The sequence below is a fragment of the Juglans regia genome, chromosome 12 (assembly GCF_001411555.2).
Source record: "Juglans regia cultivar Chandler chromosome 12, Walnut 2.0, whole genome shotgun sequence".
NCBI lineage: Eukaryota > Viridiplantae > Streptophyta > Magnoliopsida > Fagales > Juglandaceae > Juglans > Juglans regia.
This window is the reverse complement of record NC_049912.1, coordinates 4,980,210-5,052,298: the sequence shown is the minus strand read 5'-3', so window position 1 is coordinate 5,052,298 and position 72,089 is coordinate 4,980,210. Positions and strand designations below refer to the sequence as shown.

The 72,089-nt window shown below is 37.0% G+C and overlaps 4 protein-coding genes across 9 annotated transcripts in view; 2 read left to right on the top strand and 2 right to left on the bottom strand.

Moving 5' to 3' along the window:
* LOC109002047 overlaps nt 1-2,126 on the top strand; it is a 2,264-nt gene extending 138 nt beyond the window's left edge. The window contains exons 1-3 of the mRNA XM_018979621.2: nt 1-241; nt 1,024-1,152; nt 1,707-2,126. The exon at nt 1-241 is cut by the window's left edge and continues 138 nt beyond it. Coding sequence (XP_018835166.1) covers nt 1-241; nt 1,024-1,152; nt 1,707-1,883 — 547 coding nt within the window. The 3' untranslated portion in view covers nt 1,884-2,126. The remainder of the gene's footprint in view (nt 242-1,023; nt 1,153-1,706) is intronic.
* Nucleotides 2,127-12,103: 9,977 nt separating this feature from the next.
* Nucleotides 12,104-44,712, bottom strand: LOC109002046 (protein GLE1). Of its 4 annotated transcripts, none has more exons than XM_018979618.2 (15): nt 44,277-44,712; nt 32,197-32,364; nt 31,911-32,063; nt 31,611-31,725; nt 24,442-24,590; nt 23,705-23,876; nt 17,745-17,940; nt 17,533-17,642; nt 16,849-16,919; nt 15,899-15,980; nt 15,209-15,283; nt 14,403-14,486; nt 12,842-12,973; nt 12,623-12,745; nt 12,104-12,542 (listed from the first exon to the last, which is right to left on the bottom strand). In XM_018979618.2, the coding sequence occupies exons 2-15, from the start codon at nt 32,355-32,357 to the stop codon at nt 12,270-12,272; spliced, it is 1,896 nt and encodes a 631-aa protein (XP_018835163.2). In that variant the 5' UTR covers nt 32,358-32,364; nt 44,277-44,712; the 3' UTR covers nt 12,104-12,269. The 4 variants fall into 4 exon arrangements, 3 of the variants coding, with proteins under 3 accessions (XP_018835163.2, XP_018835161.2, XP_018835164.2); XM_018979616.2 differs by lacking the exon at nt 44,277-44,712 and adding an exon at nt 33,501-33,780; XR_001997957.2 differs by lacking the exon at nt 44,277-44,712 and adding an exon at nt 33,501-33,782 and having other exon boundaries at nt 12,516-12,542; nt 12,623-12,741.
* Nucleotides 44,713-53,479: 8,767 nt separating this feature from the next.
* LOC109002044 (ATG8-interacting protein 1-like) lies at nt 53,480-57,562 on the top strand. Of its 2 annotated transcripts, XM_035683599.1 has the most exons (4): nt 53,543-53,652; nt 54,882-55,162; nt 55,259-55,734; nt 57,174-57,562. In XM_035683599.1, the coding sequence occupies exons 2-4, from the start codon at nt 54,898-54,900 to the stop codon at nt 57,276-57,278; spliced, it is 846 nt and encodes a 281-aa protein (XP_035539492.1). In that variant the 5' UTR covers nt 53,543-53,652; nt 54,882-54,897; the 3' UTR covers nt 57,279-57,562. The 2 variants fall into 2 exon arrangements, with proteins under 2 accessions (XP_018835160.1, XP_035539492.1); XM_018979615.2 differs by having other exon boundaries at nt 53,480-53,652; nt 54,882-55,734.
* A 1,845-nt stretch (nt 57,563-59,407) lies between these two features.
* Nucleotides 59,408-68,939, bottom strand: LOC109002043 (ascorbate transporter, chloroplastic-like). 2 transcript variants are annotated; one of them, XM_018979613.2, is made up of 11 exons: nt 68,701-68,939; nt 66,395-66,996; nt 65,986-66,093; nt 65,592-65,747; nt 64,915-65,130; nt 64,524-64,733; nt 63,232-63,369; nt 62,606-62,707; nt 61,204-61,269; nt 60,140-60,224; nt 59,408-59,914 (listed from the first exon to the last, which is right to left on the bottom strand). In XM_018979613.2, the coding sequence occupies exons 1-11, from the start codon at nt 68,753-68,755 to the stop codon at nt 59,817-59,819; spliced, it is 1,836 nt and encodes a 611-aa protein (XP_018835158.1). In that variant the 5' UTR covers nt 68,756-68,939; the 3' UTR covers nt 59,408-59,816. The 2 variants fall into 2 exon arrangements, with proteins under 2 accessions (XP_018835158.1, XP_018835159.1); XM_018979614.2 differs by having other exon boundaries at nt 66,395-66,987.
* Between the last annotated feature and the right edge of the window lie 3,150 nt (nt 68,940-72,089).

Genomic DNA, 72,089 nt, shown 5'->3' with positions numbered 1-72,089 from the left:
TACCGATGCCGCGAAGCGAACGGTCCACATCCCAGACGAACTCGACGACGTCGTCGATGATGAGGAGGACGACGCCTGGAAGCAATGGGGCAAGAAATCCACGCCCACTCAAGAGTCCGGTATCCGGCCGTCCGATTTATCGGAGATGTCGGTGACGGAGATCCAGGCTGAGATGATGAAGCGGCAGTCCGGACCTACTATGGGGTTTGTTAAACTCCGACTCGGCGTTCGCCGGTCTCGGGTAATGAAACTTCTTGGTTCTTGATCGAATTGATGCTTAAATGTGAACTGGGTTCGTCATTTCATGAATAATTATTTCTGGGTTTTGGTTTCTGTGACGAGGAGTATATCAATATTGTTTGATAATATAAAGGAGCAGAGATTTTAAGTGACTATTGAAAGAATGAGTTTTCGAATGTATGGCCCGCGCAATTTTATCGTTTGAGCTAATTAGTAAACTCAGATTTTGAGCATGGAATCGGATTTATATTTGTTGTTCTATTAATCATGCGAGAATTTATAGGGTAATAGATACAGGATCTGGATTTGGGATTACCTCGAAAATAAAGTATGGATTTTTGTTATTGGGAGGGGTTACTGTTCGAGTTATTAAATTTGAAGTGGGAAATTTTTTTATTTTCTAGAAGGATGAAAAGGTTGATGAAATTTTTTTTATTTTCAAATTTTTTTTATTAAATTCGAACATTTTGCCGGTTGCGAGACTAATTAGAAAAAGTTTTGAAAGCTTCATGCTGCCCAAATTGGAAACCTGCAGAAGTCTAATTTCCGTCCCCTTATTGCTATCTTCATATGTTTTCCTGTTCTTGTATGCTGATCTTTGTTTAAGATGCCATCTTGTACTGAAGTGATGGCTTTTTAGTTTGCAGAAAAAGGAACAAAAAGAATGTTTAGTTTTTTATTTGAAATCATTTTGTTTGCCATGCTATAATAGAGGTAGACTTTTGGTATGGATTCAACTGAATGTGAATTTATTTAATGGTGTTCTGCTTTTGTTTTCTCCAGGATATGGTGGCTGAAACTGCTATGAAATGGACGAAAGTTCTGAGAACTGGAGCTATTGAGGCAAAGTTCATGGGTGTTGATCTGACCACAATCATGTTCACCTTAGAAAGAGGCCAAGATACAGCTGAGGTATGCATTAGATCTCCAAGTCGAAGGAGGTTAAAATCCATTTACTGCTGGGGTTTTATAACTAAATCTGCTGAAAAGCTGGCTCATAAGTTTTAGATGTACCAAGTCCAAAGTGGTTAAGATCCATTTACTGCTGAGATTTTGCAACTATATCTGCTGAAGAGCTTGGTCATCATTAGATGTGCTTGAGGGAGACAGCAACTCTTTTTGCTCTTACAAGAAGCATAATCGTCTCTCCTATAAACTCTGGATGGTGAATGTCAATCTAAAATAACATTTTTCTCTCTGTTTCTGTAATCATCAATCAACAAATGATCTCTGTATCATTAACATGGAAAATTTTCCTTGTATTGACCGTGATTAAAAGATTGCAGAGTTTAGGAACTAGTATTACACATAAATCCAGCCTTGACTGTTGCATGGGTGTTTTTAGCTAGAATATTGACTTGCTTTTCTTAAAATTTCTTAGTGCATCCTTTTTGTTTGATAATAATAATTTTCTATCTTTGGTTTCTGATACTTGCGTTCTTGATGCTTCTTTTCTAATTTCCCAGATGAAGGATTTTGTGTTGAGCCAACCAGAGGCGTATGAGATCAAGATTGGAGATCAAGTTTTTCGAAGGCCTGGAGATCCTCCATTAGAGGAAGTTCTTGCAAATCTTCAAAATGAGAAAAACAAGGTGGATAATACAAGTCCCACTGAGAATGACAATTTTAAAGAAGAGTTGTAGTTGACTGATAATCCTCCTGGTATGGAAATCTTAGTTGATTAATGCTCTTTCTAGTAAGTTTGTAGTTTCTGATTGCAGCACCTTCGTCTCCTCCCTCTTTGTTTCTTGCATCTGAATTACCCATAACCCCGTTCAAGATACCGTATATTCTTCGATCTGCTTCTTGGTTCCACTATTAAGCGTCATCGTTTGGTCCATACAGGAAATTTCATCTTCTTTCAATGGGATGTTAGATTTTATGTATCAGATTATGTTACCGTATTGGGCATACATGACTCTTGCAACTATTCACATTTGTAAATAATAACTGGTATTTCAAGAAAAGACTCTTCAAGAACATTAAAGAATCCTTGGGATGGTAGCAGAAACCTGAGGCTGCAACACTTTTGGTGGTGGCTATATACAATCTTTGTATCAACTTTCAATATAAGTAAATCTTTGTGATTTGGGAGTTTCTTGAGATCTTCATTTGAAATGACATCACCTGAAGAAAGCTCGGAATGACACTGGGTGTCTGTGAATCGGGTTTATGCGGTGTCAAATTGTGGATGTGCGATCGTATGGTTTAATATGAATTCGACCAATTTAATTAGGTAGGCGAATCCCATAAACTTGACACGATAACCCAATATAAATTGTTTTATAAAAACATCATGTTGGGTTGACTAAATACAAACAATTTCATATAAATAAATTAGATTGATTCAAATATTTGATCTAACTTTATTAACAAACTTTCATATTTTTAAGCTTTTAGGCTCGATTTGGATACAAAATGTCTCTCAATTCATTTAATCTAATCATTATAATTTTTTTAAATTTTTACATAAAATATAATAAATAATTAAATTTTTTTAAATTTTTAAATAATAATAATATTAATAAATAAAATTAAAATTTTATTTAATTTTTATTTCAAATCATCTCATTTCAACTCTCCATTCAAATGTTTTCAACTCTCCATTCAAATGTTTGATGAGATCATATTCTTTATTTAATGTTGAGGTGCTCCCCTTCTTGGGATAGATAATCCCCTTATTACTTTTCGAGATCACGCGTTTCAGTTCTAAACTTTCATGTCCAGTCTAGATATATGCGTCAATGCTACAAGAGTACCGCTACATATATTTATAATTTTAAGTATTAAATTTCTTTTATCAATTTTCTTTTTAAATTTTATTTTTAAATTTTAAATTTTAAATTTTTCAATATATCAATATCTTACACGTTAGTACGTATAATTATGTGAATAAAAATTATAAATATAAATAACATTTTCCATGCTACAAATGCCATGATCACTATCTTCTAAACAACTTGTATATTCCTCTCCTGCTCTTCGATAACTCAACAACTACCAACAACGATAACAATAAATTATAGAAAAATATTTTAATCACAAAGAAATTTTATAAAAATAAATTTATAAACTAACGTGATTTAATGTGGTACATTAGATTTATTTTATAATAAAAATAATTTTACAATCTAACGTACCATATCAAAGCATGTCAGTTTATAATATTACTTTTATAAGATCTCTTTATAGTTGTAACACTTCTCTAAATTATATGAATTATACAAATTCGAAATTATATTATGAGAAAATAGAATTAAGAGTTGAGCTTAAAGCCCCGTTTGGTTTCACATAACATCTCATCTTATCTCATCTCAACATCAAAATACTATTTAAATACAAACACTTTAATTTTTAATTTTCAACTTTTTCATCTAATCATTACCTAATCATTACAACTTTTTGAAACTTTCAAACAAAATATAAAAAATCTGGAAACCCGGGTATATCCAAATTGGAACCCAAATTTCAAATTCGAGCCTGAAGTCTGCCCGGGTTAGCCCAGTCAGATACAATCCGGTATTGTGAAACGAATATATAGTATTTCATAGAGAATATCAACGGTAATATATAATATACCTCCTTAAGATATTGTATTTGGATGCTTCAAGGACCTGTGATTCACTATCTCCCTCTGTACATGCTCATCAATCTGCCCAACCAAGAGAATTAATGATGCCAATCAATATCAATATCCATGAAGAAACCAGAAACAAACTCATTTCAAAACTCACAAAAGCAGATACATAGTACAATAGAAACTAGAAAGCTTGTAAACAACAGTTTGGTTTTCCAAAACAAACATCAAAAGCTAACACCTTTTCGTTTGAAACCTCTAAAGAAAAAAGGAAGCAAACTTTATTGGCTTTGAAACCTTAAAAAGAGAGTGTTTTTTAAGCTTGAATCAAGATTTCTTCTTATAAGTAACGTGAGTGTGTTAATTACAAGAGAAAAATGCTTATATCCATCTCAATGAATGCACACGATCTTGAATCTAGATTTATTCTCCACATCACTTCCAAATATAATATGTATTCATTTTTTATTTTGTTTATATTCCTCATATGATCATTTCCAAACAAATCATTAGGCATAACATCATTCACCTAGCATATCACTATTTTTCTGATATTGCATATTGATTTATGCACGTAATCTCATATGGTGCTTTCCGGGACCGATTCCGTTGGAATCGGTGAATGGATACTACTTGCATAAAAGTGACGATGAGTAATTCTACTTCTGCACAAATATTTAGAGTAGGAAAATTTGAACTCAAACTAATGTTTGGAAACACTCTTCCATTAGAAGAAATGTTTTACGTGTCAGAGGCGAAGTAGAACCTAATTAGTAGATATTTACTTAGTGGGGTAGGCTACACGTTGTTATTTCAATCCAATAAAGTTATTGTATTAAATATAGGTCATCTGTGAGAAAATGTTGTGTATGATGATTTGTTTGTAATAAATGTTCAAAATAATGTAGTAGACAAATTTGATTATAATAATAAATTTGCATTTTCTACAAGTTTCTCTTCAATATGGCATGCTAGATTTGACCATGTTAATTATCATAATGTTAAAAGAATGATGAATTTAGAGATTATTCCTAAAGTTCATGTTGATTTAGATGAAAAATATTTAATATATGTTCAATCTAAACAGCCTAGAAAACAATTTAAATATAATTGTAAGAAATTCATCACTAATTGAATTAATTTAGAGTGATGGTTGCTATTTAAATAATGTCTCTTCAAAAGGTCGTAATAAATACTTCATTACTTTTATAGATGACATGTCCAAATTTTATTATATTTACTTCATGAAAGCAAAAGATGAATCTATTAATAAATTTGTCATATATAAAAGTGAAGTTGAAAATCAATTGGAGAGAAAAATTAAAATTATCAGGCCTGATAGAAGATGTGAATATTCCTTTAATAAATTAGTTCAATATTGTGAGGAGAATGGTATTATACATGAGGAAATCGCTCCATATTCTCCTCAATCCAATGGTGTTGCTGAAAGAAAAAATAGAACCTTCGTATATATGGTCAAATGCATGTTCTTTAGTTCCGGCTTACCTGAGCAATGGTGGAGGTGAAACAATACTTGAATCTTGAATAGATTACTATTTAAGGAATCTGACAAGACTCCGTATGACCTCTGAAAAAGTAGAATACCAAATATTATTTTTTTTAGAGTTTGAGGTGTCTTGCGAAACTTAATGTCCCAAAAATTAAGAAAATGAAACTAAGTCTCAATACAGTAGATGCAATATTAATTGGGTATGATAGACATAGTTTTGTATATAAGTTTTTAATTATAAAATCAGAAGTCCAAGGTATTGATCATAACACCATCATGGAGTCTACGGATGCAACATTTTTTGAAGATCTATTCCCATTCAAAAATAAAGTCGAAAGGTCTTTACCTACATTAAGTTTTCCTTCCACCTATAGTTAATCTATCATTTTATCTAATCTTGAGAGTTCATCTAAATTAGAAAATGAACTTGAAATGAGAAAACGAGTGAGAAAGGAAAAAGACTTTGGACATACTTATTATGTGGAGAAAAACCGGACTTTCAATAATGTCATGTTTTCCATTGATTTTGTTTTCTGGAAAGAAGCAGTAAATAATGAGATGAAATCTCTTAAGACAAAGTGTACCTGGAACTTATGTGATTTTCTTCCTTGATATAAGTAGATTTTTAAAAAGAAATTGAGACCTGATAATACTATTGATAAATTTGAAATTCGGTTGGTTGCAAAGGATTTTACGCAAAGAGATGGTATTGATTATTTTGATACATATTCTCCTGTGCTAGAATAACCATAATTCGTGTTTTAATTGCTCTAGCTGCGATCCATAAACTTGAAATCTCGTGAGTATTACCATCAATCTCGTGATGGTACTAAAAGATTCTTGTTTGTATTTAAGTAAAAATCTTGCTAATTCTACTAGACTTGATATTTCATATAGTGTGAGTAGACTTGGCAGATATATTAATAGGCTTGATGATTCTCATTGGAAGGTATTGGACAGAATTCTTAAATATTTGAGAGAAATAAAAAAAAATGGTATCCATTATTCTGCGTATCCCACTATATTAGAAGCATACAACGATGCTAGTTGGATAAATGACACATCATATTATAAGAGAATGAGTGAATTTATTTTCACTCTTGGTGGAGCAACTGACTTAGAGATATTCTAAGCAAACTGTGATTAAAATATTTACTAGGGTTAATTACACTTTGCCACCTCGGACTTTCACTCAATTCACAATTAAGACTGTTCATCCGGGCCGGATTTTTTCCCGGCCCGGTCCGAAACCCGGATACCCGTTTTCCGGTTCCGGGTTTCGGCCCGGATTTGATCCGGGCCGAAATCCGGATTATAAAACCCGGACCTATACGGTCCGGATATGGGTGACTTAAAGCGGTTCCGGATTTCCAATCCGGTACCCGCATTTATACCTAAAAACAAAAGGCTTCGTCGAGTATCAGTTGCTCGTTCATCTCTTTCGTTTAGCTTTCAGCCGTCCCCCCTCTCTCTTCGAGTTCATCTTCTTTCTTAGGTTTAGCTTTCATCCGTCCCATCTCTCTCTCTCTTTTCTTCGAGTTTCTCACTTGTGGCTCCATCGTCTTCTTCTCTCTCTCTTTCTCTCTCGTGCTGAAACCCTAGCTCCTATCACTCTTCCTCTGCCGATCGAAGATCTGTTCCTCGTGGCCGTCGTCTTCTACTTTTTCGCTCCGTCGTCGACTTCTACAACCAAGGTTAGTTTTTCTCCATTTCACATACTCTCTGTGTTGGTGCTATTATTTCAATTTGTTTTAGATGTGTAAGCATGTGGGAAAGGATTAGAATATGTTTTGGGTTTGTTTTTAAACGTGGGGTTTTATTTATTTATTTATTTGGGTTTGTTATATGTTGTTATTTTGCTTGATCTGCTATTTTTTCATGTCTTGGCTTGCTTTCTGCAACTGGATTTTTGTTCTCTCCGTTGATTTTGGGTTTATTTTGATGTGAATGTTTGAATGGAGTAATCTGAAAGAAAACAGAGCCAAACTCTGTTCCTGATGGTGGTTTTTGATAGTTTTTCTGATCTCCTTAGCTTAAATTGACAGGCACCAACCGTGTAGGTTATTCAAAGCCTTGTAGATCTTGAAACACTTCAACCCACAGGAGACATGTCATCTGTAAGCGCCACGGCATCCCTATAAACAATTAAAGTGTAATTGATTAAGCATATTGCTTCAAAGAAATTGGTATGATCCATCTTAGAATTTAACTTGTTTGTTCTATTCCTAGGTTAGGAGATCTGTGCAGTTTTTCTTGGATAATTCGTTAGGTCAGAAACCAGATCAGCAACAGACTTTGGCTGGAGGTAAGAAAGGATTTGATTATTGACTGTACAACCATATATAACCCTTATCATCAGAGATAAGAATGGGATTATGGATGTCTTAATATATTGCAACTAGTTACTTATAAAAAAAAATATGTTGCAACTAGTTTATTTTCATTCTGAGCAAGAAAATGTTTAGTTACAAAAAGGGGATTAAAAAAAAACCAAAACCCTTGTACTCGGTTGAATAGAATAGTATTTGGTTGCGTAGATCATTAGGTTTAATGAAAAACTGTTTGGTTTTGAATTAATTCTAATTAATATTTCTCCAGTAGTGACTCATTCTTTTCCATTGTCCTTGCAAATGACCCTTACATGTCCTACAGTTGAAGTATATGGATTTTTCTTTTTGTCTCACAGGATTTATTTGCCATAGCACAAGATCAGCCTTGAAGGTACTCTCTCTCTCTCTCTCTCTCATGCTTGCGTAAATGTTAATGCACATTCAGTCTGTTACATGTCCTACAGTTGAAGTATATATTCTATTTAAGTATAGGATATATGAAGGCAGCAAAAAGTACTAGCGCCAAGCAGGCTGTTACCACTATGAGGGTAATGATGATCCTCATTTTCTTTCAGTCGCCTGCATTTAAAGGCAATCATTTGTTAGGCAGCCAAAATGATCCTTTTTTTTAGTGATTTAGTTTGTTTTCTTGGTACAGTTTCATATTCATGAGGCTTATACTGTTCTATTTTTCTTTTGCAATAATAAAAGTTCGAGAATTCCATTAAAAGAGACGCAATCATTGGTGTTTGGCGTTGTTAATTAGTGTGATAAAACTAATCTGTGATAGAAGAGGAAGTTGTGGACAAATATATATACTTACTTGCCCCTTGATATTTAGTTGAACTTGGAGATTTAGATGTGTCTCCATAAAAGCTGTATAACTCATACCTCAAGTTTCCTTAACAACAGATTTGAACTGTTCTGGTTGGGAAATATTCTGCACGTTATCTAAGCTGATGTTTCCTGTAACATTCACTTGGCCAAAGAAATTTTGGTTGGACAGAAAATGACAGAAAAAGATGCATGTGGTTGTCTCTGATTATTTGCAAATTAAGGCTAAGTTTGGTTGTGTTAATATGAGTTCTATTTTTCTTAATTCTAGCATTCTGACGTATGCAGCCTGGTATTCTCATCTCAGTCACACCAAACTTATGCATCTATAATCCTAACATGATTTTTGATTGACTACTTCATGCTCAAAGGAAAAAAAATAGAATTAACTATCTAGAAATACAATTATGACATACAAATGCAACATCATTTCTTGTTGGCTAAACAATTGCATTATGTGTTTCAAAGGCTAAAACCGGTTTACTTTCCTCTTTTCCTATGAAAAAGTTTGCAACTTACACTCAAATATAATAAAGGTCAGTTTCAAAAGAACTATACAAATAAAGAATTCCTTTTCTCTTTAGATAGCTCACGATTTTGCACTTGATGCTATGATGGTTGACTATTCAATCAGGAGAAATGATCAAGTTGAAGCCTTATAGTGGGATGCTCAATATTGACTTTGGAAAAGTAATTGGAAAGAGAGATGTTTATCTTTTGTAAGTTCTGTTGGCAACAAAAGCTTTCAAAGCAGTGAATTTCATGCACCTGATGCAAGAGTTTCATCCATTATGTCCACCAAAGTTCAAGTTTCTGGTCTCAGACCTTAGATCTGGGTTTTTTTTGTTATTTTGCTAGTAAAATGGCTTAGATAACGCTCCCTTTCTACAGAGGAATTAATATCTTGATTGTACTAATATAAATCATTGTAGTTTTGTATTTTACAATGTAATGTAATGTGTAAATAACAAAATAGTGTAATATGTAGTGGATTGCATGCATTTTAGTTTTTCATTTTTATATATTTTTATTATTCTGGAAAATGTTAGTATTATGCTATTTAATGATGACTCAGAAATTGTTTTCATAAAATATTATGCTTTTGTAAAAAAATTATGATTTTCAACACTTTTTTAAAATTTTTTTTGATAAGTATAGAAGAATTATACTTTTCAACATTTTAATTATAGGCTTTTATAAAAATAAAACAAAAAAAATGCTTCTAAACGCTTTACATACATTAAAAAAAAAAAAAAAAAACTGGGTACAACTTGGAACCCGGATTTCCGGGTTTTAAAAACCCGGATTAATCCGGGTTCCGGCCCGGGTCTGACCCGGATTAATCCGGCCCGGGTTCCGGCCCGGGTTTAAAATTCGGGTTCCGGTCCGGGTATACCCGGGTTCCCGGGTCGGAACCCGGATGAACACCCCTATTCACAATGTGCCTCCGAAACTAATAATTCCATCAAAGTGAACCCTCGAACTTTCAAAACTTTCCAATCCTCCATTCTGTCTACCATAGTGTTAAATCTAACGGAAACTCACTGTACTTGATACTCATGTGCATAACATTCACTGCAAAGATTTAATTTTTATCTAATTTATTATCATTGACCATATAAAATATAAAATAATATATGCTATCAATTAATAATAAATCATAAATCAATAATTTAAATGAAAATGTGTCATGGTGACTTGAACCAATGCATGCCTCTTGGAGATAAGAGTCTTAACCGCTTGGCCATCAAATGATGGGTTGTGCCCTTTGGTAAATTAGAAACATTTTCAATGAGTTCTCTACAATTTGAAAAGTTGTGACTTCTCACAATTGTTTTTTCATTTTAGTTATAACATTTCAAAACTGCCCTTTCATTATTTATAAATAGGGAATCTCACCTACATATTTACTCACTCTAAATTCTTTATAAAAATTAGAGAAACACTTCTTCATTTTTTTATTTTTCTTTTTTTGGGCTTTGGTTATTTTATATCAAGTTCGAATATCTTCTTTTGTGTGAACTAAAAAGAAGATTAACGGGAATCGCTGTTGTTGTATTTTGAAGTAGACTGTTAAGAAACCTAATGTATGTTTAGATTTGGAGGCGGCGAAATCTACTCTAAGGAAAACGTCCATCACAATGTGTCTCAACATCGGATTCTCTCTTTTTAATTTATTTTTGTTATTTTTACGTATTCTCTAGTTTACAAAATATTTGTGCGCGCTCTTCCCCCGCCTCTTTATGGTATAGTTTCTAGCAGCTTGAAACCTCCTATAGTGGATATGATGATCCTTATACTGGATATGTTGCGGCAGTCAAGAAGAGATATGGTGCAGCAATTGGCGCAGCTCCATCATCAAGTTTTGTTTATGATAATCAGGTATCCTGATTATTCTTCAAAAAGTGATGCATTGTTCTTATTTGGTTCCTTTCTATCAGATTTGCAATGGAATCAGTTTTCATCATCACCACCACCAATAACCTTGATAATTAATTAATCTATTTGTATTGAACTTGTATAGGTTTGCCCCATTTTTCTTACACACCCAAAGGGCAGTGCCTTCGATTGTGGGCATCAGTAAAACTACTCTGTTTTTCTTTGTTGTTTTATTAGGGGCCTCGAAGTTTGCCCCATTTGTCGGGGTGCAACTGAGACTACTAGCATAACTGCATAAGGCTACTGATCGGCTCTGCTGCACATCTCTGAGATTAGTGGCAACAATTGTTTTTGTTTTCCATTTCTAGATATTAAAAATTGAAAATGGTTTAGATGAGCTATGCTAGAGGCTGGGAAGTATTTGAATGTGCAGGGGTGTGTGGTCTGTATCTTGGTGGATGCATAGTTAGTCTAATCATTTTTTCATTCATCTTTTGAGTTGTTTTGTATGCCAAACTAGAAATCCAATGGGATAGTAGGACCATGCTATGATTTGATTTAAGAGTAGTGATAAACACACGACACTTTTTACAACACATGTTAAGAGCCCAGCTACATATACGCATGAAAAATGCGCTGATGTGACAGTGTGCCATGTAATTTTTTATTTATTTAAAAAAAAAAACTAAAACTAAAACTAAAATTAAAACCAGAGTCTTCAACCTCCTAGCAGCAAAACAAAACCCTAGCCGTCCAAAATTTGCTCTCTAAAATGATTGTTATTGTGATAATTCCATGTGTTCCAAACTATAAGTGCTTACATTATATTTAAAAATATTTGAGATAAGCCTACATAAAAAGGGGGACAATGATTTGTAGCTTTTACTTACAAGTTGTGCTTAAATACATCGCATAATATATAACTCATTTTAATTAAAAAAAAAAAAAATCAAAGTGCATGCTTTTTATGCTAGCTTATGAATGATATGTTTGGTGAAGCAAGCTTATTAATAGATTTTTTTTTTTGGAATTTTCGTTAGCAATAGCATCACCTAGGATGCTGTTTTATCGGAGAGGTATAAAATTCCTTGAAATGATAGTTTGGGAAATGCTGTGTGAGGAGCCCACCAGCTCCCAAACATACAGCATAATCCTAATCAGATATTGCACAAGACTTGTACCCAAGTCTTCTAAGACAAGCACCCTGATGAAAAAGGAAAGAGAAATAAGGCATGTGGAAGAGTCATTTTACTATAACAAAGGGTACCCTGCATGCTGGTTTTGAATCTGATTTGAATCGTTTTTTTATATGAATTGTTGGAGACAGAATACACAAATTACAGTACCAAAAAAAAAAAAAAAAAAAACAGAGAGATGAAGTCTTGGTAATATTTAATCATTAGAAATATTTATTTGGTTGCGGGCGAGAATACGAGTTGTGGTAATCTGGCTCCGGCACCATAACACTTGATAGCAATGAACCCTGCAGGGCCCTTCCCTCTGGCTCCTTGAGGAACTCCTTATCTTCCATGTAAGCTTGAATCTCAGCAATGGTCGCTCTTAACCCCGACTCTTCACGTGCTTTCAGTGCTTCCAGAAAGTTGTTAGAGATGATGCTCAGCACCTTCATGAACTGAGATTTGTATTTTCTGAAGAGAGCAAACCCTGCCATCTGTAAAAACAATAAGATTTTGAAATGAAGTTTATGCAAATATTTATGCAAAAGAGCTTAATGTTTGTATATTAACATACTTGCAGGAATGCATTCAGTGCAACGGCAGTATATCTATTGGCAGGCATGGTGTTTAAGAACCGTGCAATCCATGCCCAACCTTCTTTCAGGCCATGTATGTTCTGGACACCCTGCACTTCTGTCTGCCAAAAAAATGATTCTTGGTAATAGCAGCTTTTCGTGAACTTCCCAATAACTAAAAATAAAGTTTCCATCACCTCAAAAGCATAGGTACAAACCTGAATGACGGCCCCATACAGTTTCATGTAGGACTCTAACCGTCTCAAATGGTCCTCAATGCTCTCAATCTTTCCTTCTGTTTCTCGGTATCCGATGGCCTTGTAATAAGCTTCTTTGGATTCAAATGCCGACTGAAGTTGAGAAAAATAATTTAAATCCATACCGTAGCAGCAGAATCCAAAATAATAATAGCAGTAACAAGTGGTAGGGCCAAGAAATTTAAACTTCCCATTTTGTTATTTTATTGGATTGGTTAACCACTTGAATGTATATCCATATCATTAAGTGAAATTTCAAAATCTCATAAGCTAGCCATAACTTGACTATTTTCAAATGGTTGGTTTTGGGAAAATAATTTAATAATAATCACCATTGTAATTTGTCTCAAAAGCTAAAATATGCCATCCAACTGAACATCTTCTATTGAAAGAAAAGAGTACAAGACAAAGAACGAGGAAAGAAACAAAGGAATTGGATAGTTACCCTCATGCTCATATAAGTATACAAAATTCCACAATAACAATCAATGCTCAATACAGGTATTGCGATCTCTATTTGGTTTGCCTATTATTTACTAGGGCTGGTTTGGATGCTAAAAATATCTCAGAATATCTGTGAAAATAGTGAAAGGGTTTGTGAATAGTAGTGAAATAGTTGAGTTAAGATGTTTTATTGGGTTTTGGGAAAGGGAAGAGAAAAAGTTGAATAAAAATATTATAAAATATTGTTTGAATATAATTTTTATTTGAAAGTTTGGGCAAGTTGTATAGGGTTTTGTGTTTTGTTTGGGAATTTGGAAAAATAGTAATGATTAGATGAAAAAGTTAAAGATTTGCAATTAGAAAGTGTTTTGTGTTTGAATGATGTTTGGAAAGGAAATATCTAGGAATACTTGAGAATAGTTTTGTTCCCAAACGGGCCTAAATCTATCTAGATTTGATAGGTCAGTCAAGCCTCATCCCGTCTATTTTAAGCAGGAACATCCACATCATATGGAACTCTTAAGTCAATCAACCATATGTAAAATCCTTAAAAGTATTGACAAACGCATCAATGCTACCCTACCCTGCCTTCCTGTCCCTACGCAAACAACAATTGTTAATGTGACACGTTTTTTGTATACATCCATATAGTGGTAGTCACATACTGGTTTTACAACATCAGAATATATGGAGACACGTGATTTCCATATTTATGTTAATTATCAAATGCATGTGCTTTCATTTGTTCTGATTTTGTGACTGCAGTCTGCAGGAAAGTATTAATATGGTACAGTTGCAGCAACAGGTGATGTTTACATGTGGGATGAGGAGAAAGGCAAGGATAACTGGTTAACCTATGAACGGTGGGTGATGAGTGCAGAAGGCCAAGACAAAAGGATGAGAGTATTGGGGAAACAAGTTCCTTTGGAAAAAAAATGATTTTTTTTTTATTGGAAATGTATACTAACTGACATGACATGAGAAATTGTCCTCAAAACAATGATGGATTAATCATCAAAGCCAAACATAAAATAACCATAGATTGATGGTAAACAAAGTTCAAGTTGATAAACATCACCTTTGAGTAAATTATGTGCTTTGGAACAGTGTAAGTGCAGACTCTGTGGAACTCGGCTAGAAGGAGATCCATTGCATGTGGAACCTGATTCACATATCATCGAAATATAAGCAACTAAATCTAATATGTACAATAGCTGCAGATTTGATTAAGTCCTCTTCCCACCTGACTGACTCCTGACCCGGAAATGACTTCAGTATGGAGACCAAGATGGCAGAAGTCTATTTTTAAATAAATTCTAATTCAAGGAAAGGATCATGCAATAACCTCCTACAATCATAGCTGCACAGCATATGCACATACATTTTTTTTTTTTTTTGAAAAAAAGATGTATGCAGGTTTCCTTGAGATTAGTGGTGCTGTGACAAGAATGAATCATGTGAGGGCTTGTACTCTATACTAGTCATATTAGTATCCGTATCTGTGTATTTCCAAATTCATGAACTCTAAAACCTTTCTTCCAATTTCATACAGAAATAAAAAATTCCACGAAAGACCTGTAGAAATTGTTTCATTAAGATCTCCCTAGATTGTCACATGAAAACTTAATTATAACCAAATTACCTGCTACTATCCGAACCAACTCGACATATGAGCATACAATTTTTTTTTCACATGCAAAACAAGTCAAGTAGTCCTTAATGTTGCCATATTTTGAAGTTCAAAAAATGAATCCTTTAATTATTCCAACCTTTGAGTAGCATCCTAATGTGTAGAAGAAACTAAAACATAGGAAACAGTAATTAACCCGCGAAGGATCTCTATAATCAATGTACATCCTTGTCAATCAATTAAACACATCATACCTGTGACATAACAAGAACAATGACATAGCCACATGCAAAAGCATCAGTATTTGGGCTTTCACAACGAGAGACTACCTGCATCAAAATTGGTAAATATGTTGTATTCTTAAACTCACTACTTGCATATAAAAACACAAACAAAAGAACTTCTATTGTCAATATCCTGAAGTAAAAATTCTAAGATCATATGATGGGAAAATATTCTGAGCTGAAGAGCTTCGCAAGACTGCCATCAATTACTTTCTTTTGATTTTTTTATCAGTATTTTGTTATCAGTTACTAATTTCTTACAATAAGAGGAAGTGAATATTGAAATCCTATTGTCAGAAAATCTAATATTTTTAACACATTACATAGTAATATAAGGGGCCGTTGCACTTCCAGTTTGTTGTATGCACATACACCAGATTTGCTTTTATTCTGTCTGAAATTTTACACTGCAACGGTTAAATCTAATTTCAAAGTTCTACATCCTCCATTGTTTTGTTATGTAGGTGATGAAAGATCGATGCTGTTTTTCAACGCAGTTTCCATATAATAGCAGAAATCCCATATTTTCCAACTTAAAGCATGTTCAACATGCATGATCCCAAATTTTCCCTCTATCCTCTACATTCTCTGAACGAACCAAGCAAAAAATTAATCAAGATGGGAAAAAATGCACGTCTGTGACCAAATACTTGAAATTACCTTCTTTGCAAATGCTGCAATGCTGATCGACTGAGGGCAAAGAGGATCATTAAAAATCTTTACAATTTCCCGTGACTTTTCTCTGCAAGTTGTAAATTAATAAAGCCAAAAAATGCTTATTGCGTTATTGCAACAAATTCTGTCCAAAATGAAAACAATGAATGAAACTAGAATTTGAATTCTTTAATAATTGGCTTGTTTTTTTTCTCACAATTGTCTGAGTTCTGCACATATGGTCCATGATTAGTTTCGAAACAACTACTGATTGAATCTAAAGTTTTTGCATTAACATGGAAGGCAGTTCCATTCATATAACTGAGAGGAGTTGGGAGGTCACGAACGAGATGATTATGGGAATGTACACGGTGCACTGGTTCACTAAAATGTTGGAAGACTGTTCGACAGGCAAGAAGAAGTAATTTTATGCTACTTCACTGGATGTTAAAGCTTTATTGCTAAGACATGTGCTAATGCCCATGGTCGCTATATGGCCCAAGTGGAATATGGAGGTGGTGTACAACCTCCATTCTCCATGAATGGATGACGCATCACAACCTCAACCAGCTTGATCGGTCACCATGATTCTATTAGTTCACTGTGAACGATACAGTTAAAAAACCAAATATACCAAGGGGCTGGCACTTAATTTACTGGTCCAACCAGGCAGTCTTATCCAATACAGTCCAGGGCAAAAGTCCACTCTAAGACAAACAAAAAAGAAGTCCATATCACTGTCATGGTGAGCCACCACACAAATCTGATTGGCTGGTGTGAACGGCAAAAAAATGGGATGCAGGGTGAGTTGGGTTCAAGAACACAAACACAAGAAAAATAAATAAAATAAAAAGAACAGATATTTATGTACAAGAGTATAGATAATAAAGGTTGACCAAAAAAGTCTAATCACAAAATATTAGGCTAGATTACAATGAAAACTAAAATCACCTCACCTGACGATCTCTTTTGTCCCACTTATTTGTCTTATCAACCTAGCAATATGTCTTTCATAGCTGCTGAAATCCTAACAAAAAATTAGACCATGTCACTCAATGATATAAAGGATGCAAGTCAACATATCTAAAAAAAAGGAGCGAGATCCTATATATTGCATGCTCAGAATTCAGTAGCTTACAGCCATGACAACAGAAACATGACGCAAACTCTAAGACCTTGTTTTGTTAGGCCATTTTTTTAAAATTTCTCAGAAAGATTTAAAATCAAACCAAACATCTTTAAATCTAAAAAAATACACTATTTCAACTTTTCATCTAATCATTATCCAATCATCATCCAAACACAAAAATCAAACAAACCCCAATACAAAACACATCAAAAAAGATTATTCAAAATTTTCTCAACCTTGCACAAAACCCAACAAACACTACATCTAAAACTTTTCTCACAAATTCTCTCAATTTTCTCAAAAATGGAGAAGCCAGATATGGCCTAATCTACGACCAACAGTATCAAAGCATGAATAATTACCTTTTCTTTTTCTCATTTTTTTCTAAGTAGTTTATCCTTCTCCATAAAAGGTCCAAATAATTTTTTCTTTTTAAGTATAAAGGTCTAAAGAAAATTATGAAAACTCATTCCAATATTTCAAATCTTAATCTCTGTAGATCTAGCAATACCTTATTGTGAGTTAACCTCAAAGCCTGGTTACTTTCCTCTATCTGCTGAAGTTTTTGTAGTCTCCCCTGTTCTAAAAGAAGAGCACTTTCAGCAGCCCTGAGAACGTTACCTGCCATCACATTGCCAATTAATACATCTGATGAGGGAAAAAACCTTAACTGAAACAAGTCACTAAACATAACACACAAAGCATGTTAAAAATAAGGAATACCCTCTGATTGTGGGTTTTTTGATTCATTTGACATTCCTGAATTGGCATCCAGTTGGCGTCCTGCAGCTGCTTCTTGTGCCACCCCAGCAGCAACCTTTGCTGCTGTTTCATTAGCTTCCCTTTCAGCAGCTTCTTTTGCCTCTCTTCTCTCAACTTCTAAAGCAACTCTTTTTGCTTCCTCAGCTCTAAGTCTTGCCTGCATTTACAAAATGTTTTTATCACTAATTAAGTATTTTTATGCATTCCCTGTGACTCAGTAGGTATATCAGAAGTAATTTGACACTTTCAGATTTACCAGAAAAGGGGGGGTATGTGACCAGAAAGCCAGTTGGAGGTAGCTAAAAAAGGGAATGCATCTGATGAAGAAATGGATATTCATTTCAAATAAAGAACAAATTACAACCAAAAGTGAAGAACGTTGTACTTGCAGCAATATAGAACTCTAAGGCCATGTTTGGGAAGTGAGATGAGTTGAGAACGTTCTCATCTCAAAACTTCTCATAATTTCTTTCTTAAACATCATTTACACACAAAATACTTTTCAATTTAAAATCTTCAACTTTTTCATCTAATCTTTTTTTTTATATAAGTAAGAGATAAATTTTATTGATACGAATGAAATAGACATAGCCTATGTACACATGATGCATACAAAAGGACACCTAAATACATTCTAGATTAGGGACAAGAAGTCATGAGCATTGTTTCCATCAAGTACAATGGCTGAGAACCAAAGCAATAATGTGTGTATAAAAAAATTCTGAAGCTCCGCCATAGTGCGCTCCCAATCTTCAAAGCACCGCTCATTCCTTTCCGACCAAGTACACCACATGATGCACAGCGGAATCATCTTCCACGCTGCCGCCACTTGAGTACAGCCTTGAATCTCCTTCCAACAAGCCAATAAATCAACCACCCTTAATGGCATTACCCAAGTGACACCAACTCTTCTAAAGATCTCATTCCACAACCCCCTTGTCACCTCACAGTGCAATAATAAGTGATCCACAGATTCTCCATGCTTTTTACACAAATAACAACAATCCATCACAATGAGCCCCCCTCTTCCTCAAGTTGTCCGTGGTCAAAATCTTCCCAAGAGCAGCAATCCATACAAAGAAAGCTACTTTAGAAGGCACACGAGACCTCCAAATCTTCTTCTAGGGGAAAGGAACATTACCCTGTGATGCCAATATTTTGCAATACACCCTAACTATACATTTCTTACTGCCATTGGACCTCCACTGCATCTTATTCTCTTGTGCCGTAATGTTTCCCATGGAATATATCAACTTAAACAATTATGAAACAGTGTGCAATTCTCAATCATGAATGTCCCTATTAAAAAGGACATTCCATTGGTAAGAACCATGAGAAAATACCCGCAGATCCGTCACAGAAGCCTCCCTGGTAACTGCAATACGATAGATAGCTGGAAAGGCCCTATCAAGAGTGCGATCTCCACATCAAACATCATGCCAAAACCTTATTCTAGAACCCTCTCCAGCCACAAACCGGATATGATTTTCGAAACTCTGTCATTCCCTCCTAATAAATTTCCATAAGCTCACGCCATACCCCTCCCTCACTTCATTGGAGCACTAACCCCCCCAAGCACTTCCGTGTCTAGAGTCAATAATTTCCTTCCATAGCGATTCCCCCACCAAGTGGTACCTCCATAACCATTTTCCCAACAAAACTTTATTGAAAGTCCTCAAGTTGCACACTCTCAAGCCACCATTCGAAATTGGGAAACAAACTTTATTCCAATTAACAAGATGGAATTTCGTTTCCTCCCCCACTCCCCCCCACAAAAAAGCCCGAAATACTTTCTCAATCCTATTCGCCACCCCTGCAGGCAAAGGAAATAAAAATAAAAAATAGGTGGAGAGGTTAGTTAAAGTGCTCTTAATTAATGTGAGTCGACCCCCTTTCGATAAATACAACCGTTTCCAACCAGCAAGCTTTTTCTCTACTTTTTACCAAATAGCTCTAGCCTTAAAAGTCGTCCCCAATGGGAGTCCCAAATATTTCATAGGCAAAGAAGACACTTTACAATCTAGGAGACTCGCTAGGCTGTTGATACTAGGCACCACGCCCACCGCAACCATCTCAGACTTACCAAGGTTCACCTTAAGCCCTGACACGACTTTAAAACATAACAAAAGTGCTCGCAAAGTTTGAATCTGGCTATGATCCGCTTCACAAAAAAGGAAAGTATCATCTGCGAATAAGAGATGTGAGATTATGATAGAGCCGTTAGTGCCATTACCCATCGAAAATACGGATAGAAACCCTCCTACAACAGCAACCTTCACCATTCGACCAAGTGCTCCATAACTATAACAAAAAGAAGAGGAGACAATGGGATTCCCTTGCTTCAATCCACGTGAACTGTTAAAAAATCCAGCAGGGGTGCCATTAACCAGCACCGAGAAGTGAGCGGTAGAGACAAAATGTCGAATCCAAGAAACTCACCTATCACCAAAGCCACACCTCCTGAACAAGTATAAAAGAAATTCTCATGTGAATATGCTTTTTCCATATCAAGCTTGCAAAGAATACCAGGAACTCCCTCAGTAGCAAGAACCTTCAAAATGATTTTGTATACTCCACTCACAAGGCTTATGGGGCGGAAATCCTCAACTGTCGTAACTCCATGTCTTCTCGGTAAATGAATGCCGCATTGAGGCATTTCTCAAACTTCTTGAAAAAGTGGAATTCAAGGAAAAGTTGCATAACATCACATTTCACAATATCGCAACAAGCTTGAAAAAATCCCATTGAAAAGCCATCCAGACCCCGCGCTTTGTTCTTAGCCATACCACAAATGACCTTATAAATCTCGTCTTTGTCAAAAAGTCTTTCCAACCAACTCGCACTTTGCAAATCAATAGACTCAAACAACAAATCATCAAACTTCAACCTCCAACAAGCCGGTTCCATGAGGAGGTTCTCGTAATAATGCACAATATGATTTTCTAATTCAGAGGGGGAAGAGAGGACTTAAGTACCTGAGTGAAGTGTCAATAGCATTGCTGTGCCTATGCGAATTAGCCACTTTATAAAAAAACTTCGAACATTTATCACCTTCTTTTAACCAAAGGGCTCGGGATTTTTGTCGCCACAAAGTCTCCTCCATCAATAACACCCTCTCCAATTCAGTCACAACCGAACTGTTCCTCAATAATACCTCCTCCGAGGTGTCTCCCATCAATTCCCTCCCCTCTAACTCCTCCATAAGGATAGTCTTCTTATTGTCAACGCTACCAAAAACTTCTAAGTTCCACTTCTTTAGATCTTGCTTCAAAGCCTGAACCTTACCTACAATAATGAAATTGAGAGAGCTTGTGAACTAATAAGAAGACCACCAAGAACTCACCTTCTCTACAAAACCATCAGCTGCTAACCACATATTTCCAAACTTGAAATACCGGCGTCCCCCATGAATACCTCCACAATCTAACAAAATAGATAAATGATCCAAGCAAATTCAGGACAACAGCTTTTGAGGCAGCTCCGGAAAGTGGGCCTCTCACAAAGGAGAGATGAGGAACCTATCCAATCTTGACCAACCCTGGCTATTTGACCAAGTGAACTCGCCCCAGACAAGAGGAAGATCCATGAGGTCCAAATCAAATATGAACTCAAAGAACTCCTCCATGGCTAAGGAATTGCGATAATTCCCCAATCGCTCACTGGGAAAGCAAGTAATATTGAAATCCCCATCCATACACCACGACACCTCCCATAAATAATATAAACCCGCTAACTCCTCCCATAGTCTTCTCCTATCTCTATCCATGTTTGGCCCATATGTGCCTACAAAAGCCCACTCCCATCCATCTACAGTATTTTTAAATAAACTAGCGACCAAAAAATTTCCAACACACTCCTCTACCGTCTCCACCACTCTTTTATCTCACATTAAAAGAATGCCGCCTGAAGCTCCCGAAGAGGACAAGTAGGACCAACCCACATACGAACACCCCTACAAACTATGGATGATTCTTCTATCGATGACCCGCAATTTTGTTTCTTGAAAACACACCACATCAACCTTCCACGACCGCAATAAGGATTTTATGCAAAGGCGCTTATTGCGATCGTTAAGCCCCCGCACATTCCAAGAAAGAATCTTAGGCTTCATAAGTACAAAGAGTGCCCCTCCCTTTCAATCTATCCCTTCCGCCACTCCCCTCCTTCGCTTCATAATTAATAGTACATGTGAGCCTTTTGAGTTTCCTATCTCGCTTTGTGGCTGACTTTGAACGACCATCTTCAATGGCTACAAGGAGGGCCCTAAACTGTTCTTCAAAGCCTACACAAGAAACCCCAATGCATGCATGTATCTCCTCTACCTTGTTGAACACCCACTCTAAGACAAACATTTCTAGGTTAGGACTAGGGGGAAGTGTGCATAAAGGAGTTGGTTCAGCACCCCCCCCCCCCAAAAAAAAAAAAAAAAACAGAGCACTCACTGTCACAAATAGCCAACTTAAGTCGTTCACTGATCAAAATTGCATTGTCTATCATGTCCATCTCCGCTGGATTGCTCTAAGAGCCCACTAAATCATTTTCCCGTGAGTTTTCTGGTGCGATGGTGGAGGCCTATGTGGTCATTGGTTGACCACCCATCACGACCAACTCTTCAAACAAGAAGATGGGAGGGAGAGGCCTCCATTGTCGGAACCCCCTTTGTTGGGAGTACGACTGCCGATGATCTGAACGACGATGTTGTTGCAGTCAAAGCACTGACGTCCTCCCTCAAGTTGTTTTGTGTTGGACCTGACACGTCGGAAGCAAGAGGGGCACAAAATCCCCATCAGTGGTTCCACAACCTTCGACAGGGCCCCCTGGCTCTTTGCCGGCAAGGGTGGTTGATACCCACAGCCTTCGACGGTGCCTGTGGCGTTTGGGTTAAGTATTCTCCAAATAGGTCCATGAGGCTCGATTGTTGGAGAATCTCCAGGTACGACCGGGTAGAAAGTTGAAGCGGGGCTACCATTGTCGTTTGGCAGTGCTGACCCAACGAAGCAACCTTCTCGACCAACCTCCCTCAAAACCTCCGCCAGTTTCTGCCATCCCATTCTGTCTCTGTCTTCAGGGATAAAAATGCAATTTCGGCGACCACCCCCTCGGTACTCTACCAGTGCCATGAACACGCCTTGGGAGTTTGAGCACCTCTGTGCTATAAAGCCCCCTATCACCTTCCTGATGGCTTGTATAAAACTCCTTTCTCCTAACCTTCAAGCAATCCTCCAAAGATTTGGTGAACCAACATGCCGTAGCTAACTCCAAGCTCATATTTTTCACAAACTTTCACCCTTTTTCAGTAAAGGAGCACCCATCGGCCATCCCTTGACACCACAAATGACTTTAATTCTATAACAACAACTTTCGAAAGACCCATTTTCCTACCCATACGAGCAAACTCGCACAATCAAGCAATCACCATCCCTTGACATCTCTAATCATTACAACTTTCTCAAATTTTTAAACAAAATACAAAAAAAATACAACTTTTTCAAATTTCAAAACAAAAATAATATTACAAAAAAATTAAACTTTACTATATTTTTATTCAACTTTTTTTCTCTCCTTTCCCAAAACCCAACAAAACATCTTAACTCAAACCATTTCACTATTATTCACAAACCATTTCACTACTATTCACAGAATTCACATCTCATTACCCAAACATAAGACAATGTTGTGATGAGACAAAAAAAAAAAACTAGAATGGCATGCACATTTAAGCATGTTGGGTTGGAGAATGTGATGATATTGTATCAGTTAAACAGAGTACTGTTAGCATAAAAATACAAATGAAACCCTCCCCCACCCCTCCCAAAAAAAAAGTGTTACGTAATCTAATGGAGTTCCTGTTTGCACATACTCCAAGAACTGACAAGATAACATGGTACCAAAAGATATCTACAGAAGCAATCAAGTCAAACCTCAGATTCTGCTCTAGCTTTTTCTTGGCGTATTTTTTCTTCTTGGAGAGCCTTTTCCTTTCTTTTGGCCTCTTCATAAGCTGCATCACTTCTTATTTTTCTTTCTTCTATTTGTGATCTCAATTCGTGGTCCCGCTGAACAGCAGTCAAATGATTATCAAGTGCTTCTGCGCTACAATGAGTGAAAGAAAATACAATAATTGATATGACCCATAGTTAAGACCCCAAAAAAAGGAAGAGTACAAAAGGAAAATGCAAAATGCAGTTTAGACTTCCAAGACTAGACAGTAAAAAAAACTATATCATGCTCCAGCGAGAAGCAGCAACAGATGCCAAAACAAAGTTTACATGCTCAAATGCCATCGTTTGACAACAGCAAAACAAATGACTGTTCAATATTCAACACTTAATGCAGATCTTATCGACCTACATGACATTAATTTTTCAAATATCTTTCGTGAATATGCAATTGTAATTTTTGTTGGTAGAGAAAAAAATATATTAAATCGATAAGAAAGAAATCTAAATAATGGGGTGAATCAACAGTAACTAAAAATATTTTATTATGCCTTAAAGTTCACTTTGTAGGTCTATAGAAAATAATAGTAGGAATTTAGATATAACAGGCAAAGGAAGCAAAAATTCATGACAGCAGAGACTAGGATATTCCAAAAACTCAACCATGTCTTCGGTCAGGAAAAAAGAAAATCATTGTAACAAAGAACAAATGGTCTTACATCTTGCGCTGATATTGAGTATCAAGTTTCCTCTCGATTTCCCATCTTGCTTCTCTATATTTCTCAACTCGAGTGAGTGCAGAAGCAGACTTTTCAGTTTCACCCATCAAATCTGCCTCTAGTGCAGAAATTTTGCTCCTAATATTCTCCTATTAGTCAATCCAAACACTAGTTTATGCACCAAGCAGGAAAGATTACTGAGACATATACAACAAGACCAATCAAAGAATGGGTTTCTCTACATACAACAACCGAGAAGTCAAGGAGAGCAAGAGACGAGAGGTCAAGAAGAGCGCGAGATAAACTGGTAAATTTTTATGCATCCAGGTTTAACAAATAATTCTATGGAAAAAATGAATGAATGAATGAATAAATAGAAGGAAAAAGCTATACACCTTACCTCCGTAAAGTGGTAATAATAGTATGAGCAGCAATGGCAATAGTTGAACTAAATTTTATGCATTATTATATGTACATATAGACAAAAAGAAGACAATTTCAGCATCCAGTTTAACAGATAATTCTACGCAAAAATAAACCCATATATGAGGAGCAGAAATGGCAGTAGCAGGCATAGATTTTCAACACAATCATACATTAGTAGAGACAAAAACATTTCTTTTTTTATGAGTATCAAAACTTCATTAATAAGCACAAGAGGTGCAATTCACGTACAGGACAAAAAGATTACTATTAATGGTTTATGGAGCTGCCAATGTGTGGGATGGGTTGAATTAGTTTCAAATGGAGCTTCGGGAGGTATTATTGTAATGTGGGATAGGAGGGCTGTGGAATTAGTAGACTATTACGTGGGTGAATTTTTGGTTGCATGTCACTTTAAGAATGTGGATGATGAGGTAGAATGGGCTTTTGCTGGTGTATATGGCCAAAATTCTGATGCTAGTAGAAATATTTTGTGGGATGAAATCACGGGAATCTGCAGCTGGTGGGAGCTTCCATGGTGTAGAGGAGGGGACTTTAATATTACTCGTTATCCTTGTGGAGTGAGTAAGGGATTCTATGATTTCTAGAGCTATGTCCGAGTTTTTTTATTTCATTTCTGAGCTGCAGCTGGTTGATTTACCAATGGTGGGAGGGGACTATACGTGGTCAAATGGAAGAGCATGGTCCCGGCTGGACAGATTCTTGGGAAGCACTCTTTCCGAAATTAAGACAGAAAAGACTGCAGCGAATTGTTTCAGACCATTATCCTATCTTGTTGGATTGTGGGGGCATTGTTAGTGGAAAGAGATATTTTAAATTTGAAAATATGTGGTTGGACGATGAGGGTTTTATTGAAAGGGTAAGGAGGTTGTGGGTTTCATATCAGTTTTCTGGTACTCCAAACTTTGTTTTGGCTGGTAAGCTTAAAATGTTAAAACAGGATTTGAAAAGATGGAATGTGGAGGTTCTTGGCAATGTTAATAATAAAGAAAACAGCTTATGGAGCAGCTGCATATTTTGGAGGAAAAGGAGATGAAAGGTGAAATATCCTATGAGGAAAAGGAGAAGAAGATAGGGGTAAGGGCAGAAATTGAAAAGCTCACCCTTATGGAAGAGATTTATTTCGTGGAGGCAAAAATCAAGAATTCTTTGGCTGAAGGAAGGTGACAAATGTACGAAATTCTTTCATGAAATGGCTAATTCACACCATAGACATAATGCTATTGAGGTTCTTCATGTAAGTGATAATGTTATTACCGATAATGGGGAGATTGGAGATCTTTTTGTGAATTATTATGAGAAGCTTTTTCGGGAAGAATATTCTTGGAGACCTAAGTTAGATGGGCTGTCTTTCGAGTCCATTGATCAGGTTAGTGCAGATTGGTTGGAAAGGAATTTTGAGGAAGAGGAAGTTCTTGATGTTGTTAAAGGTATGTATAAAGTGTAAGTGTCTTGGAGAGACCTTTTGTTGAAGAAGAAATTTACAAGGTCATTTCTGATATGGCTAAGGATAAAGCACCGAGTCCGGATGGTTTCTCAATGGGGTTTTTTCAAACTTGTTGGGACATAGTCAAAGGTGATGTTTTGCAGGTTTTTCATGAATTTCACTCTTGTCAAAAGTTTGAAAAATCCCTTAATGCGACCTTCATTGCTCTCATTCCTAAGAAACATGGGGCTTCAACTATTGAGGACTTTCGTCCAATAAGTCTCATTAGTAGCATTTATAAGATCATTTCAAAGGTTCTTGCCAACCGGCTTAGTACGGTGCTGGAACCCATTATTTCCAAGTCTGAAAACGCATTTATTTGAGGGAGACAAATTCTTGATTTGGTACTCATTGCAAATGAATGTTTGGATCACAGACTACGGGGGGGGAGGTTCAGGTGTTCTTTGCAAGCTTGACATGGAAAAGGCATATGATCATGTGAATTGGGAATTCCTTCTATATCTACTTAAGAGGTGTGGTTTGGAGATAGGTGGATTTCATGGATGAGGCACTCTATTTCAACCGCCCGGTTCTCAGTTTTAGTTAATGGCACACCTGCTGGTTTTTTTGATAGTTCGCGAGGATTGCGGCAGGGAGATCCTCTTTCTCCCATTTTATTTGTTATAGTTATGGAGACTTTAAGTAGGATGGTGCAGACTGCTGTTGGGGGAGGATACTTATCTGGTTTTCAGGTGGGTAATGGCTCTAGTGGCTCTGTTATCATCTCACATCTTTTTTTCGCAGATGACACTCTAGTCTTCTGTGAAGCGGATAATAGTCAGATCCAAACTTTGCGAGCACTGTTACTTTGCTTTGAAGCAGTGTCAGGGCTTAAGGTGAACCTTGGCAAGTCTGAGATGGTTCCTGTGGGTGCGGTTTTTAATATCCATAGTTTAGCAAGCCTTCTGGATTGTAAGGTGTCTTCTTTCCCAATGCAATATTTGGGACTTCCACTGGGTGCAACTTTCAAGAATAGAGCTATATGGGACGGAGTGGTGGAGAAGGTAGAGAAAATGTTGGCTGGTTGGAAAATGGTGTATTTATCAAAAGGGGGCCGCCTCACTCTTATTAAGAGTACTCTCACTAACCTCCCCACATATTTTTTATCTTTGTTTCCTATGCTTGCAGGGGTGATGAACAGAATGGAAAAACTTTTTAGGGCATTTTTATGGGGAGGCTTGGGGGACGAAAGGAAACTTCATCTGATTAGATGGAGAACAGTTTGTGCCTCAGTTGTGAATGGGGGGTTGGGAGTGTGTAACTTGAGAACTTTTAATAGAGCTCTTTTGGGGAAGTGGCTTTGGAGATATCACTTAGAGGGGGGATCATTGTGGAAGGAAATTATTGACGCTAGATATGGTGTCGCTGGGGGTGGTTGGTGTTCCAACGAAGTGAGAGGAGGCTATGGTGTGGGTTTATGGAAGTTTATAAGGAAAGGGTGGCCATGCTTTGCAAATCACATACGCTTTGTAGTTGGCGAGGGCAATCGAATCAGTTTCTAGCAGGACGTGTGGTGTGGAGATCGAGCATTGGAAAGGACTTTTCCGGGCCTAAATCGTATTGCAGTTAACAGGGAGGTTTCAGTGGCGGATGTGTGGCTACTTTCTCATGGCTCGTACCAATAGAATATTCTTTTTATTAGAAATTTTCATGATTGGGAATTACCTATTGTTTCAAACTTTTTCAGCCTACTACATTCCATGGGGACTTCTATAGCACAACGAGATAGATTGAAGTGGAGGTCTAATAATCACAAGATATGTACTGTTAAGGCGTTTTATAACATCTTGACATCACAAGAGCGTACTCCATTCCCTTGGAAGAAGATTTGGCGGGCCCGTGTGCCTTCTAAAGTAGCTTTTTTTGTTTGAACTGTCGCTCTTGGAAAGATATTGACTACGGACAACTTGAGGAAGAGAGGATGTGTAGTAATGGATTGGTGTTACATATGTAAAAAGAATGGAGAATCTGTGGACCACCTTTTATTACATTGTGAGGTAACAAGGGTGTTGTGGGATGAGATCTTTCACAGGGTTGAAGTTGCTTGGGTTATGCCTATGAGAGTGGTGGATTTGTTGGGTTGTTGGAGAAAACTGTTCGGCTGTCATCAAGTGGCAGCGCTATGGAAGATGATTCCGTCATGTATCATGTGGTGCATTTGGACGGAAAGGAATGCGTGTTGCTTTGAAGACAAGGAAAGCACAATGGCCGAGATGAAGAATTTTTTGATACACACTTTAATACACACTTTAATTTATCGCTCTTAGAATTTATTTCGGTGTTCTTCTATATACTCCCTGTGTACATAGGCTATGCCTCTTTCATTCATATATATAATATTGATCTCTTACTTATCAAAAAAAATAAAGGTATGTATAAAGATAAGGCACCGGGTCCAGATGACTTTTCTATGGCATTTTTTCAAGCATGTAAGGATATTGTGAAGGAAGACATTATGAAAGTTTTTGGAGAATTTTATTCTTTCTTAAAATTTGAGGAGTTTTAATACTACATTCATTGCCCTTATTCCTAAAAAGGCGGGCGTTGTAGATATGAGGGATTTTCACCCTATTAGCTTGGTGAATGGGATGTATAAGGTCATTTCTAAGGTGCTAGCTAACCACATGAGTGTGGTCATGGATAAGATTATTTCGAAGTCTCATAATGCATTTGTGAGGGGAAGACAAATCCTGGATTCGATTTTAATTGCTAATGAATGTTTGGAAAGCAGAATTTTTTTGATAAGTGAGAACGTACAGTTGTTAAATCATTTGGAAAGCAGAATTAGAATGGGTAAATCTGGAATCTTAGTTAAATTGGACATGGAAAAGGCTTTTGACCATATCAATTGGGACTTTTTTCTTTATTTACTTGGGAGATTTAGTTTTGGAGAGAAGTGGTGTTCATGGATAAAACATTGTATTTTGACGGCCATATTTTCTTTATTGGTGAATGGCACTCCGGTGGGTTTTTTTAATAGCTCCCATGGACTAAGGCAAAGAGACCATTTATCTCCTTATCTTTTTGTATTAGTTATGGATGCTTTGAGTCGTATGATCGAAGCGGCTGTGAAGAGGAATTTTTTGTCGGGATTTATGGTGGGAGATGACTTACGGGGCAGCATTACTGTTTCACATTTACTTTTTGCAGAAGATACTTTATTACTTAGTGATTCAAGTCAAGATCATCTCCGTGCTTTGAGAGCCTTATTGCTATGTTTGAAGCTGTTTCAGGACTTGGAATTAACTTATCTAAGTCTGAAATTGTTCCGGTGGATACGTTCAGCAATATTTTTGACTTAGCTAACATCTTGGGATGTAAGGTAGCTTCTTTACGTTTGAAATATCTTGGGTTACCTTTGGGTGCTCCTCACAAATCACTTTTTATATGGGATGGGGTTATTGAGAAGATTGGGAGGTGGCTAGCTGGTTGGAAAAAACTCTATTTGTCAAAAGGAGGAAGAGTTACTTCGATTAAGAGTACTTTGTCTAATCTCCCCACATATTTCCTCTCACTCTTTCCTTTACCCACGGGGGTTGCAAAAAAAAATAGAGGATTTTTCAGAATTTCTTGTGGGATGGTTATGGGGAGGAAAGAAATTTTAATTTGGTGAGTTGGAATAAGGTTTGCCAACCGGTTTCATGTGGAGGTTTGGGTGTGAGAAATTTAAAGTTTTTTAATAAAGCTCTACTTGGAAAATGGCGTTGGAGGTACTATTTTGAGAGTAATGCATTATGGAGACAAATTGTGGATTTTAAATATGGGAGAATGTGGGGGAGCTGGTGCACAAATGAAGTTAAAGGGTGTATGGGGTGGGTTTGTGGAAGTCCATCAGGTTAGTATGGGGACTTTGTTAAAAACTTAAATTTTAAAGTGAGGGATGGGGCAAATATTTACTTTTGGCATGATACTTGGTGCGGGGATTCAGCTCGAGTACATTTATCCTAATTTATTTAGGATTGCTAGAGATAAAGGAGCTGCAGTGGCTGAGTCTTAGGCTTCGTTTGGATCACAAACATCTCTCAACTCATCATTACAACTTTTTCAAATCCCAATATAAAATATAATAAACAATTCAACTTTTTTAAATTCTAAAATAATAATAATATTAAAAAATAATATTCTAACAATATTTTATCATCTCAACTCAACTCAACTCAACTCACTTTAACATCCAAACGCAACCTTATAAGATTTCTAATAACATGCTTCAGTGGAATGTGGATTTCAACAGAGATGTGCAGGATTGGGAAGTGGATGAGATTTCTGATTTTTTGGAAAGATTATATGATATGAAAATTGATCAGAATAGAGAGGACAGCCTGCTGTGGTTGCAAACAAATAACTCTAGATTTACTGTAAAATCTTTTTATAAGGCATTAATTAGTCAGGGAGTTAAAGACTATCCCTGGAAATGTATTTGGAGGGCAAAGGTGCCTAGAAAGGTTGTTTTTTTCTGTTGGTTGGTGTCTCTTGGGAATTTTTTTTTTTTTATAAGTATCTCTTGGGAAAATCTTAACCACGGATTTGAGGAAGAGAGGTTTTTGTGGTTGATTGGTGTTTATGTGTAAGAAGGATGGTGAATTTATTAACCATCTTTTCCTTCACTATGAGGTGGCGACAATTTTGTGGAATGAGATTTTAGCAAGGGTAGGCATTGCTTGGGTGATGCCTAAGCATGTGGTGGATTTTTTGGCTTGCTGGCAAGGTTAAGTGGGATGTAGAGGCAGTGCAGCAGCGTGAAGGATGATTCCCTTATGTTTGTTTTGGTGCTTATGGCTTGAAAGAAATGGGAGGTGTTTTGAAGATTGTGAACGTTCTATGGGGGAGTTTAGGGATTTTTTCTTTAGCACTTTAAGTTTTTGGGTGAAGAATTTTGTAAGGGATGTGAACATTTGTCATGTTTTATTTTAGTACTGTTTTTGCTTTAGCTTGTATTTAGGTGTACTTATATATATATCCTGTATACTTGGGCTATGCCTATTTACTTGGAATAAATTCTCTTATTAACTATAAAAAATCATCAGGTTATATATCTATTAAAATTTGCATAGGTGTTGCTCTTGTATATGTTCTGTGTACTTGGTTATGCCTATTTTTCAATAAAGCTCTTATTTACTGATAAAAAAAAAAATATCTAAAAAAATGTTTATTGTCTAAATCTAATTTACTAGTACTAGACAGAGTACAACAAGTGGAAAATGTAGCAAACTACATCGAGATCTACAATACTACATACCTTAGTATCAACTTGATGTTCATATGTTAGTTCACATAAAGCACTTTCTACTAATCCCACTTCACCCATCAAGTAGGACTGGAACTCAAGAGCCAACTCATCATCAGAATCATCACTGTTATTGAAACGTAAAAGTAAGTGCAAACGCCATCATTGAATATCTTGCAAAACATAGATATCCTACATTACAATGCCTGGACATGGGCAATTAAAACATGATTGCGAAACAAGTAAAGCCCCCCAAGAACATTTCCATTTTCAAATAAAGTTGCCCACATGAAACGGAAGAGAAGTTGGCACCTCAAATAATGTTTGTCACAGTTGAACCGTTTCACAGGCACTAATCTTTGATTGTCCTCACCATCACTTTCAGAATCCATCATCTCATCCTCGAACACACGCATTACAAAAGGCCTAGGACATTTATCATCACTCTTCTCATTTGAGAAGTCTCTAAACAAAGTTGCAGATGGAAAAAGGCTCAGACTAGCAATAATAATCACTAGTTATATATATAAAAATAAAAAAAATTCAAACTACCCCATTGAGAGCATTGACAAAATGGCATAGACAAGAAATCCGATACCGCAGTCTTGATTTGGTGAAATGTGCAGGAACATTTGCAGAGGTATTGAGCTTCATTTCCAATGAATTAAGCTCTGCTAATAAAGCATCAAAGTTCCAATCTGGCTCTGGGTCCAGGGCAATTCCATCAACACTTTGGGGACAACGAAGTTCCAACTTCATAGCTCCCCTATATATAAAGAATCACCATCAATTGAAAGAGCATACAGAAAAAACAAGCAACAAATTTTAAGCGAAGAACAGAAACAATAATTCTACACAGAAGCCCCACACCCGCGCACCCTCCACGTTGGCAATGAGCAAATTCTCATTTTTGACCTTATGGTTTCAAACAAATACTTTTGTGGTTTCAAAGTCTCCCTCGCTGACCCCCTTTTCTCCTTCAGTGGAAAACACCAATTAGGGTTTCAATAATTTTTCTCCTTCAGTTCAACGCCACTTTGGGTCTCAATGGCGGTGGCCATTCCGGCAAGCAGCATTAATAGGGTTAGATGTAAATCCGAAATCTCCCAATAGAAGTCTTAAATGCTAAATTTTCTTTCATGATATAAATACAGGGAATTTTTAGTTGTAATAGTCTTCAACCAGGATAAAAACGAGCATTTTCCCTATCATAGTTTCTTGCGTCAAAACCTCCTATCGCAGGTAAAGACATAAATTTAGAAAATATACATACTAAGAGAGAAATTTTGTAAAGAAAATCCAGGGTATGCAGAAGCTATTTCAACATAAATGTAGAAACCAAGAGAGATGTAAAGAAAATCCGGGGTATGCAGAAGCAGTCAGTCGAAAGCTCAAATATTGGGGGCAGATGAAGTGGTGGAAGCTCTGGTATTGCGGGCAGTGGCGAGGCCTTCAGAAGTTGGCATTGATGACGTCGTTAGAGGCTGGTAGCGATGTGCAGTAGGGTTTAAAATCTAAAGATTGGGGGATTCGAAGAAGGCAAAATGTTGGGGGTTGAATAGCTGAGCAGACATTTCTGTTTCTGTTTAAAACAAGTTCGTCCCCCTTTTACTTTTTAGAGCTGTGTTTGCCTTTCATTTTTTTTTTCTTTCTTTAAGCAACTCACGACCTCCACAGGTGTGCGGCTATGTCAAAATATCAGGCTACTGTGTAGCAGAACTCGAACAGAAAAGGAGGAATGTTTCATACTTTCTGTTGCTTTGATTTAGGAAATTTAGAAAATAGAGAATCATCTGAATCATAATCTCTAACTGAGTTGGACTTGTTTCTGCTGCCAAATTCTACACATTCAACGTTGTTAGTATTCTAAACAATAAAATAGGAGATAGATGGTGAGCTCACATTGTCTAAAAGCTCCAAGGAGAGGAGCCTTTCGCTGAGAATGCTTCGAAAATGGAAGACTGATATGGATCTAGGAGAAGGCTGATAATTGGCCTTCAAGGTTTCTGATTATGCTCTTCACTTCTGGTGCCCTGGAATTAGGTTTTTGAAAAGAGGGACTGTTGCATTTTCCGCTTTTTTCTTCTTCTTCTTCTTCTTTTTTTACAGAACACACAGAGATGGCAAAGACGAGCGAAACGAAAGGAATGGGGGCAATGTTTTCCGTGCAAGGAATGGAAGTAATGTTAGTATCATTTCGGTTTAAGAAATTGGAATTGAATATTTTGATCTTGGTGTATTTGCATTTGGACATTGAATTGAGTCGAGTTGAGTTGAGTTGAGATGATAAAATATTGTTAGAATATTATTTTTTAATATTATTATTATTTTGAGATTTGAAAAAATTGAATTGTTTATTATATTTTATGTTGAGATTTGAAAAAATTGTAATGTGAGTTGAGATGAATTGAAATAGGTTTAAGTTCCAAACGAAGCCTAGTGTACCCTTTTGGGATTAATTATATATTATATATAAATATTTATATGTATATATAAATTAACAACTAATACAATAAATACATATATATGTACATGTATCATGTATATGTGCGTATATATATATATAGAAGAATTGAAGATTTATAAAATTAATATACGTTGAAAAAATCACAAACTTGAGTTGAGATACAAAAACAAAGGAAAAAAAAAGAGAATAGAGAGATTATAAAAATAATGATATTTAAAAATAAAAAAAAGAATGAGGAGACATATTTACAGTTACAAAAAAATTAAAAGTATATAAATAAATTTTATATTCTATAATTAATTAAATACCATTTGGATTTAAAATTTACAAAAACATCATTCAAGCATAAGAAAATTACAAAACCAATCTGAAACGGAATAGGGACTGGAATGCCAATTCCAGCCAAAATGGCTGGAATTTGACTGAAATGGCCGAAATTTGGAGCGAAATGAAATGATGAGGTATAGTGTACCAAATACTACACCGGAACAAGAAATTTCGGCCGAAATTTAAAACTATGAATAGGGAGGATGCCACGTTTGCATCTTACAATCAAGGGTCAGATTTCAACACGTATAGGTTTTTCCTTCAGGACAAAGAGGCAATCTTAAATAAAAAAGAAATGCTTTAACTATAGAATTTTATAAAAGTAAACCTATAAACTGATGTGGTTTGATGTGATCCGTAAGATTATAAATTTATTTTTATTATAAAGTAAATCTAACATATCACAAGAAACTACGTCAATTTGTGAGTTTGCTTTTATAAAATCTTTTTGTGGTTGTAGCATTTCTCTAAGAAAAATATTTAGTTTACACAAATTTTAAGAAAAGTTTACAAATGTCGTTGTTTAACGAGGTTTATCATATTGTAAAATTAATTTTATTATAAAATAAATCTAACGTATTATGCTAAGAGTTTGTTTGGTTATTAAAAATCTTGAGAATACTTAAGAATATTTTTTAGATATATTGTTTATTAGGTTTGGAAAATGCGAGACAAAAATTTGAATAAACTTTTTTTTCCCAAAAAATAAGTTTTGTATTAGAGTTTATGAAAAATAGATATATAGAGTTGAAATATAATTTTTTAAGAAGATTTTTTTTTTTTTTTTTTTGGAACAGTTTAAGAAGTTTTTTTGAATTTGTAAGAAGTTGCATTTATTTTTGCGTTTGTACAATGATCACACGAAAATATGAATACATTAGAGCATCTTCATTGGATTAGCAAAAGGTAAAGTCAAATTTTGGCTAATATCAAAATCATTACCAACAAGTAAAAACCAGTACACAGTGAGTATGAAAACAAGATTTGACTAGAATTTTAGAGTAGTTACTCACCCTCAATAGGAAGGTAACAAAAAGTCTGGCGTTGTAATAGACACTTTTTCTCTTCATACAATATCTTACTTTTCTCTCAATACACACTACGATGGGAAGTCTATTCCAGTGACTCCTCGTCGGAATCAACCCTCTTTAGTCTTTACATTTATTTTACAGTCTTGTGATAGACATGGGCTTCCTTAAACATCTTAATAGAAACAAAAGTATTCGTTTTATCAATGGAGGGTGGAAACTATTGTCGCATCACGAAGAAGGGTAGGAAGGTAACCAAGGAGATGATGCTCAACCATGCCAGTACTTGCTGGCAGGCAAACACAATAGAAGAATATTTTTTTAGGGGGGAAGGAAAGATTTTTACAATACTTATCGAGATGGAACCAAAGCTTTGTTTGCTTATAGGCGTTCTAATGCTTATGGGCGTTTCTTGGAAGTAACAGATTATGGCGGTGGCAACAGGGGTCGAGGTCTTTTAGCGATCCTGAAAGGGACGGAAGGAAAGGGCTGGAAAATTTTGTCTATGGAGTTAAAGAATGTTCTGTCAAGGCATGCTTTGGCTAAGAAGGCTCTAGTTTTGACCCCACGATTGGATAAAGATTTGGATAAGGGGAAGGAGACGAAGAGGCAGACCAAGTCTTATGCAGAGGCGGCGTTGGGTGGTGCAGGGAAAATGACGGAAGTGCATGGAGGTACAAGCCAACCCCTTGGCGTTACAGCAAGGTGGAAAAAACAAAAAGGAGTGCATGGCAAGGGAATGTACAGGCGATAATGCAGAGAAATACGACATACACGATGTACCTGAAATGGGGAGAGGGACTCGATCATATGTCTGTTCAAAGGAAGGTATGGTGCAGAGGGCTCTGTTTAGTTTGAAAGAGGAAGTTATCGGTGTAAATGAGGAAATGGAATCACTAAGGAATGAGATAGAAAAGCTGATCTCCAAAGTAGACAAGGGCTTGGGCTTGGGCCAAGGCCATCGATTTCTAAATACTAAAATACTTGGTGGGCGGAAGCCACTCAGGCCTATCAAAGGAAAGGCCAAGATTGGGTTGGGCTGGAAAGGCCCAAATCGAATTCTTGGTATGAAATGGGGGCTAAAATGGTCTTGTTTTGAAAAGGGCCCAACGTCTGGGCCTGTATCACAGCCTTGTGGGAGGCCTAAGGAGACACCCACTTTTGAGTCTGGGCCCGTATCATAGTCTGTGCCTGGGCCCATGGACCCACTTCCGATACACCGGCCTGAGGAGACACCCATCTCTTCACCGGTAACTCCTGTCTTCAATTCCGGCAGCACCTACGCTGGCCAATCTCTGTCGGTACCAATAGAGTTGCTGCAGATCTGCAGCAGTGGTGCCTATGGAGCATATGGGTGGGCCATCATATCTCAAGGTGGCACAGACTCTAGTGTCGGCACTATCTAGGCTGCCTCCTGTCACCATGGCAATAAAGATTGTGGTCCTGACGTCAAAGAAGGCTACAACACCGAGTTTTGCATACGAAGAGATGATAGAGGTGACGAGAGTCTTGGAACACTACGGGAAACCACGTAAACCATCGACGGAACCTTCTGAGCTAGTTTCCAAAACATAAAGGAATTCACACAAACTCCACTGGGACTAAGGAGCAAAACCCAAATTTTTTTTTTTATAAGTAATAAAATTTTATTCATCGAATGCAATAGGTGAAGCCCATGTAAACAGGAAGTATATAAAAGATACACCTAATTACATTCTAAGATTAGGAAATGAAAACAAAAACTGATGAACAGCCCCTTCATTAAGTAAAATAGCTGAAACCCATTGAAGCAAAAACATAAAAAATTTCCAGATTTCCTCTGCAGTATGCTCCCTGTTAATAAAACACCGCTCATTCATTTCCATCCAAATACACCACATAATGCACAAATAAATCATCTTCCACGCAAAACCCAAAAATGGAAGAGAGAAACGGAGAGAAAATGCCAAGAAATGGAAGGCTCGAGAGGGAAGGGAAGGGAAGGGAAGGGAAGGGAAAAGAGAGAAATTCGAGAGAAGAGAGAGAGGGTCTGACCATTGGTAATGCGAAATAAAAGAATAAAATATGATATGGTCAAACTACAATAACAGGTCAAATATGACCCAAGGGTGCGAAACACTGTAGCTCAAAGTCAATTTTATTTGGACTTGCCTAATCCAATGCAAGTGTTTTTATGTAATATTAGGCAGATATTTTACTTTGATAGTAAATGCCTAATCTAATGAAGATGCTCTCAAAGAATCTCTATACATCTCATTTAAGGAAGTTCTGATCAAAGCTGTGGCATTGTCCATTCCAGCATACACGATGAGCTGCTTCATACTCCCTGGAACCCTATGTACTGAACTGGGAAATATGATGGCAAAATTCTGGTGGGGTCAAAAGAAGGATGAGAACAAAATTCGATGGGTGAGTTGGAAGAAGATGTGTGAGTCAAAAACAAATGGAGGGATGGGGTTCAAGGACTTGCAAACCTTCAATCTGGCTCTACTAGCCAAGCAGGTATGGAGGATCTTAAAATAAGACACTACTTTGCTGCATAAAGTTTTTAAGGCTAAGAATTTCCCAAATACCAATTTCAGTGAGTCATCATTAGGTGCAACGCCATCTTATGTATGGAGAGGTATATGGGAGGCAAAAAAGAGTTTGATGCAAGGATGTAGGTGGAGAGTGGGGGATGAGAAATCTATTAACATTTGGACAGATTTCTGGCTGCCAGATCATAAACTTATACCAAATAATTCCACTGCACCCACAGATCAAGATAATGCAACAGTGACAAGCCTTATTGATGATGCCACAAAGTGGTGGGATGTGGATAAAGTCGGAAGAATCTTAAAACCTCGAGAAGCAGCAGAAGGTTTGAAGATTATGATCAGCTCTAAAAGTAGAACAGATTATCTAATATGGGAACATGAAAAGAATGAGATTTATAGTGTCAAAAGCGCATATAGATTTTTTCATACACTTGGACAATCCTGGTAGGTTGGCGAAAGCTCAGATGCTAAGGAACAGAGGAAGGTGTGGAAGAGGATTTTTTATTAGATATGTTTTGAGGTAGTAATTTGTTTTGAATAGGATTTCTCTACTGTTAAACCATACGTCTCTTTTATTTTCTGTTTGGTCTCTGTCATGTGGGATTTGAGCTGAAGTCTTGTGGGATCTGCAGCAGGTTTCGAAGGCATAGCTGATCAGGTGCAACGGTTTTAACGGCTCTTCAATACGGTGCGTTCGGCAATAAGTGAAACGGTGCGTTACAAGGGGTTTAGTTTTAATGAAACGATTCGTTTAATTCTAGCGGTAGATTACTGAAATAAGTTTAGACGGCGTCGTTTTGTCTTTCTTTGTAATTGGGAAACTCTTCCCGCGTTGTCTGTTAGTTTCTGTTGTAGTTTTTCTATAAATAGGGGCGGGATTGTGTAATCAGGGATGGATTTTCTTCTATAAACAGTTCTTGTAAGGAGCTTGGGGATTGCTCGAAAATCTCTTTCGTTTACATCAATAAGATTGTGATTCAATTTTCCAGGCTGAGTATTTCTATTCTAAGTTTGCAATAGTTTCATGTTCTGAGTGATTATAAAGAGAAGAGCTGATAGATTCCGAGAAAATAGCGTGGAAGAAGAAGAAGGCACATAACAATTGGTATCAGCAGTAGGCGATCCTGACCTCAGCAAGTTTTATGGCAGAAGGAACGCGTGGAGCAATTAAAGGTCAGCAGGATGCTTCTCAGAGGCAGTATGAAGCAGTCCAATTACAGCTTCAACATCATCAGCACACTATCTCAGGGATCACAGAAAGGTTAGATCAACTTTCAGATATGTTGCGTTCTGTTGTGGAATCTGTAAATGACATGTCTCATGCGGATAGAGAGGTATCTCGTGATAGAGATCAACCTCCTAGAACGTATGAGGGAAGAGGTGGATTTCAAAAAGGGATTAGGTTGGATTTCCCTCATTTTAATGGTCTTGATCCTGCGGGATGGATCTTTAAAGCAAATCAATACTTTGATTGCTTTCAAGTCCCTTTCCATCAAAAGTTAATGGTGGCATCACATCATATGGAAGGTGAGGCATTGGTATGGTACCAAAATGCCTTGGATTCGGGCCAATTTAACTCTTGGGAGACCTTAGTGGTGGCTATGCAAACTAGGTTTGGACCATCAGCATTTGATGATCCAATGGAGGCTCTAATGAGATTGAAACAGACTAGTTCTGTTGGTTTGTACACCACTCAATTTGAGGCATTGTCCAACAGGCTGAAAGGCTTGTCCGATAGACATAAAATGAGCTGCTATATCAGTGGCTTGAAGGATGACATTAGAATCCCTGTTAAAATGTTTAATCCCATGAATTTAGGAGCTGCCCTTGGCTTGGCTAAGTTGCAAGAAGAGTATGTGTTGTCTTCAAGGAAACCTTGGAGACCAAATCCTCATTTTGCTGAGAAATGGCCACTTAATCAGAGTGCACTTAAAGATCATGGTGAGGAAGGCAGTAAGAATGCTCTTCCTTGGAGGAAAGTGAATTCCTCTCACATGGATGAAAAGAGAAGGAAGGGTTTATGCTTTCATTGTGAAGAAAAATGGAATCCTAATCACGTTTGTAAAAAGTCTAAGGTTTATTTCATTCAAACTGATATGGATGACTTAAACCAGACTGATGCTGAAGAGCCCTTGTGTATCGAAGATGAAGAACCAGATCCTATAGTTGCTGATACCTTAGAAGTTTCTGTTAATGCTATTTCTGGTTCTAGTAGTGTTAATGCTATGAGGTTACATGGATGTGTTGGATCCTGTGCTGTTGAAATTTTAGTGGACTCGGGGAGCACACATAATTTTGTGGATCCTTTAGTGGTCCAGGAGGCTAAGTTGAGCATACACCATGCCTCTAGTTTGCAAGTCCGAGTGGCCAATGGTGAGAAGATCTTGAGTCAAGGTTCTGGAATGGAAACATTTAAAATTCAAGGCTCTAGATTTTCTGTGCCTTTCCATGTTTTGGCTTTGGGAGGATGTGATGTGGTCCTCGGGGTTCAATGGTTGAAGACCTTGGGTTCTATCTCTTGGAATTTTGTTGATATGTCCATGCAGTTTGAGTGGAATGGGAAATTGGTACACTTACAAGGGTTAAACTGTACTAGTATACAAATGATGTCTGGTATCTCAGGCCTTAAGTCCCCTTTTGTCAATAAACAGGGTTGGTTGTTGCAATTGATTCCTGTTGAACAGCACAATGAGGAGGGTTGTGTAACAGGACCCATGACTGACTTACTCAAGGAGTTTTCTGATGTTTTTGCTGAACCTGTGGGGTTGCCTCCAAGAAGAGCCTTTGATCACCCAATCATCCTCAAGGAGGGTGTTTCTCCTATTTCAGTTAGACCATACAGGTATCCTCATTACCAAAAGTCTGAGATTGAAAAGATTGTCAATGAATTACTACAATCTGGTGTGGTCAGGACTAGCCAAAGTCCATTTTCTTCTCCTGTTCTTTTGGTCAAGAAAGCTGATGGAACTTGGCGTATGTGCATCGATTATAGGGCCTTAAACCAAGAAACTATCAAACACAAATTTCCAATTCCAGTTATAGATGAATTGCTGGATGAATTGTTTGGAGCTAGAATTTTTTCCAAGTTGGATTTAAGGGCTGGCTACCATCAGATTCGAGTAAGGGAAGGGGATATTCCAAAAACAGCTTTTAGAACTCATGAGGGCCACTATGAGTTCTTAGTGATGCCCTTTGGCCTCACTAATGCACCTGCTACTTTTCAAGGTTTAATGAACCATATTTTCAAGCCTTTTTTGAGAAGGTTTGTATTGGTTTTTTTTGATGACATTCTCATATATAGTAAGGATATGGATGAACATCTGTTGCATGTAAGGACTGTTTTGAATACATTGCGACAGCATACTCTTTATGCCAAGATGTCAAAGTGCAATTTTGGAGTACATGAAGTTGAGTACTTGGGCCATATCATCTCTAGGAATGGAGTACAAACAGATCCAGCAAAGACTGCAGCTATGGTGAATTGGCCTGTTCCTACAACCTTGAAGTCTTTGAGAGGTTTCCTGGGTTTAACAGGCTACTACAGGAAATTTATCAAGGCTTATGGATCAATAGCAGCTCCCTTAACCAACTTGTTGAAGAAGAATTCTTTTTGTTGGGATGATAAGGCTGCTGTGGCTTTCGAATTGCTGAAAACTGCTGTTAGCAACCCTCCTGTTTTGAGGTTGCCTGATTTCACAAAGGTCTTCACCATTGAGTGTGATGCTTCTGGTATGGGTCTTGGGGCAGTTTTGATGCAAGAGTCTCAACCCATAGCTTTTTATAGCAAAGCCTTGAAAGGGAAAGCCTTGTTATTGTCAACATATGAGAAGGAATTGTTGGCTTTAGTATCAGCTGCTCAGAGATGGAGACCCTATCTGCTAGGCCACTCCTTTCAGATTAAAACTGACCAACAAGCTCTAAAATTTTTGGTGGAACAGAAAATTGGTACTGAGGCACAACATAAATGGGTTTCCAAACTCATTGGTTATGATTTTACTGTGCATTATAAGCAGGGCAAGGAAAATGTGGTTGCTGATGCCCTCTCGAGGAAAGATGAGCAGGAACAAGCTGTGATGGCTATGATTTCTTTTCCCACTCCTTTGTGGATTGAAGAACTCAAACAGAGTTATGTTGCCTGTCCTGACTATGTTGACTTGGTTCCTCAGTTACAGCAAGGTCACCAGGGACCAAAGCACTTTTCTGTTCAACAAGGGTTGCTCCTCAGAAAAGGGAAATTGGTAATTGTTCCCTCTTCACCTATTCTACCAAAGATTTTGCAATACATTCATGACAATCCACAAGCTGGTCATGTGGGGTATCACAAGACTCTTCAAAGGGCACGAAGGGATTTTTGGTGGCCAGGTATGAGGAAGGATGTGAGGAAATTAGTCAAGGAATGTGAAATCTGTCAAGTCAGTAAAAGTGAGAATGTGAAGTATCCTGGTTTGTTACAACCACTACCTGTTCCTGATTCTCCATGGCTTGATATTTCCATGGACTTTATTGAAGGGTTGCCCCTTTCTAGTGGCTTTTCTGTAGTGCTGTCTGTGGTGGATAGGTTGACTAAATTTGCTCATTTCTTTCCTCTCTCCCATCCTTATACAGCTGCTAAAGTAGCTCAGGTGTTTTTTGATGGGGTTTTTAAGCTGCATGGTCTGCCTAGATCTATAGTTTCTGACCGAGATGCTGTTTTTACAAGCTCTTTTTGGAAGCAACTATTTCACTTGCAAGGTGTTTCCTTGGACTTTACATCCTCATATCATCCTCAATCTGATGGCCAAACTGAGGCCTTAAATAAATGCTTGGAAAGCTATTTGCGATGCTACTGTAGTCAGCAACCAAAGGTTTGGTCTTCATGGTTGGTTATGGCTGAGTGGTGTTATAACACTACTCTACATTCTTCTATTCAAATGACTCCTTTCCAGGCTCTTTATGGTTATGAACCACCTAAGCTTCTTTCTTATGTGCCTGGCCTTTCCTCCAATCATGCTGTTGACCAGCAGTTGAGAACAAGAGATGAATTGCTCAGCTTATTGAAGGAGAATATGGCAAAGGCCCAACACAGGATGAAGTTTTTTGCTGACAAAGGGAGAACAGAAAGATGTTTTCAGGTTGGTGATTGGGTTTTCTTACGCTTACAGCCTTATAGGCAGAAGACTGTGGCTATGCGCCACAACATGAAATTAGCTCCAAGGTTTTATGGGCCTTTTCAAATTCTGCAGAAGGTGGGGTCAGTTGCTTACAAACTTGATTTACCTTCCTCTTCAAAGATCCACCCCGTTTTTCATGTTTCTTGTTTAAAAAAGAAGGTGGGGCAGCATGTCATTCCTTTGCCACTCTTGCCTCCTACTGATTCTAGTGGCCTTTTGCAACCTGAGCCACAAGCAATCATTGATCGCAGGCTACAACAGAAAGGTAACAAAGCTGTGACTGAAGTGTTGGTGAGTTGGGTAGGGGCTGCTCCTGAAGACTCTTCTTGGGAGTGTTTGTGGAAATTGCGGCAACAGTATCCCCATTTGGTGGGTTCTATTTTGTAAACTGTCATGTGGGATTTGAGCTGAAGGCCTTGTGGGCAAGTCCTTTGAGAGGGGGAGAATGTCATGTGGGATTTGAGCTGAAGTCTTGTGGGATCTGCAGCAGGTTTCGAAGGCATAGCTGATCAGGTGCAACGGTTTTAACGGCTCTTCAATACGGTGCGTTCGGCAATAAGTGAAACGGTGCGTTACAAGGGGTTTAGTTTTAATGAAACGATTCGTTTAATTCTAGCGGTAGATTACTGAAATAAGTTTAGACGGCGTCGTTTTGTCTTTCTTTGTAATTGGGAAACTCTTCCCGCGTTGTCTGTTAGTTTCTGTTGTAGTTTTTCTATAAATAGGGGCGGGATTGTGTAATCAGGGATGGATTTTCTTCTATAAACAGTTCTTGTAAGGAGCTTGGGGATTGCTCGAAAATCTCTTTCGTTTACATCAATAAGATTGTGATTCAATTTTCCAGGCTGAGTATTTCTATTCTAAGTTTGCAATAGTTTCATGTTCTGAGTGATTATAAAGAGAAGAGCTGATAGATTCCGAGAAAATAGCGTGGAAGAAGAAGAAGGCACATAACAGTCTCCTAGATTGGAATAGGTTCCTAGTTTGAATCTAACTCCCAACTCCAGACTCTATCCAATCTCCTTATAATCCACGATACCCCTTCTCCTTGCCTATAAAACCCACCCGAGACATCCAGAAATAAACACAAGAAACCTTAATACACATAGCCACCGTAGCAGCTTCCGCAAACCAAGAAAACCACTCTCACATACAACCGAGACATTTACCTCGCCGAAATCCACCACAGAAGCCGCCGACGGTGAGCTTTTCCCCAACCTGGACGTACGCCGTCGCTGTTTGAGCCCAACCCGTCGATTTCTCTCTCCCTCTCTATCGACAGTGACTCTTTGGCCGTGTGCTTGTGCTGCCGTCGCCAACCACCTCAAGGGACTTCGGAGTACCACTCTCAGAGCCAGAAATCACCGACCAACCCAAACCCAGGTGAACCCACTTCCTTCCGGTAAGTCCTCGACGAGATCTCTCTCTCTCCCCGTGATTTTCAGCTCTCGGCTGGACAGAACCTCTCTCTAACTCTCTCAACCTTTCCTCTCTCTTGTGTCGCACCACTGCCCAGAGACACCAGCTGCGTCGCCGGTCACTCCCAGCCTCCAAGAGCCGACGTCGCGCTCCGGCTCAGCCACTCTCTCGGTGAGTTATTGCATGATCCTCTTCTACTCTCCCGTAAAGCATGCCTCCCACTTTTGTTTCTTCTATTTCAGCCTTCCTAAAATACCCATGCATTACTATTAATTTTACACAAATACCCCTCCACCTAGTCTTGCCGTAAGATGTGTTTTCTTTCTTTTATGTGTTTTGTTTTCAGCACTTTTCAAAAAGCATCTCCACTAATTCTGCAATTACTTATATGCCCTTTTGACCCTTTATTGTGTAACCTCCTGAGCCTCTATTTCTTTGGGCCTTAAGTCCAATCGGCTAGTATTTTCTTTAAGGGGTACTGGGCCTAGTTTCAAATAAATTTGTTAAGTTTATTTTCAAAAACTATGATAATTTAAGTGGATGAATTTTAGATTGACAAAACTGTTTTATGGTTTTAAAGTGGGCTGATAGTGCTTTACAAAAATGTGTTTTAGGCTTCGTTTGGAATTTAAACTCATATCAATTCATCTTAATTTATTATTACAATTTTTTTAAATTCTAACACAAAATATAATAAACAATTCAATTTTTTCAAATTCTAAAATAATAATAATATTAAAAAATAATATTCTACAATATTTTATCATCTCAACTCAACTCTGTTCAACATCCAAACACAGCCTAGTGATTTTATTGGGCTGATTATATTTTCAGGAAAACATTACTTTTACATAGGTGTCATCTACTTGAATAATTATGAGCCTATAGACACAATTTTTATAAAAAGTATTTAAAGGATTTTAAAGTATATCATGGAGCCTACCATTTTAGTTAAATTTCATTATATGTATTTAATTACGTGTAGTATTACGACATGTTTTGCTAGGAAGTTAGTAACATCTAGTACCTCTTATAAGTAACGCGCTTCAAGTTGAAAATTAGGAAGCAACGCTAAGAGATAATTAGTATGATCATATAATTGTATGTATACTATAAATGTTCTAAATGTATATGAAAACGTGATGTTTATCTACGCTACGCTACAAGCTAAGTCAAGGTTAGATTCCTTTCAAGATCTTCGATGAATTATAATGATATGCATGTAAGTGAGCCTATGTATGTTATGCTATTATGGATTGCGATTTGATGGATGATATATGATGAAAATCACATGTATGTCATGCAATGTAATGTCATGAAGTATTTAGATCATATAAGTCATGTAATATTCATGTAGTTCTCAGATCATGTATGTCGTGGAATGTTTATGTTCAGATCACATTATGCCATGTCATGTTATGTTATGTTATGTACAAGTATATGCCATGCTAGAAAAGTTCATGAAGTCTAACAAATTTCTCATGCATTAAGAAATATAAGATATTAAGGTGACACGGACCTAAACGTGCTCACCACAAGTTATGATAAGTGATGTCACGGACCTAAGCGTGGTTCACCATATGTTAAGTAAAACATAGACCTAAGCGTGTTTCACTTCATGATATGTTAAAAGATGACATGGACCTAAACGTGTTCACTACAAGTTACGTTAAGATGGTGTCACGGACTTAAGCATGGTTCACCATATGTTAAGTGAAATACAGACATAAACGTGTTTCACTCCATGATATATTTAAGGATGATACTAAGCGTGTTCACCACCAGTTATGATAAGCGGTATCACGAACTTAAGCGTGGTTCACCTTATGATAAAGGAAAGACAAGATAAACAAGTCATGTATGTTTGTTAGAATATGCATGAAGTCAGTCATTTATGCATTCACAATACATGATTACCGTGGTTATGTATGATTCCGCTCATGTTAATGATGAATAGATATGATATGTGAATCTGTGACAGTATATGTATGTAAAGTTTTTTAGAGATCAAGCATATGTTAAATTAAGTTATGTGTACGGTATGATTGTGAATCTGTGATGATGTATGTATATTATGAAGAGTCTTTCAAAAATTAAGTTTATTCTAGGCTAAGATGTATTTTACGGTATGATATGTTATTTATTGAATATTCAACTCATTTTTGTTTATTTCTCTATTTTCCTCTATAGTTAACTGTCACAGATAATGAGTATGAGGGCGCAAAGCTGGAGGGCCAGGAATAGATACAATGTAAAGACTTAGAAATGAATAAGTATTATTTACACAAGAATTAGTTTAGTTATGTTTTTATGCTATGTTTTCAGTTTCATGTTTCAAAAATAGTTATGTTCAATTTAGTTGATGTTTCAATAAATGAGGTATTTCAAGATATGAATATCTTCACCGGGCATTATGTTATGAATGTTAGTAACATCTCTATCCTACTGGAACGGGGTGTTACAAGGATATGGAAAATGAAGGTACCGAGTAGAGTGAAAGTGTTTGCATGGAGGGCCTGCAAAGATGGGATTCCAACTTTGAAGAATTTAATGCATCGAAAAGTAAGTATAGAGGCTTCTTGCAAGTGGTGTAATGACAAGGAGGAAGATTTGAATCATGCACTCTTTTACTGCCCTTCCATAAGAGATTGTTGGCGACAATAGTTTAGTTATTAATGTATGAAGATAACTAAAGAGAAAGAAGACTTTGTACACCTTGCAAAGAAGGTTATGCTTGGGGTATGTGGTATAGAAGGAATAAAAAAATGTATGAAGATAAAATATTACAAATTGGGCAAGTTGTAGAGTATGCTCTGCCCTTATCTCAAGCTCATAAGGAAGCTCAAGAATATTGTTGATGCGGTAAAAATCGCCCAACAGGCCGGAAAGGGAGAAATAGTCATTCTCAGCCCATTGGGGTGACTTGGGCCTCGTTCGGTGTTGTTTGGAGCTCCCGGTAATATTTCGATGCGGCTATACGGCGGAGTTGTGTACGTTCATGGCAGTAAATAGAAAACATAAGTGCAGAGAAACAAAAAAATGAAAATGAACACATAGATTTACGTGGTTTAGCATAATGCCTACGTCCACGGGAGTTTGGGAAAGAGAAATCCACTATAATATTCTTGTTTACAATCTCTCATGGTCTCTTATATCTCTCTGTATAATAGTGATGTTGAATGTAAATTTACTGGAGAAAGGCATTCGTTGGAGCTCTCTCTATTCTCTGGTTGAAGGAGAGGTCGAAGAAGAAGGAGTACTAAAGACAAGCGAAGAAGAACCCCGCATGCGGAGAAGGAGAACATTTCCCTCTATTTATTTGAATCCTTTTTCCTGCGTGCGCCCCCTCCCTGAGATCCCATGCCCCCTTGTCCCCTATAACCATTCTGACCCCTTTGGCGTGCTGTCCCCCATGACCCTTCTGACCCCCTTGGCGCCTTGTCCTCCCTGACTCACCTGACCCCCATGACTCCCCTGACCCCCATGTCTCATTATCTCTAATCTTGGTGGGCTAGGCCTGATGGCTGGACCCGTATGAGCTTATTTGTTTTCCCCCTTCACAGTATCCCGCGATTCTTAAGGGTGATTTGTTTCCAAAAGAAGACCTTGAGAATTTTCAAAAGAAAAATGTTGTCGACTTGATCTACCCGTTCATTTGTCCCCGTTCATACGTAGGGAAGTAAATTTCGGAGGTCGATCCCCGTTCATTTGTTACCCTAGCGCAAATAGTGAATATTTCCAAACTTAGGATTTCATATATAAGCTCGATTATGTAGAGTGTAGGTAGGCAACTCGTGCAGGTCTAGGGTGGGAGATGGGCTCGACCGCGTATGGTGCGAGCATGAAACTCAAATTTTTGTCGTTTATTCGTATAGTGTATGTTCGTTTGATGCCTTAGTTTTTTTGTCGGTATTAGAGTTTGTGTGAGTTAACCCACACAAAGTGGTCAGAGGGCCCGTCGACCCCCTGGGTCCACCTTAGGTGGTTGCCAAGCTCATCGGCTCTTTCCTGAAGGTTATCCGCACAAGGCGGTTGTGGCTCGAGTCAAAGGACCCGTCTTCTTGCGAGTGTACTCGACTTTTATTGAGTCAAAGGACCTGTCTTCCTGCGAGTGTAAGAACTCAGCTTTATTGGAAGGGGGGTTAGTGCCAAATCCGGAAACTTGGGACCTTACCCCGCAGTGAGTCAAGGGACTCGTCTTCTTGCGAGTGTACTCGACTTTTATTGAGTCAAGGGACCCATCTTCTTGCTAGTGTAGGACTCAGCTTTGTTGGACGGGGGGTCGGCGGCAAATCCTAGGACTTGGCCTTACCCCACAGCAAGTCAAGAGACCCGTCTTCTTGCGAGTATAAGGACTCGACTTTGTTAGATCGGTGTTTTCGCACTTATAAGAAGTAATTTCGTTAGTAGAAATAAATTCACAAGAATTTTGTGAGATAATACTGGGAAGTTTCTAGTTGTTGTAGTCAGTTCTTGCTTGACCAAAAATTGTCCGCAGCTGTCTGTCGCTTTGCCCCTCCTTTTCTCTTTCATTCTCTTTTTTTTTTTGGAAGCATGCAGAGTCTTCTTGCTGGTCCAAACCGAATTGTGCCGAGCCTTGTGTAGGCGAGGCGTTGTCTAAGCCTTTCAAATGATGAATTGCCGAGTCCCACATAACCGAGCAATGCATGGCACCTGGAGGAGGTGCACGGTTTCAGGATTTCCGAGTTGTGAGGAGTCCATGCATGTTGGTTTCCCAAGCGGTGTCTTCCGAGCCTTGTCTTCGGAGCCGTGCATGCTGCGGACAATTTTGAGCCGCGCATGCCAAGTCTTCCTGAGCCGTGCCTGTGAGGAGTCCATGCATGTTGGTTTCCCGAGTTGTGTCTTCCGAGTTGGTAGTCTTCGAGCCGTGCATGCTGTGGACAATTCCGAGCCATGCATGTCAAGTCTTCCCGAGTGGTTGTCTGAGTTGGTGGTCTCCAAGCTGTGATGTCCGAGCTAGTTGCCCGAGCACGTTGGTGTTCGTGTTGGTGAGCTGCCGAGCTGAGGGGCTCCGGTGTGGGCCATGGAGGGGGCTTAGTGTGTTAGTTCCCGAGTTGCGTATGGTGTCCGAGTCCCATGTAGTGATGTTCACATCTCATGTAATGGGGGACTGCTCGAGAAAAGGAAAGCTTCCGTGGTGGCGAGCTGCCAAGTCCCTTGCCGTTGGTGAGCTGTCCAATGGCCCCAAGTTAGGTGTTCGAGTCGTGGCATCCGAGTGGTGATGGTGTCTAGGCTTTGTGTCTGAGCTGGGTGCCTGTGCAATGGCCAAGTGGTTGTGCGAGTTGAATGGCTTATGGGCTGAAGAGATGTCGTGTGGTGCTCCCAAGCATCGAGCTACGCTCCCGAGCGGATGAGGTGGAGGAGGTGTGGTGTTTGCCGAGCCAAAGGGGAGGAGGACCCCGTGGGGTATCTACTGAGCCGAGGAGGAAGAGGACCTTGTGGGGTATTTGCCGAGCCGAGGGGCTGCCGTGGATCTGGAGCAGGCGAGGGGCCTGTGAGGGATGGCTGTTGAGCCGAGGTGGAGGATGTGTGTCCAAGTCGTGGTGCGTCTGCCGGTGGCTCTGCAAAGTCTCTGCCATGGACAAGCGGCCATGGGTCATCTCCAAGGGGTAGACGACGCTTCCGGTTCACATGGACACCACAGGCGCATCCCCTGGCCTCGTGGTCGTGGCTAGAGGCCGTGAGCTCTTCGTCGTGTGCATGGCGACGTGCGCCTGGGTGCATGGCTGTTGATCACTGTGTGCCAGCAGTGGGTGTTGGGGACACCAGCGGGGTGACCAGAAGACGCTAGCGGACCACAGGGGTCTTTGTCGGCACCACTCAGTCCATGACACAGCTAGGTCGTGCCCTAGCCCAGTGCACGGGGGAATACGGTCTATGCGGGACCATGCCGTGGGGGAGCTGGCAGTCGGAGACCGGCCCAGAAGAATCAGACGGTGTCGGCGGTCATCATGGTTGCCCTCGACGCCACATCCGGATTGTGCCACAGTTGGGTCGTGGTACCATTGGGGGCGCTGCCGTGGGAATGGGGTGGTCGACGACCAACCTGGGTGGCTCAGACGGCGCCAACGGTCTGGTTGATGGCCGTCGATGCCACCTACCGCTGTGCCACCGCCGGTTGTAGCTCCACGGCGTGCACCCAGTCTGTATGTACCCTGTGCATGGCGCTGTTTGTGCCATGCATGGGGACTTGCGGGGCTATTGTGCATGCGTGCACAATAGATGTGCTTAGCACTGTGCACTTGTGCACAGTGCCACCGAGTATTGTTCCCATCTTTGGGTGTCCTTACATTGAGTCCAGTGTCTCGAGTGTTGTGCGTAAATCAAACTCCCAGAGTTTGGAAGATGGGCGACCCAGCCGATGTGCTATTCACCGTCTGCCCATTTTTCCTCAATGTAAACGTTAAAAGAAATTGAGAATACTCATCTGGGAGGGTGTCATCTGTCTGTTCGGTGATTTATTCAGTGTGCCGAAAAATCGTCATTCTCCCACAGACGGCGCCACTGTTGATGTGGTAAAAATCGCTCAACATGCTGGTGTTGTTTGGAGCCCCCGGTAGTGTTCCGATGCGGCTGTACAACGGATGTGCGTACGTCTATGTCGGTGAATGGAAAATATAAGTGTATAGAAACAAAGAGATGAACACATAGATTTACGTAGTTCGGCATAATGCCTACGTCCATGGGCATTTAGAGAGAAAAAATCCACTATAATATTCTTGTTTACAATCTCTCATGGTCTCTCATATCTCTTTGTACAATGGTGATGTTGAATGTAAATTTATTGGAGAAAGGCATTCGTTGGAGCTCTCTCTGTTCTCTGGTTGAAGGAGAGGTCGAAGAAGAAGAAGGAGAACTGAAGACGAAGAATGAGCCCCCCTGGAAAAGGAGAACATTTCTCTCTATTTATCTGAATCTATTTTCCTGTGTGCGCCCTCCTCCCTGACATCCCATGCCCCCTTGTCCCCCATGACCCTTATGACCCCCTTTGCATGCTGTCCCCCATGACCATTTTGACCCCCTTGGCGTCCTGTCCCCCGTGACCCTTCTGACCCCTTTGGCACCCTATCCCCCTTGACTCACCTGACCCCCATGTCCCATTGTCTCTAGTCTTGGTGGGCTAAGCCTAGTGGCTGGGCATGTATGGGTTTATTTGTTTTCCACCTTTCGCAAACATCAAAAGCAGAAAAAGTTGTCAAGTTGCAGTTGGCTGCCTCCTTCTTCAGGGGTGATGAAACTGAATGTTGATGGGACTATATTACATGATCAATGTAGAGCAAGAGAGGAGATTATCCTAAGAGATGATAGGGGTGGGGTAATCTTATCTGCTAGTAAAAAAGAAAATGAGGTGAATGGTCCAATGGAGATTGAACTGATTGCTATCTTGAGAGGTTTACAATTGAGCATCCCTTTGGGTATATATGAGCTACTCATTAAAAGTGATTATCTACTTATGGTTAATGAGACTACATGTCTTTGTTGGGCAAACCTAGTTTATGAGATAATGAATCTGATGCAGTTGATCCTGAAATGCACAATCCAACATACTGGATGCATGGCTAATGAAGCAGCTCACAGAATGGTAAAACATGCCTCGCATCTTGATGACTTGATAGTTTGGTGTGATTCATATCCTAATTTTATTTCACAAATTATTTGGTCTAAGTCTATGATGTAAGTGTGGTTGTTTTGAATTAAACAAGTTCTTGATGTAAAAAAAAAGAAGTTATAACAATCCATAATGACCCTTAAATTACTTATTGCTCAAATGACCCTCCTAAAGTTGTTGAGTTGTCTCACTTAGATTTGAACCTAATTATAATAACCATATCAATCTTGCGCGAGGGTTAAAGTTCTGTGCATGATCACGATGATCAATATTATTCCTCGACACACATTTTTCTTGCAATATCAGCTGTAGAAACAGAGCTAGTTTTCCAAAATTCATCAGGATGAAACAAACCCTAACAAAACCATAACAAAAAAAAAAAAAAAAACCATAGTTTGGTTTAATCTCCTCAAACACAAAGTTTTTTCACAACCCATTTCAAGTCAGGTCACTCAGTCATGGAATAATATACTTCGACCTCCCTTGACTAATAAATTAAACCTTACTCAGTCATTGCTAGGAAAATGCCCAAATGCCAATCACTGTCAAAACGTACATGTTAAGACTTAAAAATGAAAATAATAGTTTGATTTTAGCATAACAAATGGGAAAGAAATTTGCCTAATATAAAATTAACTTGTAACTATACAAGTTGGCCAAAATAAGTCATGGTTTATATATAGGGAAAGAGCACATAAATATTGTTACTTAAAATTGGCAAAATTTTTAAACAAACTGATAGGTCTCGCTTAAGATTGAATACCAATACTAATCTGTTTAGGAACCCATACATACAGAAAACATATAATCTGTTTAGGAAAGAAATTGAAATTTTAGAACAAAATAATAGGCAGTACAGGGAACAAAACAGACCCAAATTGAAATAAAATGCAGAGAACAAATCTTGGGTTATTGACGTTAACGACGGAGCGACATAGATTGATGAAGACGACGACCACGAGGCAACGGAGCTCCAACATAGAAAGAGAGAGTTGAGAGATTGGACGCATGGAGAAGTGATTTTAACCCTCAAGCATAAAATGACGCCACTTATAGTTTATCAAAACGGTGCCGTTTTTTTTTTAGTATAAAACTTGGATTACTTGGAATCTAATAAGGAAAATTTTATACACTATAATATTATCTCACTTTCATCCTATTAAGTATGATGTGACATATTTATTATTATAAAATAATTATTTATTACATATTTATTTATTATTTAATGATAATTAATATATTACATACTATTTAATATGATTAAGATAAAACGAAAAGGTGGTGTATAACACATGTGAAGTCCTTAACCATTTATTTACCGAATACCGATACCGCCGGTTCCTTCATCTTTTCCCCGAGAGACAGTTCGGTATAAAATAAATTTAGAACGAAAAATACTCTTTTTCTGCGCACTTCGAGGCAGTTTCGACCCCATCGGAACGTCGTCGTTGTCATCCCCTTTTGTCTTTCGGTCGATCTCGTTCTCGTTCGATTAGGTTGCTATACTCTCGCTGCTTTGTGTTTAATTCTCATCGATTCTTGCAATGGATTTTAGACTTGATTGTTGATTTTTGTTTTGACTGCTCGGCCGTGATTGTTCGGGCTCGATTCTCTTTTGTTCTTTTTTTTTTGGTGTAGGTTCAGGATCTGTTTGTTGATTCCTATGGTGTTTGGATCCGTATGTCTACCTTTCTGCGACTATAACGTATATTTTCAATATATTTATTCATATGCTGGGCGAGTTGATCAGGGGTGGGTGGGGTGGTTTATAGTCTAATTTGAATCGGGTGTTGTTGTTGGATAAGGTTGGATTTACTGCAGGAATTCAAATTATTTATGGTTGGAGGAATTTCGGGAAAAAAGAAGAAATTGTTTGTCTCTGACGTGAAATTTGATTTTTTTATGTTTTTGTTATGGGATATGATAAAATTAGCCTGGAAACGGTATACGTTTGTGGATAAACGAGATAAGTAATTGCAAATCACTAATTGTACCCAAATAACTGCAGAAAGATTAGTAGAAAGTTCATCGTGGCATTTCTACTTTTTTTTTTTTTTCAAGAGAATGGATCGTGGATGATGAAAATACTTTTACAATCAGGGTTTACTGCGTTGAAAACTTCTCTGTGGTCACTTGATTGCTTGTAAAGTATCATGTTATCTTTGTCTGCTGAAACGGAAGGTAGATGAGTATTTGAGAGAAAGGTATTGGTTCTGTGACTTATTGAGTCCCAGGATTTCAATAAGTTTCCATTCTTCTCTTTGTTTTGATGGGTTATTTTTATCTGGAAATTTAGATCTTTTTATGATTTTTTGATAATTTTTTTGATAATTTTGATAATTACAGTTGTTATTTTATTTGTTCGGGTAAAACTACTAATATTAGTATCATGTTTTTGGGTTTGGCAAGAACATGAGAAGTGGATCCCTTTGAAACTCTTGAATTGATGGTTTTTTATGATTACTTGTGACCATTTGTTGACAAGAAAGAAAGCGTAGCTACATCTGAAGACTGAAGTTATATTATTTTCCAAAATATTCATTAAATTATAGCTCTTAAGGGACCCTTTTTGATTAATTAAAGTTAATTTTGCATTATGGTAAAACAGAACTGCTATTAGCTTTTCTGCTTTAATACCATTTTAAGCATTAAATCCATATTTTACTGCTCTTCTTACTGTTTTTTTAATTTTAAGTTTTATTCTTGCGTTTTTGAAAAATATTAGAAATAAGGACTGAAGGATGGCAGATAATGAGGGAGAGCAAAATGCCTCACGTGGGACCGAATGGGAAGTTGTGTCACTTTCAGCATCAGCATATGCTGCTGCCCCTGGCCCAAAAGAAGTTGAACTGAAGGATGATGACAGTGGTAATGTTTACCAAGAGGATGATGCTGCAGAAATATCTCGTGCTTTGTTCATGTCTGGTCATTTTGTTTTTCCACCTAATCAGCATGAGAATTTGCCATTGGAACCTGATGACAGTGAAATTCATAAGAAACTAGGAGGTAAGGATGTGGTATCTGAATTTGATATCATAGAAGCTGGTAGATCCAGTGGAAAGGATGATGAGAATTTGACCTTTAAAGGTTTAACTGGTCCAGACGAGTTCCCAGGAGTACAGTTTTTTGATGAAAAGGGTTGTACATTATCCATCCATGGTACAGATTTTGAAGACGGCACTACTCTCCAAGGATTAAATTTGATCGAAAAGCAGCAAAGTATATATAACGATGTGACATATGGTTCCTTACACTGTGAGACAGGTCTTGGTTCAACTGCATATGGTGAGAACATGGCCATTCCTGGACTAAATGAGCAAGGCTTGGAATTTTCTCCAGACATGCCATTGTCTCCAGTACCTGCAAAAGAGCAGAAACATGATGAGTGTGACCTTCCTTGCGGAGCTTGGTGGAAGAGAAGGGCTGCTTCCCTGTATGCTCATGCAAAAGAGGCAAATACATTTTGGTCTATTTTCATTGCTGCAGCTGTGATGGGTCTTGTCGTACTTGGGCAGCAATGGCAGCAGGAAAGGTGGCAGGCTTTGCAACTCAAGTGGCAGATCAGCATTAACGAAGAGGTATTTCTTTTTAATGAGGAGGCATACTTAATGAAATTGATTGGCTATTTAATTTTGTTCTGATCATGCCTATGAAAGATTGGATGGTATGTTCGATTGAGATGTTATTGCTTGATATATTGGTTTATAAAAATATGACGAGGCTGGATCTTGCTCTTTTTTTCTATTAGTAAAAAACATTTTATTGATCATAAGAATAGGCAAGAGTGCAAATATACGGGACATACAAGAGCAACACCTAAGTGTGCTAGTTTAAGATCTTGCTCTTTTTACTAGAACAATTCTCATGGAGGTCCGGTACTTGACCTTTTTGTGTGACAATTAATAGGTTAAGAAGCTGAAAGGGGTTACAAAACCAATTTCATTGGGCATGGAGAATACATATATTTGGAAAACATGTCTGTGCATGTGGGAGTGGGGATAATATCAGAAGTTGAGATTCAGAGCTCTAGTGGTTATTCTTATAGGTTCTGACTCATGAAAAACGAAATTAATCTTTATGCTTGAGCTATTGTAAAGAGACATAAACGTGGCTAATTATAAAAAGCAGTAGGTTGAGGTAACCTTCTTGCTGGACCAACTGCTAGAAACATCACTCTAAATTTCTAATCATGAGTTGAATCTTAAGATATTGGAACTGATGTGTTGGCACTTAAAGGTGTTAGCTTGGTGTTGACTATTTTGTCTAAAAGTATCTGTAGATTCTTTTTATAAAGTGGTCTAAGCTAAGAGGGTTAATAAGAATTTAATTGCATTGATATCAAACCGAAATCAAACTGAAGTGTAAAAAGAATAATTTTTTGGACGCATAATGTAAAGGCTAGGAGCAGCTCTTAATTTCTGATCGTCATCGCATAAGTTTTTGTTTTCTGATGTCATATTTTGCTTTCCAGAAGAGGATGAAGTTACGGAAAAAATGAGAAAGAAAAGTGGTTTTGGACCATGAAGCACTGAAGTGAGACTTGTAATTACAGTTATATAATTTAATTAACAACTCAAAGTTCTGCATCTCTCGTATTTATTTAATTTACTTTCATTTTGGAAATTTTTTATTAATGTCTCGTATTATTTGGTGCCTCTGCATCCACCACTTATTAAAACCCCATCTCTCCGAAATTTACACTTAATTGTTTAAGTTGACCTATGGGGAAAGTTACATTCTAAAGGGTGCAGTATTTGGTACACGTGATTATTTTATATCTAGCTTACATTCTAGTATATGGGATTTCTATCTTCAATTTAAGCCAGCTTTTAGGATGTAACTTATGTCAATTGGATCTCAATCTTGTGTATTTTCCTCTGTTTACTCTTATGTGCCAGTCTTGATAAATTTTTTGAGTGTTGTACTGTCTGCCCCCCTTTTTATTCCCTTTAACCTTCTTGCCATCTGCTGATACTGTTTCTTTTTTGGTTTTCTATTTTTCTATTGATGTTGAAAGAGGAGGGGCAGGATGCTGGGTCCCATATATCGACTTAAGGATGTGATAGTTGGCGGTCACCGCCGTGGTTCCCTGATCAGGGGCAGCTCCTCAAGTGAGGCCTAAGATGATGACGAAAAGGCTAGAAAGATAGATATGTTAGGATTGAAGTGCTAGTTTGTTGCTGAGTGTGGTTCCACGTATTTTTCTAATGACAAGCTCATGGTAAATATGTGAGTCTGATATTGTTCTGTACTTTGATGGTACTCTCTTTTTTCCCTTCTTTTTTCTGTTTTGATTTGTGTTGTATAGTTTTGGGAAATCATATATCTTCTCAAAAAGTTAAGTTGCTTATGAATTTTCAGCAAAAAAAAAGGAAAATAAAAAGTCGTAAATTTTCCTTTGAGCTAGTGTTTGTGGTGGTTCAAGTGCATCAAGCGTCCCCTGGAATGGAGATGGGAGGGAACAGGTTTGATGGGGTTAGGCTTAGCAATCTGTACCCTCACAGATAGTGACCTGGAATCATATTCCCTATAAGAATAATAATAATATAAAGTTATATTACAATCAATTTTACTGCTTAGGGTTACAGTAGGAATTTTAAAAAGTGTTTAAATAATATTTAAAGCTCTTTAATGAAAAAATTAGGTTGCTTGGGTGTTACATATTAAAGTACTTTTAATTTTAAATAAGTTAAAAAGTATGTTTGAAGAAAATGTAGTTTTGATGCTTTTTTTCAAATGGACTTTTTTGGATAATGCAAAACATAATTCGAATTTTAAAAATATTGTCAATGGACGAAAATATTCATATAACTATAAAATAATTAAAACTATCAAACTTTTGACGATATGGTCAATAATCTTTGAAAATTCAAGTAATTGTCATTTTTATTTTAGAAAGTACTGTTTTAATTTATTTTCAAACAAACGTTTGAAAGTTCTTTAAACATATAGTTATCAAATAGTAAATAATTTTATAGTAGTAAAACTTATTACTTAACTTATAAACTATAAGCCCTAAAGGTATAAATTATATTTCCGACCACAATCTTAAACATGCACCGAAACATGTTAGCATTGTCTAGAACAGAGAAAACTGATCCATGGTCTAGATGTGCTCGTCCCATTCACGGATGAGGGATGGAATGGCAGTTGTATGCGAGTGTAACATGTCTGCTGCATGGGCCCAAACTCAGATTGATAGGTGGAAGAGAGCAGTTGGTGACAAGTGTATATTAGAGTCTTTTTATGAGTGGCTGTAGGGTTTAAACAAGGGGTATTTTGCATGGGAAAGATTCAGTATGGTAGTACCAGTCGCTAGAGAGTTGAAGATGATGTGGGTGGAGGTGGTATTGAAATGGTAGTGGGAGTTTCTTCAGCTTGAAGAGTTGTTTTGGTTGTTGCGTGTTGTGTAGTGAAGAGTCCTTTTTTACGTGAAAAATATTGAGTTTCCCTCAAATTATAAGCACATAAAAAGAGAGAAATAATAATTTGAAATTTCGGAGTTGACTCAAATGGTAAAAAGTCTTGGTTTTGATGGTATGCTCATTTCAAGTCTAATATTCAAATTCTCTTGACTTTTAAGTGTAAACAATTTCTTAATTCTATTGGAATAGAGAAACTTCACCTTGAATTACTCAAAGTGCACTCGAGGAAAACTTCTTAACCCTCGCTTGTGCACCCCCAAGATTAGTCAGAATTTTATTCTCTGACACGACCACTGAGCATGCAAACAATTCTTGAAAGTAACAAATTACTTGAACTCCAAATAAAAACTAAAACAAAATAACTGATGAAACTTTAGAGCACGCTAAATCCCGGGTACTCGATTCGCAGGACAATTACTAGACAGAATATGGTATATGCACTGCAGATTTTTTTTTTTTTTTTTTTGGTGTAATCAAATTTTGGTGACTGTCTCTCCTCTACTAAGCAAGCCGCCAGCTCCGGCTCCCTGTTTAAAATGGGTACTTAAAACACAGGCACAAGCCAATCACTGCTATATTATGTCTCACTGCTTATTTTTTTAACCCTAATCAAAAGGTCACAGGATCCCACCAATTTTTTGGACAAATTGGCAGTTGAGGAATCTAGTTTCATGAGCTCTGCAACAAAACAATGAATATATGTTCTTTAACAAACAGAAAATGCCGGTTCGCGGCGAAAGATGCCAACGAGTGAATTAGAAGTAACCATAAAGGCAATCACTACGGGCGGATGCATATCAAACTAAAATGTCAGAGCTCCACCAAGAACGTGGATAACATATGTTGCTGCTATTTGTTGGCATGCGGTAAATATGTTGTAGATTCATCAACTACAGAGAATTTGAGTTGTTAACACCATGTGAAAAGAAGAGGAAATTTCCTAGCATTGATCTGTTAAAAAAAAAAAAGTATTTTAGGTCAAGCCAAAAGTTACCGGAACAAATGTAGGGCCTCAAAAGTTGGTATAAAAACTTTAACTGCAGCATCTTAAGCCTTATTTGTCCAGGAGGGTTTTGCCTTAGCATGTGCAACTCCTGCTTTCTTTTTTTCATCCATTTTCCTCCAGGTTTATGTCCTGCTCATCCTTGGTTATGTATATATCTTCCATCTCTTCACTACTCGATCTCTATCGTTATGTTGGGTGCATCTTAATGTCCTGACATTCTTGCATTTTCCTATTCAAGAATCCTTTCTCCAGTTGAAAAGAGGTTCCAGATCAAGGTGCCTATGAGGTACAATGCAACAGCCACCTTGAACACATCATCCCAAGAACCTGCAGGATAAAGAGTTGGAAGAATAAATAAAAACAAAAAGCAGAAAATTAAGAAGAAAAGCAAATACTGAAAGCAAATAAAGCGGCTAGTTGCTTTCCTTGCTCCCGCTGTATTGGAGCCACTTGTCGGGATATCAACCCCTCAGCAGGACTCCTGATGAAAGTGGCGCCAGTACACACCAGAGCTCCATTTTTTTCCTCATGAAGTTGGGGTGAATGATTTACCTCGTTGGAGTATGTAACCGGTTGCAGCTGTACCAAAGACACCAGCAAGCACTCCGGCCGTATTCGAGAGTCCCAACAATACTCCCTGTCATTGAAGTTTCCAAGTTTTTGGAAGAATAATTACATTATAAGCTTTTACTTTCCTAGATTTCAACCATTTTCAAGCTTCAAATAAATTGGTTACATTTTGCTGAAAGAAAGTGTTGGAATATTAAACTAGTCATAGACCCGCGCAATGCAGGGAAATAATATAATATATTTAATTATAAATAATATATAGAGTTTTTTAAAATAGTTTTTTTAACAAATATATATTTAAATGTTTTAAAAACGTATAAAATGTTTCAGGGTTCATATTATACCATCTACCGCAGAAATAAGACAAAGTTGAGGAACCCATCTTTGTGAACCCATTTATTTCTGCTATATCATCAGATAATAAAGTTATAGTCGTGTTTGTATAATCTTTCTCACGTTCATTTTCCTCTTCAAAAGAAACCACATTTAAAAAACTAAAAGACTGGTAATTTTGAGGAAAAAAAAGGTTAGAAACATGATTAAATATATCATTTTCATCTAATAATTTAGTTTTAAATAGAAATGATTGATTTAGTATTGTTTGTTTAATATGCTTAACTTAATTTCATATATTATTTATTTTTCATTTAATAATAATACAATTGGAGGGGGTGATATGGCTTTGTAGGAATAAGTTTCATTTAATAATAATAAAATGAGATAGTGGAAGATGTGGCTTCATGAGAGTAGGGCTTATTCGTTGAAAATTATATGTATATAGATATTCACCGCTTCCAATCACTTTAAACTTTTGCATTCAAGATTCCTCCATTTGGTACCCACCAATTCAATTTTTAGTAAGATTCCTCCATTTGGCATCCACCTATTCATTTTTTACCAGTTACTAAAAAACATTGTTTATCTTTCAATAATTTATAAGCTCGGTAGAACATTTTATGGTGGGAGTAATATTTCAGAAAGCAGAATAGGAAGTGATTTATTATTTAGTGGCATGTAGCGCATTAAAAAAGATAGCAATAACTCACAGAATAGCGCGGTCCAATGTCTTGGTGATTGGAATAGAGACCAGATTGTGAAAATGCATCAGATCCCTGTCAATAAAAAAGTATGTGTTAATCAATCAGATTTTAAAATTTCTAATAGAATGGAAATTTGTATCTAATTTCACAGCCTCCATGAGCATTAGGGTTCTAACACGAACTGCTTCCAGACTACTATTAGACATTTTATGTGAGAACACAAGAGGTGCATACTGGAATTCCTTTACAAGTTGGCACCCTTGGAGGTTATAAAGTTTTTTTTTTTTTTTTCATCTATACTAAAAGACAGTTTATTCTAATTTTGGTAACTGTATTCATAGTGCTTTGTTAGACTGCCAATTTGTATTCATAGTGCTTTGTTTCTGGTCTAGTTTAAGCTCAAAAGGTGTCCAGGTACCAACGCCAAATATGATAGAGCATGAACACAAATTTTCGGAGCTATTTAAATAGCTCCAACTGTATAAGAAGGGGTGTGAAGACTAGCTAAGGACGTCAAAACAATGACTGGAGCTCACATGTTTTCTTTTAGAAACCTTTTTTTTTATATAAGCAACAGAAATATCATTAAAAAGCATAAAAAAGGCAATCCAAGTCAATGGCAGATATACAAGAGAGCCACCTATCTAGAAATAGAAAGAGAAAATATAGTCATGGAAATTAAGCCCATTAAAATCTATAGAGGCTGTCCAAAGAAGGAGGGCATTGAAAGTCTTGAGCTCTTCCATTGTCCATTCTTGATCTTTTTTAGAAACTAACATAGCTTGACATCCAAACATTGCAATTACCTGCAAAGGAGATGAGTGATCTACTTCTACTGGCATTATGTGCCCTGCTTCCTACAAATACCCCTCTCTACTGTTCTGGCTGAAATTACCAAAAACACATCAAAATATTGCTTGTTTGCTGCATGCAGTGGTTAGGTACCATTCAGAAGTCAAATGCCTAGCTACATTCAGCCAACTCTGTTTCTAATTTGACTGAACTATTGACTTTTCTCGCTCTTAAAACTAATACTATGCTATCTTTACCATGGCCAATTTATTTCTTTGTTTGGTTAATTTTGCAAATAGATTGCATATTTATTGCAACACTTGGTTTGTTTCTTTGCCCTGATAAATACTTCGGTTGGTTTTTCTCACAATCATGTTACTTCCATGATAATTAACAATTCTATTGAGAAGAATTGAATATAATATTTTCCAGGAAAAATGATTAATTAATTAGAGATAAGAATTTCAGGGGTTGTACTTTATTTTCTGTTAGTTGCTTGTTATTAGTGGATTTTTGGCAATGAAGAAGAATTTTTGAAACACCATAAACTTGAACTCAGCATACTGCAATTAATTTTATTGATCTAGGGTGATAATGATGTTAAACTAGCTCAAACCTGACTGCATGCCATGCATAGCACAGCCATAGCAGGTGTCTTGACATGGCTCAGCTGCGTAAGAAAGAAGGCTGGGCCCAAAAAACCAATTGATTGCATGATCTGCAAAATGAAAAGAATTTGAAGCTGGATTATTTTCAGAAGTGACATAGGAGAATCATTGATAATATAAATAAATGATGAAAAATGGGTTACTACAATCATTTATTTCATCTTGGAAAGACTGCAACAATAACTCTATTTGAAACATGATTAAACTGTTACCTGTAAAAAAGCATGCTGGCATAGTTTGTACTAAGAACTATATCTAGATGTTCATTCATCTGATCAATAAAGATCATCTTCCAGAGAAATCATAGTTTAATTAATATATGGACTGTATCTAGAAGCTCATCCTAGAATGGTTGCTTGGTAACACCGTTCGGACACTAGCCAAATGGACAATACCATTGTAAATCAATAATATGTATAGTACAATGTATAGACCAGTAAGGCTCAGAATAAATAACCATGAGAATTGACCATACTATCATGTGTTTGTGTATTGTTACCATCTATGAACTCGATAGTGTACATTACGTTTCACGATCAACGTTCTTGAAAACCAAACAAGTATTGAATCTTGCCTTACGAACTGCTGTTATGGAAAGACCTCTGCTCACAAGTGTGTCTGCTATCCAGCCTCCAATATTGGCAAAAACAGCCATGGTCAACCATGGCAAGACACAGAAGAGCCCAGACTCGGTAAGGTTGAACTTCAAAACCTGAGAAAAAAACCAAGATTAGATGGGACAAGAGTAAATCGGTTCATTTATATCGACATCATATTGTTAATGTGACAGTACATGATGGTTGCAAAATTCATGGTTATTTGTCAATTCAAATTCAGAAATTTGACATTCTAGTGAACATCTCCATTGATTCAAGATTCAAAAGATATGGAAGCCAAATTGAAGAAAGATTTATTGCAAACATCAAGCAGTTCTCAAGAAGAATAAGTCACATTACAAGTATTTCTAACTTTGTGATTGACTATACTAGATATGGGTATATTTTAAGTTTATTGGCCAAATCTCAGTATCAACAATCACAAATTAGATTCTAAGGGCTCGTTTGGACACTTGGAGTATCTCAAAATTCTGTGAATCGTAGTGAAATGGTTTGAATTAAGATGTTTTATTGAATTTTGGGAAAGGAGAGAGAAAAGTTTAATAAAATTATTTTTCTTATTGGCACTGGGTGTCCAAGAACAATGTCCTGACTAGTCCCGGGAGGGAATAAAAATATTATAAAGTTAAAAAATTATTTGAATATAATTTATTATTATTTTTGTTTTAAAGTTTGTAAAAGTTGTAATGATTAAGTAATGATTAGATGAAGAAGTTGAAGATTTGAAATTGAAAAGTGTTTTATATTTGAGTGATGTTTGAAAATGAAATTGTGAGAAGTTAAGAGAATTTCTCATTGACTTATGGAATCATGAGAGCTTGTGAGCTTTTGGCAATGTATATGCAACATCAAGGTAGAGGGTAGTTTGAATATCCTTTTAAAGTATCCTTGTTGGTTCAAAAGGGCTTGGTACCAGTAGAATTAGTGCATCGTATATGCGTAAAAAGTTTTAGGAAACTCATAGTTGTAGAGACCATTGAACATCAAAATCAAGCATGTAACAAGACAATTATTAACCAAAGACTGCAGAACAGATTTCAACTTAAAGCTGGTCAGTCTCCTAACAAAACAATCATACTAGTAGACAGCAATGCTGATTTGATTCGTCACAGGTGAAGAAATCATTTCCACATCTGTTTTCCAGATTTCTGCATGTCAAACTTGGATATGTCCACATAAATGATAGAATAATAGTATCATTACAAAGATATCGATGTAGCTCACTGGATTGCGTTTATGGGTAAAATACCTGATTGTAGTAAGTAGGCATCCAAGTCAATAAAATAAATGTTCCCCAATTATGGCAGAAATGGGAGATTATAAGAGCCCAAACAGGTGCTTTTGATAAAATCAATTTCCAAGGAATGACGGAAACAGGGTCCTTCGATATGTTACCACCCAAGATAAGCCTTTTCTCCTCCACACTAAGTTCTGGGTCTTCTTTTGGTGAGCTATATGCCTGGGAAGAAATTAAAAATAAAATGAGAAAGAATGTTAGTGTTTATTTACATTCCATGACATCCAAAATTCAACTTAAACCAGCCTAAGACAGGAAATCATTTTTTTTTCTTTTGGTGGGGGAGTGGGTGATGACAGCTTTCTTTTTCCATTGGAGCATAGCTGAAGAAAGCAAATCTTACTTTACTTAGCCATAACGCAAACCAGATACTTCCAAGGGAGCCAAACGAGTAAAACACAGATGGCCACCCAAACCTGTGGATAAGAGCAGGAGAGACAGCCAACCCTGTGACAGAACCAAGATACATGCCGCTGTATACTAGTGCAAGTGCTCTGCTTCTCTCTGACACGGGAATCCACTTAGAGAGTATATTATTCATTGCAGGCATAGCAACACCCTGTGAAGAAAATTGCTCGCAGTCAAGAACCAAAATCTCTATCTACTTACCAATATAAGGGTAAAAACTGTTTCTAGGAGGGAAGAAGCTTCTGTACGACATGGCTCAAAAAGGCAAACTTGAACTTTCAAAGTATCACTGGAACTAGTTAGAAATACGTAGAGTATCTTGAGCTGCAAAATCAATATACTAGATAGAAGTTGTACAAGTACATAGCCTGCCATACATATGGATCTTCTTTTTTTTCATATCTGAGTTATCTGACTACTTTTATTTTTGAGTTAGTTTAGTTTGTCCTTGTCTTACATTGCTGGAAATAACATGTCTTTCTTTTGTACAAAGGATATAGCAGTTTCAAGAAGCAGAAAGAAATTTCCTTAATTGGCCACATTATTTAGGGGCTAACACATTTAGACGAGTGAATATTAACAGAAAAAAGTTAAGTGTTGGAAGAGACCAACCTCACCAATTCCCATAAAAGCACGCATGGTAAGCAAAAAAGGAAGCCCGATTTTTGCTGCAATAGGTGTCAAAATTGTTGCCACTGACCACCAGACGACTCCGAAACCTAATACCAGCTTCCCACCAATTTTATCTGCCCATATTCCTCCAACAATCTATATGCCAGAAAGGTGAAAAACAATCACAGTTACATTCAAAAAGTTGAAAAGTAGAGTTTCTCACCTAAGTTGGATGGGTATTTATATGCTTGGAGCTTGTAGACCAAATATTTTCAAGTGCCAAGTCACATAGATAAAATCTCATCTATCAAGACCAGTAATTTAAATGTAGAAACATGACTACCTGCATGGTGATGCACTAATGCCAAAGTACTCCAGGTATACCATGTCAAACCTGAGTAAGTAGGTATCCCCAGAAAAAGGAGGACTGGATTAAGCCAACTGTTGCGCTGTTCCAGTTGAACTCCTTCGACATTGGAAGTATAGCAATGCTCATATTCACCTACAGTGATAAAAAAAAGATATTAACTGTATGGCAAACACGTTTCTTGTGGGCATCTTGGATGCATTGCAGTGTTCATGTTCACCAAGACAAGAATTGTTAAGTTACTACAATTTAGAGATATATCCTAGTCTAGACTTGTTGTAAATATCTCAAGACGCCTCAAAACTCATTGAGGATACCCATTTATAATCAAAAGGTTCTAGAGATATGTGACCTGGAAACATGATATGAACTCCAAAATCCATGATAATACAGACGAGGCATATAATTAAACAAAGAGATCCATAAAAATACCCACACGGTCCATGTTGCACAATAGAAATGCAGTAAAACAGAGCAGTACGATCACCCAACGCTTGGGAAACTGCTCCCACCAAGAAGATACTTTTGGCACATTTCCTTCCACTAAAACAGCTTCACTCGACTCTTCAATTGATGTCAGCGAGTCCACCTTTGCATCTGTTATGTCATACTCCTCAGACTTGTAATAAGCACGGGTTCTGTTTGATTTCTTAACATGCTCAGAATATCCACTACATGTACTCAGCCCTATTGGTTGAATCTGCTTGCTCCGAGCAGAATATGAAGAAATATAGAACCGAGACTGCCCACAGAATCTTTGCCTAGGGTTGATGCCGCAAATAGTTGGCAAGGGAAATGGACAAGCATGCTTCCCTTCATCACTTAGTCTTCCTATGGGCTTTGAAAATTTCCCATCTGAGGTAGCAAGAGCATGAAGAAATGGTCCATACAAGCATCTAGATGTAGCAATATTTTCCCTTAGACTTCCCGATTGTTGGTAGAACATATTCCTATGTCCCTGTCGTGGTACACCGAAAGCAAAACCCAGACGCCCTCCTCTCTGATGTGAAATAACATGTTCTGTTTGACCTAATTTTCCTGCGAACATTAGAACCTCAAGTGCATAAAAAAAATTATAATATACGAATCTAAGAAGGATATTTCCAATGTCTATAATGCATTGAGTTTGCAACTGAAGATACCAAAGTTGCTAATCAGCAAAAATTCAACTTATGAAGTTTCTGAAAATTTGTCAGCAAATGCTGTAATAGAAAGATGCTTGTAACACTCTTAAAACCAATCAAACTAACAATCCTCCTCCTGTCCTCCATATTATTGATGTTTTCCATAGGGTGAGAGTTTTGAGCCTACTCTAATGAGTCAGATTCCAGAAAGCTAGTAAAGAATTTGGATAAGGAAAGGAAAGAAACTATAAGTTTTTAAGTATACCAACTTCAGATCCATTTGATTAAATATCGACTAAGAACACCCCACACAACACCCCCCCCCCCCCCCCCCCCCAAAAAAAAAAAAAAAGCATGCATGCAAACAATAACTCTATTCTTGTTTTTTTTCCCAAAGCAATAACCCTATTCTTTTTATTTCCCCCAAAGCAATCACTGAATTCTTATATGGCCAAGTATTCAAAACAAGGAGTACTAGAGGAGTTGTTAGAAGAATTGATTATAAATGCATATCCAGGGGCAGGAGCTACGGTGATGTTAGTGGGGGCAATGCCCACGCCATAATTCCAAAAGCATTGCAATTGACTTGGAATATTTGAACTAATTAAAATTAATTACAATAAGTTTAGAGAATGATCATGCATTGATAAAATAGTGAAAGAAAATTAAGTTATACAGAGTTACTCAGCGTTATTGATTGACACCAATGAAAGAAAATTCTCACTCTGCCACTGTACATAGCTGGTAGCTCCATGTACTTTTAACAGAGTCGTAATCGCATGCAGTTAAAAAAGAGGAAGGAAAGTAAATAAAAAAAAGAGGGGGGGAAGGGGTAGCTTTTGAAAATAAAATGTTATGTAAGTCAAAACGGGTATAGAAAAATTCCATAGCGAACCAAGTCTCATAAAAAATCCCACTTCAAAAGATCTCCGACACTTCTTTCACACCTTATTTCTTTAATTTCCTGTTATTGTTCAACGGAACCAGTGCACGGAGTAATGCTAGAGACAAGCCCATATGCACAAGTCTTGCGCAAGCTTTTTGTAAAAAAAGTGGGGGTCCTTAAATAAAACAGTGAGTTTTTCACACTTTTTTTATGGTGGGATCAGCTTGCACGAAACTTGTGCATTTGGATTTATATATATCATTATTCATATTTTCTGTGTGGCCACTTCCGTTATGTTTCAATAAAACTTTACTTTTACCTATATAAAAAAATTAGCACAACACTGAGGTCCGTATTAGCACATCATATCAATGTAAGAATTGCATGCAGCTTGATTATTGAACTCAATTCCACAAAGCACGAAAAAATCCATAAAATCAATCCTGTTCTACTCTTTTCCAGTTCAGATTAAAATCCAATTCCACAGAGTTTTCCACATGCAAAAACAATTCCACAAAATTCCACAGACAAAAACGACAACCATGGTAATGGTATGGATGCAGGTTCTCTGAACCCATGAACCAGATGATTTCCCAAGGAAAACCAACAGTTCACAAAATGCAGTTACAGAACCAGCTCAGACCGGAGCAAAATATACGAGGATACACAATCAAAGCAAAAACATTATACATAAAACAACAACAAAAAACATCATTTTATCTAAACCGATACCTGAGCCAACAAACGAACCGAAATTGTGGTTCGAGATGAAACTGCCGATGGCCATTTTTCTTCAAGCAAAAAGCTCAATCAGAGGAGAGGGCTCGAAAAGCTTCTATACCATCTCAGAGTTCGAGTCAAAAGAAAGGACCAAAGCTCAAGTATCGGCAGACGACTCCATTTCAGCTTTCTTCGTTCTCTCTACTCTAGTCGTAGACCAGCCCGGAGCAGAGAGGATAACCAGAGAAGCGGGAAAAATCTCGGTGGCGTTATACACGAGAGAATCGGGGGTCGAGAGACTGACACGTGGCGCATCATCCTCGTCACGAAAGGCTCAAATTACGAAATTATACTAGTACCCTCCATGCAAGGCGCATTTACTGAGAGTGTCTGAGCCATCTCGGTTTGTAGATTTCACTAACTACCGAAGAAAGGGGCGTTTGTGAATAGAGGGTGACATGATGGGTACTTTCGGGAATAGGCTGTGTTTGGGTGACCAAGTATCCTCAACACTTTTTAAGTATTCTCGTACTTTTGAAAATACTTCACATACCAAACAACTTAAAATACTCTTAATGGGACCTACAAACTCACTTCAATCTCTACTCATAACTATTCACAAACATTCTATAATACTTATCACTATTATATATAAATAAAAAATAAAATCACTATAATATTTATCACTATTAAATATAAATAAAAAATAAAATCATTATAATATATAAATAAAAAATAAAATCACTATAATATATAAATAAAAAATATTTATCACTATTATATATAAATAAAATAACTATAATATATAAATAAAAAATAAAATCACTATAATATATAAATAAAAAATAAAATCACTATAATATATAAATAAAAAATAAAATCACTATAATATTTATCACTATTAAATATAAATAAACAAATCATTATAATATAAAAATAATAAAAAATCACTATAATATATAAATAAAAAATAAAATCACTATAATATATAAATAAAAAATAAAATCACTATAATATATAAATAAAAAATAAAATCACTATAATATATAAATAAAAAATATTTATCACTATTATATATAAATAAAAAATAAAATCGCTATAATATATAAATAAAAAATAAAATCACTATAATATATAAATAAAAAATAAAATCACTATAATATTTATCACTATTAAATATAAATAAAAAAATAAAATCATTATAATATATAAATAAAAAATAAAATCACTATAATATATAAATAAAAAATAACATTACTATAATATTTATAACTATTATATATATATAAATAATATCATTATAATATTTATCACAATTATATATAAATTAAAAATAAAATCATTATACTATTTATCATTATTATATATAAAAGTAAAATAAAATTACTACAATATTTATTAATATTAAAAAATCACTATAATAAAATCATTATAATATTTATTACTAAAAATCAAATCACTATAATATTTATGAGACCCACACATTTTTCAACTACCTACTCAAAAATCAACAACTTAACATACTTCACACATCCAAACAACTCAAAATACTCTCAATGGGACTCACAAACTCACTCCAATCTCTACTCATAACTATTCACAAACATTCTCAACACTTCTCAACACTTTTCAACACCCAAACGTACCCTAAGTCTTCTACTATTTTTTCTTTCTTATTTTTTTAATTATTTTCTACATTTATATCCTTTTATGTGATTTTGAACATGATGGAATATTCTCACATCAATCTATACAGCCTATGATATGTATAATTTAAAAAAAGTAACAAATGTTGATGGGGCAAAAAATCTGGATTATCTATTTTAAAATTAAATATATTGAGATTCAAACAAGCTTTATGTTTTCTTTTAATAATGCTAGTATATCTTCTCATTTTAATCGTTTATGTATTTAATTTTTTTTAATTCTTTTATTTACTAATTAAAGAAGTGACCATTAGTATATTGATATTTTTTTTTTAAATGTTTAAAGATGTTAAAAAATGTGAAAAGAAAAAATAAAAAAATAAAAAAGATCAATTTTGTCTAGGCAGCCCAACAGTTACTGCTGAGCAGCGGCAGCCTAGCATCACTTTTTTTTTTTTTTTATTTGTGAGTAATGTTTGTCTATTTTGTTGTCTTATAAATTCATCTTGTGGATGATATCTTATAAGTTAGAGGACAAGAAAATCAAGGCTTTAATTAATTTCTTTTTGTTATTAATGAGGGCATAATTCACGTTATAAACCAATATACTTTCATAGTACTTTAGTAATAAGACATTCTAATTACAAAAAATCTACTCAACCTCCTACTATTCACACAACCTCCACACTCCATATTATTTTTAATTTTTATTATTTTTTTCTTTTATTAAATATTTATTATATGAATAATGAATAAAAAATTTGAAATAATTTAAAAAGAATAAACTCAAAAAAAATTTTAAAAAATATTAAAAATTTAAAAAATTTAAAAAAGTGTGGAGTGTGGAGTGTGGTAGAGGTTGTGTAGCAAAGCTCTTCTAATTAACATAGAAAAGTCTTCCCATAGAACATCTTATAAAATTTACAAGTAACAATTTATTGAAAGAAGTAAATAGGTATAGTCCGAGTACATAGAATGTATACAAAAAGCATACACCTAGTTACAAAATTAGGAGTTAGAAAGTGATACTAGAAAATCATTCAAGCAAACTCCATTAAAAACACAAGAGGAGACCCAAAGAAATAAAATATGAAAAAAGAAACTTCTAAGTTTATCTGTAGAATGCTCAATTTCTTCAAAACTTCGACCATTCATTTCAATCAATCCAAAGGCATCACATGATACATAGATGAATCATTTTTTATACGTCCGCAATAAGTGAATTGGCCTTACACCCTTGCCAACAAGCAAACAAATCAACATCTCTCTTGGCTATTACCCAAGCAATAACCGTTCTATTGAAGATCACCACTCAAAACATCCTCGCCACCTCACAATAAAGTAAAAGGTGATCCACCAATTCCACACTCTTCTTACATATATAATAACAGTTTATTACGACAAGATCCCGCTTCCTCAAATTATCCAAAGTCAAATTTTTTTCTAAAAGTACAGTCCATCCAAAGAAAGCAATCTTAGGTGGTACCTTATTTTTCTAAATACACTTCAAAGGAAATGAAGTATGATTTTGACTTGACAAAGCCTTGTACAAAGATCACACTATAAACTTCATACTCCTTGTCTTCATCCAAAGCATCATGTCCACCATATTATTGCCAATATTCAAAGTATATAATAAATTGAAAAAAATCATAAATAACTCCACTTTCCTAATCATGAACAGCTCTAATAAAACAAACATTTCACTATGGAAAACCACTAGAATAATCCAACAACTCAGACACCGAAGTCCCT

Coding starts and splice junctions, on each gene's coding strand:
- LOC109002046 (XM_018979616.2), bottom strand. Junction 17,941..23,704: donor AAGCTAGAGCAGAATCTGAG/GTTTGACTTGAT, acceptor TTGTAAATGCAG/GCAAGACTTAGAGCTGAGGA. Junction 15,284..15,898: donor TTGCAGCATTTGCAAAGAAG/GTAATTTCAAGT, acceptor ATTTTGATGCAG/GTAGTCTCTCGTTGTGAAAG.
- LOC109002044 (XM_018979615.2), top strand. CDS start 54,898: ATGGCAGATAATGAGGGAGAGCAAAATGCCTCACGTGGGACCGAATGG. Junction 55,735..57,173: donor AGATCAGCATTAACGAAGAG/GTATTTCTTTTT, acceptor TGATGTTGAAAG/AGGAGGGGCAGGATGCTGGG.
- LOC109002043 (XM_018979613.2), bottom strand. CDS start 68,755: ATGGCCATCGGCAGTTTCATCTCGAACCACAATTTCGGTTCGTTTGTT. Junction 64,734..64,914: donor TTGCGTTATGGCTAAGTAAA/GTAAGATTTGCT, acceptor ATTTCTTCCCAG/GCATATAGCTCACCAAAAGA. Junction 62,708..63,231: donor CCATAACAGCAGTTCGTAAG/GCAAGATTCAAT, acceptor TTCATTTTGCAG/ATCATGCAATCAATTGGTTT.